Source organism: Spinacia oleracea, chromosome 1, assembly GCF_020520425.1.
Source record: "Spinacia oleracea cultivar Varoflay chromosome 1, BTI_SOV_V1, whole genome shotgun sequence".
Lineage (NCBI taxonomy): Eukaryota > Viridiplantae > Streptophyta > Magnoliopsida > Caryophyllales > Amaranthaceae > Spinacia > Spinacia oleracea.
This window is the reverse complement of record NC_079487.1, coordinates 58,543,666-58,610,462: the sequence shown is the minus strand read 5'-3', so window position 1 is coordinate 58,610,462 and position 66,797 is coordinate 58,543,666. Positions and strand designations below refer to the sequence as shown.

At 40.5% G+C, this 66,797-nt stretch overlaps 2 long non-coding RNA genes across 10 annotated transcripts; both read right to left on the bottom strand.

Moving 5' to 3' along the window:
* Positions 1-9,154: 9,154 nt before the first annotated feature.
* On the bottom strand, positions 9,155-13,224 carry LOC110793097 (uncharacterized). 2 transcript variants are annotated; one of them, XR_002534605.2, is made up of 3 exons: positions 12,927-13,224; positions 12,675-12,847; positions 9,155-12,588 (listed from the first exon to the last, which is right to left on the bottom strand). It is a non-coding gene; the product is annotated as an uncharacterized lncRNA (long non-coding RNA). The 2 variants fall into 2 exon arrangements; XR_008931431.1 differs by having other exon boundaries at positions 12,675-12,844; positions 12,927-13,222.
* A 16,302-nt stretch (positions 13,225-29,526) lies between these two features.
* LOC110793099 (uncharacterized) lies at positions 29,527-33,742 on the bottom strand. 8 transcript variants are annotated; one of them, XR_002534611.2, is made up of 6 exons: positions 32,503-33,598; positions 31,471-31,771; positions 31,225-31,368; positions 31,034-31,139; positions 30,134-30,221; positions 29,527-29,926 (listed from the first exon to the last, which is right to left on the bottom strand). It is a non-coding gene; the product is annotated as an uncharacterized lncRNA (long non-coding RNA). The 8 variants fall into 8 exon arrangements; XR_008931350.1 differs by having other exon boundaries at positions 30,134-31,139; positions 32,503-33,742; XR_008931361.1 differs by having other exon boundaries at positions 29,527-29,706; positions 29,798-29,926; positions 30,134-31,368; positions 32,503-33,740.
* Positions 33,743-66,797: the final 33,055 nt, after the last annotated feature.

Sequence of the window (66,797 nt, the reverse complement as noted above, 5' to 3'; positions counted from 1 at the left end):
GACCAACCGTCGCACCGTAAAAGGAGGCTATAAAGGCAACGCTCAGGTAATCACCTATCAAACGAAGTCTAATCTCAAGATCGCAAGATTGGGATTGTCCTCCCATAAATCGGGATGAGATGCTTAAAAGTTGTACAAGGCCACTCGGAGAGCTAGAAACTGTGAAATGCATGGCCGTGCTCGGATGAATCATAGGCTATGATTATCTGTTTATTTGATCAGTTGAACTCTGAAACCGAGGAACACCTCTGGACATAATAAGGATGACAACTCTTACCTTATGTTCAAGAGCAAGCATCGAGCGACAAAGGAATTAGGAAATGCACACTTGTCCCTAAGGACAAGTGGGAGACTGAAGGAAATAATGCCCTTGGTCCAAGTATGCATTCTATGTTAAGTCTAATAAATGCGGTTCAGTATTAATTAACAAGTTAATAATTCAGTGAGATCAAGTGAGCTGAATGCCTAGCTAGAGGCCGCTTTAGTTCAAGTGGAATTAATGATATTAATCCACAGCTTACTCTTGACTGAACCCGTAGGGTCACACAAATAGTACGTAAACGGATCAAGTATTTAATAGCATTAAATACTCCATCTATGAATATTCGGAACCGACGGATCTTGGTTTCAGTGGGAGCTAAGATCGTCACAGGCAAGGAATGAATACTCCGGAAACGATGATATTGCCGGAAACGGAAATATGGATCGTATCGGAAATATAAATATTATCCAAGTCGTAGATGTTGCCGGAAACGGAAACATGGTACGTGTCGGAAAATATTATCGGAAATGGAAATATTGCCAGAATCGGAAATATTGCCGGAAACGGAAATATTGTCAGAATCGGAAATATTACCGGAATCGGAAAATAATTCCGGAAACGGAAATATTAAATATTGTTCGTATCGGAAATGAATTCCGGAATCGGAAAATTTAATCGGAAGCGCATCGTACGAATAAGCATCGGACGAGGCCTGCCGGACGAGGCCCAGCACGAAGCCAGGCCATCGCCCAGCAAGCCAAGCGCGCCGCACAAACAGCCACGCCAGGCCCAGCGCAAGGCCAGGCCCAGCAGGCTGCGCGCAGCGCGCAGCGCGCACAGCGCGCACATCACGCGCAGCGCACAGCGCGCACAGCACGCGCAGCGCACAGCGCGCACAGCACGCGCAGCGCGCAGCGCGCGCGGGCGCTGAGTGGGCTGCTGCTCGCGCGCACGCATGGGGCCCATCGTGGCTGCCGTGCGTGTGTGTGCAAGTGTTTGTGTTCGTGCACGTTTCCTAAAACATGCAGAGTTCGGTTAATGATTAAATTCCTAATTCTATTTGATAAATTAATTAAATTAGAGTTCTTGTAGGATTCTAGGTTTAATTAATTTGTATCTGAATACGATTTCGATTCCCTTTCCATACCGCTATAAATATGAGGCTAGGGCTCACAATTTATAACACAAGTTTTAAAGTATTCAAAGTGAGTTTTTGAGAGAAAAATTCAGTCACACATTTGCCTATAAAGTGCCGAAAATAATAGTACCTTAAGGGCGATTCTAGTTGGTCAATCTTAAGGCGGATCCGGACGTGCTGTGGACTATCTACGGAGGGACGACACTTGGAGTCCTAAAGACTTGTTCTTGTTCGGTTCGGGCGCAGCTAGGGAAGGCACGCAACAAAGAGTATGCATCTAATATATGCTAAATGATTATGTGTAAATAATATGTTTTCCTGGGTTTATGGTTTTTCCGCATGATTTATGAATTGTCATATGTATCATAACCTAACACTAAACAGTGCCATACATCCTATGGGATGCAAAGACTTATTCAAAACCATGAAAGGAAGACGGCCACGAAACGATGGTCCGTTTAGACACGTTGCCAACCCACATTCAGGTTACAACTAAACCCGAGCATTTCTCGAGAGAACTCGCTCTTACAAGAATGAATAAAAAATTCTCAAAAGAAATCCCAAGGATAAATGAAATAGGTTCAGGCCCACCTCAACCAGGCAGGATCGCGTCAGAACCATGCGAGTCCCAAATCAAAAAAATAATAATTCAGGTTCGCCCACCTTCAGCGGGCGGGGTCTACGTCACAAACCTGAAGGAAATAGTGCCCTTGGTCCAAGTATGCATATAATATTAAGTCTAATAAATGCGGTTCGGTATTAATTAACAAGTTAATAATTCAGTGAGATTAAGTGAGCTGAATGCCTAGCTAGAGGCCGCTTCAGTTCAAGTGGAATTAATTATATTAATCCACAACTTACTCTTGAATGAACCCGTAGGGTCACACAAATAGTACGTAAACAGATCAAGTATTTAATGGCATTAAATACTCCATCTATGGATATTCGGAATCGACGGATCTTGGTTTCAGTGGGAGCTAAGATCGTCACAAGCAAGAAATGAATACTCCGGAAACGATGATATTACCGGAAACGGAAATATGGATCGTATCGGAAATATAAATATTATCCAAGTCGTAGATATTGCCGGAAACGGAAACATGGTACGTGTCGGAAAATATTATCGAAAATGGAAATATTGCCGGAATCGGAAATATTGCCGGAAACGGAAATATTGTCAGAATCGGAAATATTAAATATTTGTTCGAAACGGAAATTAATTCCGAAATCGGAAATATTAAATATTGTTCGTATCGGAAATAAATTCCGGAATCGGGAATTTAATCGGAAGCGTATCGTACGAATTAGCATCGGACGAGGCCTGCCTGACGAAGGCCCAGCACGAAGCCGGGCCATCGCCCAGCAAGCCAGCGTGCCACAACGCACCAGCCAAGGCTACGCCAGGCCCACCGCAAGACAGGCCCAGCGCGCGCCAAGGCTGCGGCAGCGTGTGGGCCTCGTGGCAATGGGCTGCGAGTGCTCGCGGGCTGCGCGCGCGCGCATGGCGCCCCTCGTGGGCTGCTGTGCGTGCGTGTGTGTGCTTGTGTTCATATACGAATCCTAAAGCTATCAGGATTCGATATATGATTAAATTCCTAATCCTAAAAGGATAAATTAATTAAATAAGAGTTCTACTAGGATTCTAGTTTAATTAATTCGTATCCTAGTAGGATTCCAGTTCCTTTTCCACACCTCTATAAATAGATGTCTAGGGTCATAATTTATGGACACAATTGAAGTATTCTAAAGGTAAGATTTTGAAGAAAAATCAGCCATACACTTGCACCTAAATAGCCGAAATTCCTAAGCAACCTTAAGGGCGATTCTAGTTGGTCAAGCTTAAGGCGGATCCGGACGTGCTGTGGACTATCTACGGAGGGACGACACTTGGAGTCCTAAAAGAATTGTTCTTGTTCGGTTCGGGCGCAGCTAGGGAGGGCACGCAACAAAGTGTATGCATCTAAACTATGATAAATGATTATGTGTAAATAATATGCTTTCCTGGCTTTATGGTTTTTCCGCATGATTTATGTTTTGTCATATGAATCATAACCCAACAAAACCGCGTAGGTCCTTATTTTCAAAAAACCCAAACAGATTCGTCCACTTCTATCGGACGGGGCGTCCACCCTCAACAGGACAGGCTCGCCCACCTTCAGCGGGCGGGGTCTGCGTCACTAACCGCGTAGGTCCTTAGTCGTTGCAGTGATAAATTTTCCTGGTCTTCCTTTTTCGAAAATCAAAGGATGGTTTCCCTTTCCCAAAAATCAAAGGATGGTTTATCTTTTTCCAAAAATCAAAAGATGGTTCCCCTTTTCCAAAAATCAAAGGATTGGTTTTCCGCTTTTCCAAAAAAGAGCGATGTGCTGGATTTTCCTTCGTTTTACGTCCTATAAAAACAAGGGGGTTTTCTCGTTTAGCTAACCCTGAAAATGAGAATCTTTTAAAAAAACATTTTTACCTCGTGATCGGGCTTGGCCAGCCCTGGTTACATTTTATAGCTTTAATTTCGAGAACATCTGTAGATACTTCCAATGACAAAGTGAGAAAGTTTCTATACATCTGTAGGTACTTCCAATGACAAAGTGAGGGAGTTTCTATACTTAACAAATTCCAATGACACGTGAGGAATGTGTTAACACTTCAAGTGATGACCCTTAAGTCAAATGTTATCACTCGGGGGCTCGTGAGACCCTCACAAAACAGGTCACATACACCATGGCTTGTATGACGCACTCCGTCTAATACTTTGACCATCGCCTTACTCCAAGACTCAGTCAAAGTGGGGGCTAACTGTAGATACCTACTTTTGTCCCCATTCCCGAAAAGGAAGGTTTGATGATGAGAACGTAAATCTCCACTTGGCAACGCATCTCCTATAAAATAACGAATCTCAATCACCCTTTCATTTCAGCCAAAACTGCTATTTATAGAAACCTGCTAAGAATAGTAACTGCCGTAAGAAGTAGTTGTTAAAAGTGGCAAAGTCATAAAAGATAGAAATCTGTCAGAATTAGGTGTTGCACTCCAACATAAGTCCTAAAAGAGATAGAATTGGCAAAAGGAATTCTATTCCTGCTATAATTCGAAAATAAGAGTTACGTATTAATTAAATTCCTAACGAACTTAGAGTTCGTAACGGGCCCAGACGCATTCCGTCATAAGTTATTACGCAGTAAGAAACTCGGATAAGTCTCAAAAGCTCCGTGTTTAAGAGTCCAGATCTGACAAAAAGTTCGGCCCAGATCCTATTTTCAACGCCTGGGTCTGGGCGCCGAAGATGCTCTGGGCGCTGAAAATACCTGGGGCCGTGTCGTCCCCGAATTCTATTTGGATTCGTATTCTAAAGATCTATCTTTCCACAAACTCTTTCCCTATAAATACAGCCTCAAAACCGACGTGAACAGAACACACACAATTCCATAACCTGAGTATTGACTCTAGCCTTAAGCCTAGCCTCACGCTGTAAAATTGATCCGGCATTCTGTCGCAATCGACCCAAAAGTTGAACAGAACGCATCCTGTCCCTTATAGATGATGAATTAAGCCCAAATACTGGAACACTGCTTAGAAACCCGAGATTCGTTAAATAAAAGGAGAAATAGCAAAGCCAAGTGGTTAGTTTTCTGAGAACCGTGACGCACCTCTTAAGGGTGCGTTGTAATGTGTCCCTCATATGATTTAATCGCTTTCATCGCCCTTTTATAAAATTGTTAAACTATTAACTTGATTGATCTATCACGCCTAATAAAATAATACCCTGGACAATTGAATTATCATGCTAGGTACCTTAAATCAATCTAAATAAGATAATCACGATCGATTTAGTATTATGTGTTGCATATTGCTAAAATCAATTCAGAATAGTTTAAAAGTTTAACGCATGTCCCTTCAATTATTTATGCTGAGCTAGTAAGGATAACCTTCCTCTGGAGTTATCGATGAGCACTCCTCTCGGTAGTTACAGTCCCCCGAACTCTCAATCTCTGCCCTGCGGGTGTATGTTGAGCGATCCCCACACCAGGGATCACAAGGGAATCTATGGCCGTCGTGGTCGAACATAATTGCACTCCCTTTATGTCACGATAACCGGGTTTTGTCAGTTTTTCTCATTGTCATTAAAAACTGAATGGCGACTCCTATATTACTAGTCGATTGGGTGTAAACTCACAGGAAATCTAATTACACTTATCTGACAACGTCACGCCCACGAGGGACGAGGTCACGCATTAGCCTCGTGCTTTTTCGACCCCCTCACAAGCTCCCACTGAGTTTAGCAACTCTTTAGATATATAATTATGAAAAGATATTCTGAAATTACTTTTCAATAGCTTTGACGAATTTGGTTTAGTTTGGTGGTAGTTGAGCATTTTGTTTTAGAAATTATCGGAAAAGTCTTTATGATTCATCATTGATCGAATCAAGTACTAATTGACTTCGATCATTCCAACTCAGATATTTCATATCTTATGGAGCTCGATCGTGAAATTTCAACGCACAAATCATTGATGATCATATTTGGTCTTAAAGTAATCATCATCATGATCTAACCTAGATCTTTATGATTTCTTGCCAAGTGGATTTATACTTCTGAATCTTTGAACTAGACAAACAGATTCAAATTTATATCACTCAAATCCAGGTGAAATAATAAAGTCATAAAATCTTTCTTTAGCTTTGAACTATATTGTCTAGGCGTTCTAACAATAGTTTATATCTTTTGTTACTTTCAACAAGTAAGACTAGTTGTCTTAAATTGATCTAGAAATCAATGAACTTTCAAAAGTCCATCAAAATAGAGCTTTTGAATGTTAACTTGTTGATATGGTCTAAGCAACAATGCTAAAGGTTAGTGGAACTCAAATCAAGGGGTTGATTTGAACCTAGTAGAGTTTTATTGTTAAAGTGTTGTTTGTTTTTAATCAAGCATATTGACTCAACCCGTAAATGACCATTTCATTCAAATAAACAAACAAACATTGTTTTTGTTCTTCTGAATGTGAGTCTTTCTGTGTTTGAAAACAGAAATTTAGGTATGCTGATTGTGGAACAAAATAGCCATTAAGTTCCAGCCTTTGAAAGGACTTAAAACAAACCAGATGACCCTATAACTAATGTAGCATTGCCATGCTTCATTTCCCACTTGTAGGTCATTAGTGTATCCTAGCTTCCATTGTTTGAGTAATTACCGAAGTAAGAACCTCAAGCGGTATATGATACCAAGGAAGTTTAATTCCTAGGTCACTTCTCTTTAAACATAAACTTTTAGGTAGAAACGGAAATGTAAATTCCTTTCATTTGTTCCTTGTTTCCTATTTCTTGTACCCTTTCTTATAGTCTTAAGAATTGAATTCTCTAGTGTTGACTTTTATACTTTGTTAGACATGTCCAATGTCATTCCAAAGTTCTTACCATTTTATTTTATGTTGAATATTCTTTTCAACTAGATGATCTTACCAGAAGTTTCTAAATTTCTCTAAGCATCGATCTATTCGAATGTCTAGGGACTAGACTCATTCGAGAATTAAATGGAAAAAGATATTAGCTGAGCGTTTAAACTCAATGCTTTATGATCTCAAAACTACAGTGTATTTTGAATTCACAAGCACCAATCGGTTTGCTATTCGATTTTGATATCGAAAACAACCATAAAAGTCGCTAAAAGAAACGTACATTTTAAATTGCTCATTTTCTCTCATTTCCGTGAATCGTTCTTGGATTCACTACCAATCGAGGAAATTTACTGTTACCTTTCTAAAAGGGTTTACTGCAGTGCAAGATATTTAATTATAAACAATAATTAAAACATACATTGAAGCATGCAAAGTCTAAACATTTATCATGAGTAATAACTTGAAAATTAAAGCATTCATGCAATTTAAACAAGTTATTAGCATTTTATTCGAATTTATTGTTCCGGCAGGTGTGAATAAAATGATTCCAAGACCCTAAAATCATTGAAGAATTAAGCACATTATGTATTTTGACTCAATTCTAAAATAATTTAGGTAAGCAAAAGCCTTTTGCTAATAGTCTAGAAACTACTCTTGGTTGATAGGTACGTCTAAGAGCTTATTAGGTAAACCTATCGATTTTGCCACGACATAAAAGGACTCCTTACTTATATCGTTGAGTTTCACCAAAACTAACATGTACTCACAATTATTTGTGTACCTTACCCCTTTAGGATCAATAAGTAACACCTCGCTGAGCGTAAAACTATTACTAGATTGATGTAAAGATTATCCAAGTAAGTGCTATTTTGGCATGGCACCTTTTAACTCAATTTTTAAACTTTGGAACTTAAGGCTCTTACTATGTTGGTTAGATTTTAAGTGAACTAAAATCCTTAATCATGCAACATGATCAAGCCAAAATCTCATGCATAATTAAGACATATTTAAAGCAATAAATAACTTAAAGCATGCATAAGATAAATGTGATCTAGTATGGCCCGACTTCATCTTGAAGCTTCAACTTCAAAGTCCGTCTTGAAAATGGATTGGAAACTTCTTGAATTTCACCGTGGGAGGCGCCATTTTCTTCAAATAGGATAAGCTATAATTAAACTAATTACAACTATTTGATGGTACGCAGACCATATTTGAATTGAAAACCCAATTTGGTGCATTAGACCAATTACATTCAAATTAATGGTACACAGACCATATTTTCTATCCTATTTGGGCCATACTAGTCACTTCATAACCTGCAAAACAGTACATATACAATATATACCATTCACCCATTCATTATCATGAATGGCCCACATAGTTGGTTAGTAAAAACACATTGTATGCATCACATAAATATTTGCAGCAATTAATCAGGGCACCAATAATCTACCAATTATTCAGTCCTTATTAATTCTAATCAAGTTGTTTAACCTTAAAGGATTTGTAGACCTAATCAAGAGTTTATGACTAAAATTGCTCCCACTTAAACCAATAACTTTATATGCTTTACTAATTTTAAACATAAAAATGTATTTCTAGTGTAACCGGAAATATACAAGTTTAATTAAAATTTAAAGCTCATATAAAATTATAATTGTATCCATTTATTTAATTTATTTTTCAGTTGAATTAAATGAATTGAAATTAATTCAAGGTTTAATTTTAGTAAAATAATTAGTATAAATAAAAATTTATAATAATTATAATATTCAAAATTAAAATCCGAGAAAACAATTTAAATTATTAATTTTAAAATTAATTAAAATTATTTCCGAACTGAAAATATAAAATTAAAATGAAACGCATCAATAGTTTGCAAGACGAGGCACTTGGGCTTACGCCCAAGCCCCATCAAGCTACGAGGCCCTGCCCTGCGCCATTGATCGTAGCACACGACCCACACAGCCATACACACACACGCCCCATGCCACGCACACACGCAGCCTTGCGGGCTTACGCTGCGCGCAACTTCGTGTTGCATCGTGGCTGCTGCCCCTGGGCGAGCTTCGTGCGTCGTGGCGCAACGCACTGCTGCCCACACGCATCGTGCTCGTGCTGTGTGCCCATGCCCTCACCCATCGCCCTGCACGCACGCCTAGGCGCAGGGCCTTGCGTGCCGCATAGCTCGTTGCTCGCTGCATTTGTACCGCACGGGCGACGAGCTCCCTTGCTCGTCGTCGCGTGCCCGCACTATACAACACCCCTTAAGGGTAACACGTAGCTTCCATTGCTTTGTGCGTGCAACATTTATGGGTGTTTTTCATAAAAATTTAAAATTTTTAATTTAAAATTAATGACAAATTAATATATCATATTAATTTCATAATTTTAGGGCGAAAAATCGAAAATTTGTTAAGTAATTAATTTCCGATTAACATGGATTCAAATCTAGGTCATAAAAATTAAAATTTAAGATAAATTAACAATTTTTAAGGTGGATTTTAATCATGGATACCTAATTAAAATATTAATCAATTATGAAAAACAAATCAATTCTAAATTATTCGAATTTCAACAAATTAATCATAATTACAAATTAGGTTGTATAATTAACAAGTCTAGGCATTCATAATTGTTAAACATATACTGTAGGTCAATCAAAAATTCAAGATTTATCAACAAGAATCGGAAATATTCAATTTAACATCTTAAATTTACAAACTTTTGCGTTCGAAAAACTTAAAACTCCGAAAAGTAATAGTTAAGCTTCGAATTTGGGAATTCTGGGTTCGGCCGAAAATTACTATTTTTGTCAAAATTTTAGAATGCCTTTTACATGCGAAAATGACACAAAAATCACTCGATTTGGTTGAGTAACGAATATTCTGCCGAAAAACTGCGTACATATAATTAAATAAACGCAATTTGCAATTAATTACGAAAACTAATCACCCCTTTAATTCCTTGCAAATTTGTAAAATTTAACCATGTTCATGCAATTTAGATTATGAAAATAATAAGAGGCTCGTGATACCACTGTTAGGTTATGATACATATGACAAAACATAAATCATGCGGAAAACCTTAATGCCAGAAAACATATTATTTACACATAATCATTTAGCATAATTCAGATGCATACACTTTGTAGCGTGCCCTCCCTAGCTGCGCCTGAACCGAACAAGAACAAGTCTTTAGGAGATAGTCCACATCACGTCCGGATCCGCCTTAAGCTTGACCAACTAGAATCGCCCTTAAGGTTCTAAGAATTTTCGGCTAATAGGTTACAAGTGTTTGGCTGATTTTGTTCCAAAATCTTACCTTTGAATACTTCAATCCTCGATTTAAATATGTGACCCTAGGCACCTATTTATAGAGTTTATAGAAAGGAATTATAATCCTATTAGGATACTAATTAGTTTAATTAGAATTTCATTAAAACTCTTTTAAACTAGTTCTATCTTTATTAGGATTAGGATTTAATCAATGAACGAATTCCATCAGCTTTAGGATTCGTATCGAACACAAACGTTGCACGACCACGAGCGTACCGCACAGCCCGCGCAGGCCTTGCGTGAAGGAAATATGTCCTTCACCCAAGGTGCATTAAGTCTAATACCAAGGTTCAGATTAATTGCGAACAATTAATTCAGTGAGATCAAGTGATCGGAACAGCTAGCTGGAGCAATGCTTCCGATTAGTGAGTTCTAATGGATATTGAACTCACAACTTACTCTTGACTGAACCTACAAGGTCACACCAATGACACGTAACAGATCACCGGATTAAATGAATCGGAAATTCATTTAATAGCTTTTCAGGATTTAAGTTGGAAACGTATTATACGATACGATCTTCCATCGCAATCGTATATCGTATCGCGAATATTCGTAAGCTACGCGAGACGAATAAATCGTATCGCATGACGGTGATTCGTCGTATACGAAACGATAAATAATATATCGGAAATATATTAAATCGCGAATACAAAGGGCATCGGAGTTGCCGGCCCGTCGAGCCAAGCACGTAAGCGTGCAAGGCCCAACGAGCCAGCAAGCTCGTGAGAAAAGGCGAGCAAGGCCAGCCCATTGGGCGCGAGCACGCAACAGCGCACAGCAGCGACGAGCGAGCAAGGCCCACGGCCCAGCTGCTCGGCGCGCGCGCTGTGGGCTTCGGCCTGCAGTGTGTCGCTGGGCGCGGGCATGCGGTCCGTTTGTGCTTGCGTGATGTGGCCAGTCAAGGCCTTTGGTTCTTGGCCGGTTACATCATTAATACCATAGGCATATTGTATTTTTCTCCAACACACAATTCATATTACTCAAACCCTAGAGACACAGAGAACCCTAATTCTCTCTGTGCCTCCAAAGTGAGTTCTTCTCAAAAGCAAAGTATCTTGATCAATTGTCTAAGCTACGATAATCAAGACGGATCTGATCGTGTCGGTGAACCAAGTAGAGGAACGACAAGTGGAGTTCTTTGTTCGTGTTCGTTGACAGATTATTGTGGAAAACACGCTTCGAATGTAAGTTTGTTTAATCTGTGCTTTATACATGTTTCCTGGCTTTGGGGATTGTTCCGCACATGTTATTATGTTTAACTGTATTCCCCTACATTGCGGCCCACACGAGCAGGCGCTGCTCGCAGCCCACGAGCGTCAGCCAGCACGCGCGCGCCTTGGCCTTTGCTGGGCCTGGCCTTGCGCTGGGCCTGGCGTGGCCTTGGCTGCGTTGTGTTGGGCGCTTGGCTTGCTGCACGCGGGCCTGGCTTCGTGCTGGGCCTTCGTCTAGCAAGTCTCGTCCGATGCTAATTCGTACGATACGCTTCCGATTAAATTCTCGATTCCGGAATTTATTTCTGATACGAACAATATTTAATATTTCCGATTCCGGAATTAATTTCCGTTTCGAACAAATATTTAATATTTCCGTTTCCGGAATTATTTTCCGATTTCGATAATATTTCCGATTCTGACAATATTTCCGTTTCCGGCAATATTTCCGTTTCCGGCAATATTTCCATTTCCAATAATATTTTCCGATACGTACCATGTTTCCGTTTCCGGCAACATCTACGACTTGGATACTATTTATATTTCCGATACGATCCATATTTCCGTTTCCGGCAATATCATCGTTTCCGGAGTATTCACTTGCTTGCCTTTCACGATCTCAGCTCCCACTGAAACCAAGATCCGTCGATTCCGAATATCCATAGATGGAGTATTTAATGCCATTAAATACTTGATCCGTTTACGTACTATTTGTGTGACCCTACGGGTTCAGTCAAGAGTAAGATGTGGATTAATATCATTAATTCCACTTGAACTTAAGCGGCCTCTAGCTAGGCATTCAGCTCACTTGATCTCACTGAATTATTAACGTGTTAATTAATACTGAACCGCATTTATTAGACTTAACATTAAATGCATACTTGGACCAAGGGCATTATTTCCTTCAGAAAGCACTCTTTCAAGTTCATTCTACTGCAAGTCTGCACGCGTATGTCTCTTTGTCAGAAAGTTCCTAGCAGAACAGCTGGACGTGAACATGAGTCCTCCAGGTTTATTCTTTCTAATTTGAATTACACTTCTGCAGCAAATCACCATCCCATGCATGGCTTTCAGCAGCAGTTTAGCTTTGTAGTTTATGAGTTTATCCAATTAGTAAAAGTGATCGATGAAGAACACACTGACCTGTCTAGTTTTTCCATCTTCCAGCTTCTGCCTCTTAATAGCTTGGTTTTCCTGAACAAAACTTGGCGTCCCAGTAGAGCTACTTAAGTTGTTTGTATCCCTGTTGATTATTTATGAGTAATCATTTAAGAAACAAGCATATACTACAGCAAAGTAGCTAAAGTGTACATATGAATTCTGCTGTACCTTCTTAAACCACCAGCAGGTTTAGCACTTTTCGTGTGCGACTACATTTTCGATTTCGATTGGATCCTTTATTGCACTTTCCATCCTCTTGGCCATCTGCGGCTTCTTTAATTGGGTAGTTGTTCGGCCTTCTTTACTCGAAAGAGCGGGTGGTTTAGGGGTGCATACATCTGCTGCAGTTAGATACATCAAAAGCCACTATAAGGTATAAAATGCCACAGACCACCAAAGAGGTCACACTAGAAAACCAACCTTGGGAAGGGCAGGTTGCGGAACCCTCATTGTTTGCTGGTTCAACTTTCACACAAGGAGCAGCTGGTTTTGCAGCACTAAAATATAACACAGGCCATATCAAGTGAAACCAATCAAAGAGTCCAAATGAAATGGCAGTAATTTACAGAAGAAATCTAAAACCACAAACACACCTTTTGTCTTCTTTGTAAATTTTCTCACATGATGCCTCATAACTAATGTGAATGACTCTTTTCTACAGCTGGCTGCACCAGAGGATTGGGACCTCAGAAAGTAAATATTTTCTTTCTTGTTTCCAGCTCTCTGGACAACACTTTATGAATTTGGGACCTCAGAAAGTAAGTCTTGGATTGGGTGGTCATATTTGTTTGAAGTTTAGTGTTGTGATGCCTTCATGATATATAGTCAGCTACTCAGCTGCAGTTGCTTTACTTGCTAATTTAATAGTCATTTTTTAGATGTCGGAGACCAATCTAATACTGTCATTTCTAGGTCATATTTTGAGTGTGGATGCGTAAATAGTTGGAGAGGTGAAATTTGGATATCATTTCTCTTGAAATATTTAAATGCCAAATTACCTAGGCATGAGCTAGGAAAATTTTCATTGAAGTCAAAGACCTAATGCCAAATTTGTCACATACAAATCTTATATTCTTTTTGTTAGGGACAAAAAGACTACTTAATCTTCATCAAGCTGATTTACAATCTTAAAAATATAAAAATAAAAGAATGGCCAAGCCTGATGTAGTAAAATATCACAGCAGTCGTGATAGAAGGCGACAATCTTTTTCTAGGATAGAATCTCAAGTCTTGGTGATTGCTTCTGACTGATAGCATACTTTTCTATTTGCCTTCTTTTTGCTCTTCTCACTCCTCCATGCTCTCATCATGTCTTTGCAATCCACGGGCAAATTGATTAGGATACTAATAGTTGTCGTGTGTAATATTTTAAAAATTATAATATAAAATAGCCAATAGAAAGCCATTTACCAAAAAAGGCCTTCAGGCTTCGTCTGAACTTCACCAAAAAAGCCATTTACAGCCTGACAACTGCCAAGTAACAAAACTCCCTCCCAGAATGTACTTCCCACCATAAAAGAGGTCAGAAGAAGATCATATCCCTGCCAACATCCCCTTGAGGAGAAAAAGATTATTGCATTTTAAGTATTGGAGTAATTGGACAGTACCCTCATCCATTTCAACTTCACCTGTGTAACAAATTTCTTATAATATCAAAATTCACAATAATATTAGTGCTCCAACCATGTTACATAATTCTCCTCTCTTAGTAATTTGGACTCTAGTTATTTCAACTCTACCTGCATAACTGAGATCGAAATTGAATTAGGTCATCAGAAGTTTCAATCTGTTTGTGGCCATATAATACAGATAGGATAAATTCAATTTTGCAGATAATAACTTGAATCTGATACTGTGGAACATGGACAACCAGTATACATCAATGAGTGAAATATTAAGTTTGTATAATTAATTGACATTATGTGCATAATACTCGGGAACGGAAAAAGAACTAATATGTTCCAAGACACTAACAATGAACTAATAAATTACTGAAGGACATACCTTTGTCTCATGAAGTAATAAATTATTGAAGGACATTTTGGACACATGCTGAACTTGCTTGCATACACATATAGGGTAAATTCCTAAACACATAGAAATAGATAGGACCAGGGGTGACTACTAACTACAATGAGAAACTATTTAGAAAAATTCGTAAAATATTTATGTAAAGTCGTCTAAAATCCCTACAGGGGAACAACCAGAATTTCATAACTGCTTGCAATTAAACCCCAATTAGAATATTAGAATAGATGTTCATATATGTGCGTCAATGAGTGAAATGCATTTGTTCATATTAAATATTAGAATAGATGTTCATATATGTGCATCAATGAGTGAAATGCATTTGTTTTTTCCGCAGACGACACAGGTACATCAGATCCTGTTTGAGGACGGAGTTCAAGGAGATACAATTCTCGTTCTCGTTCCCGTTCCCGTTCTCACTCTCGATCTCACTCCCGTTCACGGTCTCCATCACGCTGTCCAAGGTCAGCAATGGCCCTTTTTACCCTTTAAATGATTATTCTTTCCTTTTTGTTATTCATTCTTGAACCTATAGGCTACTCAAAAACAATTGGAGTAATCTCGCGTAATATGACTTTGCAGGCGCATAAGTCGGTCTAGGTACTGATGCAGATGAAATTAATGATGCAGATGAAATTAATATAGGATTGTGTCATTGTGTGTATGTTTGTTTGTATTGGGGGAGAAAAACATGTTTGTATCTTGTAAGAACACGAGTACTGGGATGCAGATAAGTGTCTGTTTTTGTAATGCTACATTCAGTATAGCAATATTTACATTTTTTCCCTTATAAGCTTTTTTCTTATTGTTTATTATAAGTCTTGGAACTTGTCAAAGTTTAAGTGAGCTTACCTCACAGGTTTAAATGCAGGGATAAAAAAATCAGCATTTTGTAGAGAACAATAAGGTTTATGAGCAAGCAATAAAATACATACTAGATGATGTCACTGACCAGTTTGCTAAGCGCTATATTTCCGTTTCTTTCTCATCAGAACTAGAACTAATCTATTTTTATAATCTTGTGTGTTCTTCTTTGTAGGAACCAAAATCCAGATGGCAGATTATGAGAAACTTAGACAGGCAAGGATAGAAGAAAATAGAATTTGAAGACGCTAAAGCAAATTGATCCTAAAGTGTTGTATAATTTGACTCAATCACTTGAAAATGTGTCATCTAATCCAGAACATGTACACGCTATTGAACAAGAGCAAAATGAGGTAATAGTTAATATATTTTCTTTTAGAAAGCCAACTGTTATTATTGCGTTATTGCGTAGTGTAGACACCTACTTTTGTCCCCATTCCCGAAAGGGAAGGTTCGATGATGAGAACATAAATCTCCACTTGGAAACGCATCTCCTATAAAATAACGAATCTCAATCACCCTTTCATTTCAGCCAAAACAGCTATTTATAGAAACCTGCTAAGAATAGTAACTGCCGTAAAAGGTAGTTGTTAAAAGTGGAAAAGTCATAAAAGATAGAACCTGTCAGAATTAGGTGTTGCACTCCAACATAAATCCTAAAAGAGATAGAATTTGCATTCCTGGTATAATTCGAAAATAAGAGTTACGTATTAATTAAATTCCTAACGAACCTAGAGTTCGTAACGGGCCCAGACGCATTCCGTCATAAGTTAATACGCACTAAAAGACTCGGATAAATCTCAAAAGCTCCGTGTTCTAAGAGTCCAAATCTGACAAAGAACTCGGCCCAGATCCCATTTTCAACGCCTGGATCTGGGCGCCGAAATCTTCGGCGCAAAGCCCTGGGCGCTGAAAATGCCTGGGGCCGTTTTATCTCCGGATTCTTTTTGGATTCGTATCTTAAAACTATCTTTCGACACACCCTTTCCCTATAAATACAGCCTCAAAACCGACATGAAGGAAGGACACAATTCCATAACCTGAGTATTGACTCTAGCCTTAAGCCTAAGCCTCACGCTGCGATATTGATCCGGCGTTCTGTCGCAATCGACCCAAAAGTTGAACAGAACGCATCCTGCCCCTTGTAGCTTGATGAATTAAGCCTAAATACTGGAACATTGCTTAGAAACGCGAGATTCGTTAAATAAAAGGAGAAATAGCAAAGCCAAGTGGTTAGTTTTCTGAGAACCACAACGCACCTCTTAAGGGTGCGTTGTAATGTGTCCCTCATATGATTTAATCGCTTTCATCACCCTTTTATAAAATTGTCAAACTATTAATTTAATTGATCTATCACGCCTAATAAGATAATACCTTGGACAATTGAATTATCATGCTAGGTACCTTAAATCAATCTAAATAAGATAATCACGATCGATTTAGTGTTATGTGTTCCATATTGCTAAAATCAATTCAGAATAGTTTAATAGTTTAACGCATGTCCCTTCAATTTTTATGCTGAGCTAGTAAGGATAACCTGCCTCTGGAGTATTATCGATGAGCACTCCTCTCGGTAGCTACAGTCCCCCGAACTCTCAATCTCTTCCCTGCAGGTGTACGTTGAGCGATCCCCACACCAGGGATCACAAGGGAACCTATGGCCGTCGTGGTCGAACATAATTGCACTCCCTTTATGTCACGATAACCGGGTTTTGTCAGTTTTTCTCATTGTCGTTAAAAACTGAATGGCGACTCCTATATTACTAGTCGATTGGGTGTAAACTCACAGGAAATCCAATTACACTTGATCTGACAACGTAACGCCCACGAGGGACGAGGTCACGCATTAGCCTCGTGCTTTTTCGACCCCCTCACTGTGGCGACTCCACTGGGGATGTTAATGAAATACTCGTGCTCGTAGGTAATCAAAATAGCCGAAGGGTGAAACGATCCTACCCCGCGTTTATTTCCCTATCAAGTTGGGACGACCTGAAAATCACCATATTAATGTGAACGGACAGAACCGCATAACGAATCTTGGCTCCCTTGGCATGTTTCATCTCGGGAGTTGGGAATAAGGATACCCATCGCCACCCGGGGGGTGCATACGCTTCGAATGCTGTCCACTCGGCACTTTCGCTAGTAGTACACCTATCCCAAACCCAATCGCTCGCCCACTAGGTCTCTCTCATTGGTGCATGCCCCCTTGGCTTACATCGTGATTGGCCTCTTGGGACGAAATTCGCTTGTGAATGCACTTCCCCGACCGGGGCACGTGTTGGATCGACGATAGAAGAGGTACCAAGCCGACGCAAATATTACCCATAGAAGCCTATCATAAACTACGTGACATATTATTTTGCTTCATGTTGTAATGTTAGTTGTGTGTAGCGAATTATGTGATTGTGTGTGAAAAATAATACTAGAAAACCAACGACCCTAAAAATTTCCTAAACATTCATAAACACCAATTGGCCAAAGAGTTATACCAAAATACGTTTCCCGCAGCCCCGGGCGATCGCCACAAAAATAAGCGACGCCCAGGACAGCCTGTAACGGATCCCACAACGCTGCACAACGAGTAAAGGACGTTATTAGGCAAGCACGCAAAATTAAGTCGTATGTACGAAAAAAGGATACGCGAACAGAGTACGAGTACCAGTCAGGGACGTATTTTCAGCGCCCCTGGCTGGGCGCCAATCATTTTCAACGCCCCTGCTGGGCGCCGAAGTTGCTGCTTATGTTCTCAACATTGTAACATAGATCTTATAAGTAATTCTCATTAGGGTTAAAGTATAAAACGATATATAAATCCACAATTTAATCGTATTGAAATATAAATTATTTATATTATTTTATCTTTTTCAAGAATAATCTTGATCTTTCAATTTCTAACATACTCTTTATAGAAAACCATATAAAGATCTCAAACGAAATAATTTAATAACATGTTGAGCTTCCCAACTTGATAAAGGATAACTTGCTAAATATAGGCCATACCTCATAATTCGTAAAATCAAGTAATTAATTAAAATACATAATATATTGAGTAGTTCAAAAACTAGATTCTAGAAGATCAGTTAGTTTACTTCCTATGATTATCCAAATCATAAAACTTATTTCAAAAGTGTTTTTCGTTGTAACCAATCATTTTTCGTCATATTCGAACTAAAATAATATAATAATTGGTATATTGGGGAAACCATTGTTTAGCGATAACTTTAATCATAACATAAATGAAGAAAATAATAATCTCATAAAAATAATTTGTAGATCTTATTATAAAATTATATCGCTCAAATAATAGTTCAAGAAAAACAAAAGAATATAGAGGAAGATATATATCGCTTATGATTCCACCAATAGTCCCTGCTAAACCTTATTAATCCCAACATAGGTTAATATATGTACGTCACACTCATAGTTCTCTAATCATGTACTCCGTACCGTATTTCAAAATTTGTCATACCTATATCTTGATTACCCATCATGATATTCAACTGTATTTTTCGAAATGCACTAAATATAATGAAGCTAACATAAGCCGACTTAGAGTATGGAATTTCGATTACATTACAACCCATATCATTTTTAACAAATATATGTATCTTTATAAATCTCACATGGGTCACCTCCCCCAAATATGTAACCAAACCTTAATAAATCTTGCTACCAAATCTTCACAAGTCTCACAATCGAATTGGCATAAGTCTCATGTTCAAATATACCAAAATGTCTCACCATCGAACTCACAAATCTCACAACCGCATGGTCACAAGTCTCATGTTCAAATCAATCAAAATATTTCGATTCAAAACACAAAAACAATGAGTTCATTGCAATGCCAAAAATATAAAGATCCCACATATTTTTACGAAATCACAATTTTCAAATCATAATAACGTAACACTTGAAATTAATTCAAAAGTCTTATTCTTAAATGTAAATCACATAATTCACAAAATTATTAAAATCTAGGAGTATCAGAGCCAAGTTTGATTTTGGGTTTGCTATGATCTTCATATCATAGTATATGAGTTGAAATTAGGTTTATTGATTAGATTAAGAGTTAATAGGTATATGAAGTTAATCTCAAAGTCTTATCAATGAGCCAGGAATTGAAAGGAAGATTTGAAGTGATGATAGTTTATTCGTGAAATGCCTTAGGGATATGAAAGTTGGAAAGCTAAAACATACGCTTTGGGAGCTAGTCCAACATCATTTCTAATCTTATGGCAAGGAGTGTCGAAGATTGAAATTGGGAGAATGAATATTGACGTGGCTATGCATTTGGAATTGATGGATTAAGATTTTAGATTTCATTTCTTATTTTGAATTACGAGAATTTAAGTCTGGAATAAATTGTTTTACCTATATAATTAGAGCCCTAACGTAAAGATTAAGCACAGCGGCCTCGGTACCCGCGCATAAAGTATACGTAGCAAAAAAAAATTCGTAACAAATTTGCTACGAGGACGTATGAAAAAAGGCACTCGATTCTAAGAACGACTTATAAAATAAACAACTCCTTGTGTCGTCATTAGGCCTCCTATGACGACAATGTTCGGCACCAAAACCGAGCACGCTGATAAAATGACCTTGAATGCCACATGGGCAAAGTATTCAAAAAATGATGTTCAAATAAAGTTTTCAAGGAAAAATAATGTTCGAATAAAAAATAAGTAAATCCGAGTCTAGACTAGGCTATGCCAAAGTACAATCTAAATCCTAAGTCTTAGTTGTCTTATACATAGAATCGGTCCTAATGCTTGGTATCGTTCTGCAAGTTAAAAGGTTAAACCATATTGAGTCTCCCTTCCTAACATTTAAATCAATAAGCACCCATATGTAATTGTCATCCCTTGCTAAAAATCTACGGCCTCAATACTCTTTCTCACCAATAAAAAGAATATATTATGTAATTCAAGTATTTGCAAAATGGAAACAGTCACATTCTGAAAATCATTCCACCATAGTCGCACAACTCCCAAAGTGAGCCTAAGGTGTCAATACCATTGGCAAAAAAAAAATAAAAAAAAAAATTAATGGCCTCAAGGCTTATGATCATATTGGGTCACGACTATCATAGTCCTCTCGAGCCACTCGCTTCTCGAAGTACTCCTAAGTACGGACTAAAAGATTTTCCATGAATGCAACATGACGAACCATGAAAATACCCAAATCGGCATGCCATAAGGCTACCATTGGGGTAAAGCAATACACGCTAAGAGGGAAGCCGCACTAATGATTCTAGTCTTGCAAAAATGAAAATTCGATCTCCCCGACTAACTACCTTGCCAACATTAAGCAAAATGGCGCATGATAAATGAACACCCACGGGTTAAAATCTAAAGTGTCAACCAACAAAAGTTATGGTCCAATTAGCCTAAGTCTGAAAGTCGCTTGGTCAAGTATTATAGGCTTACGCCACGTCATTATTTTGAGTCTAGGCCACCTCCTTGTATTCATACACGGGTTATAATCAGAAAAATTAATGAAAGTTCGAGTCTAAATCACAACTTCCAATTAAATCCCGGAAACTGGAATCTGAAAAGAAGCAAAAAAATTATTTTCGATGTAATTCTTTCGTTAAATTTCAATAAAGTAAAAACAACATTTTGAATCTACGCTATTTGCACATTGTAAGAAACGACTAAATACGCTTGCAAAGTAAGACAATTTAAAGGTCCACCTTAGGCCTACTAAAATTAAAGGTCCACTATAGGCCTACCAAACGAGGCTCACTCAGTCTCGCCTCGTGACTCAAAGACCACAACCATCTACCTTTTAGCCCAAATAAAAAGGGGGGGAAATCCCAAGCAAAAAAAGAAAAAAGAGAAAGAGAAAAGGGAGAGCGAAAAGAGCGAGCCATGAAATACTTAGCCCGTACCTCCCAAAGTGCGAAATTTACACAAGTAAACGAAGGAAAAGAATTGAGTCAACCAATCCAAATCATACCACAAAAACTACATAAAGTTCTACGATCTTCTACCCTTTCCAACCCTCATGCTTGACTAATATCTATACAAATTATCCTACCTCATTCAACCCATCTTTCAAGTCGTCTTGAGTCACGAATAAAAAAAAAAGACAAATGAAAAAGTACATTCTACGCGTAACGTAAAAATAAAAAAAATAAAAAACTTTGCAAGGCGCCTTTAAAGTTCGTCTAAAAAGGAAAAGAAGCATTTAGCGCAGAAAAAAGATTCGCAAATATTTGGCACAAAACGAAAAGGAGCAGCACAAAAAGGCAGCCCAGAACACGTTTTCAACGCCCAGCACTGGGCGCCAAAAATAATAACGCCCAGCCCTGGGCGCCGTTCTTGCTTATCACTTTTCAACTACCAATTCCTAAAAGTGTTCGTATATTTTCCTATATACATGCGGAAGAATAACGAACACTTGGGGGTAGAAGATCATATAAAATACGCAAAATACGCGCGCTCCAAAATTTTCGTACACTTATTTCACCCTATTTCAAACATTACGATTCCACTCGAACGTACTTGTTTAAAATCGGCATTCTAAGAAACTATTTTCTGGCTAAGAACTACGCAAGACCTGATTCAAAATTAAATCTATTTAAGGCGGATACGTAGGCAATCCATGATTCGGTCCAACCAATTTGTAAAAAAGTTAAAGTCTATAGAATAAAAAGAATAAAATATAAAGTCCCTTATTGAAATCCAAGTCGAAAGAAAATTTAAGTCAAAGGAAGAATCCAAGTCATCAAGATGCCAAAATGAGCACACATCGAAAAATAATAAGGGCACGTACCCTTGCCAGAAGGAGCACTCACACTCCTAGGCACTTAGCCAATACTCAAAAGATCGCTTTGCCTCAATTGAATGGGGGCTAGCGCGAGCGTCCATGACCTCTAAAGTACTCGACTTGACCCTCCCTAAAGCAAAGTAACTCACTTAAAGACCTTCTTTCACCACTAGACACAGTCATAATCGCCAACAAGTAGTAAAGGCAGTAAGCTTGCAATAAAGAGGATTGTTCTACGGCATCGCCCCATCGTTCTTTCGAACTCAGGGCACCCGTTCATGGTAATTCAAATGCTTGCGAATCCCCTTTGAAAAAACCAGACATTGTCAATAGAACTTGGCACTTAACCAAGGCTCACCCTACTCAAACATATGACACGGGCATCTAAAATCGAAATCTGAATGCATCATTAATGAGAAGACATAATAGCAACTGGGGGCTAAAAATTGAAATGAAAGAGCTAGGGAAAGAACTAAGTATACCTTGACCTTTTGTGCAGACATACACCAAGTAAATCTAAGTCAATTTGAAAGCGGTTTATATTCCCGCAATTCTGGAAATGATGGCCCTAAAAGCCTAAAGCATGTGCCACACGGGCACAAGTAATATCTTGACGCCTGCACCCTGGCTTCCAGCAAATCCTTATACAACATTCCGAAAATCGTAACAGTATTTTGATTCACTCATGTAATCCTGTACGAACCCTTCTATAAGTCTACTTACTTAGGACACCTCGGATTGTACACAGCAGGACTCGGACTTCAAATAATTTTCAAAGACTTCTTCGAACATAATAAAGTGTCGTTGGTTTAAGCTAAGTATGTTGCAAGTGAGTCAAAAAGATTTCTAAATATGATTATGGGTAAAGAAAGGCACCTAGCTTTTGGGTCAAGGCACACTTCAACATGTGACTACCTTGACCATGGCAATGTCGCACAATACGACATTTACAAGAGAAGTAGCAAATCACTACTCGAACGTACCTCGCACTAAACGAGTCTGGTTCAAACTATTCATGATCCATGTCACCATGAATGCGTAAAAACGTATGCCAAGCATTATAGCACCAAGACAATCCCGTAGCTACAATTGGGGGCTTGAGAAAAACACTCTAAAAATGCTCGAAATGACGATTTTATCGCAAATTCTCGACGCTAATGCTATACACACGTCATAGGGACACAATCCTAAGGTTTGATCGTGTAAAACGAACCTTAGAATGGCTACAACCCCTCCCAAATTCTAAGCGCTACTTAGAATATATAAAGTCACCCCACTAACAAGGGTAACTGAAAATCGCGAGTCACCAAAACTCCGATCAAACTACTGCACATAACGCTCGCCCTACAAGCGCCCGTTACACAGTCTACGTCATTCCAAAGCAAAAGCGAAAGAAAAATCAAGGATAAAAACAAGAAAGAAACATCTATGAATCCTCGCATCGAACGAAGTAATAAGCCGTGCACACCCACGCAGAAGGTGCTACACTTGTTCGAGCACCTGAACGAGGCGTGATGAAGTACTCCAATGCAAAAAATAATAATGATATCCCGACACCTGGAGGAATGTTCTAAGACACGCTGTTAGGCCACACAAGCCTACGTCGCACCATAAGTTCAACCATCCCACGATACAAGTCTAAAAAAAAAGAGTAAGGCATATTGCACTAATGCGGCAAAAAACTACTTATCGCCCAAATTCAAAATGCAAGCCACACGACTTCTACATTAAGGATTAAAGGTAGCAAAAATATTACCTACCACAGAAGGGATAGCTCGCACCTACACGAGCGGGACCCCAAGGCATCTTTCTCGAAAGAACCTACAAAAATCGTACGCCAAAAGGAAGCATCCCAACATGCATACTTGGGGGCTCCAAGCTACGAAACGACCGTAGCAAAATAAAAAAATATATACGCAATCAAAGTCTTACGCCTCAAGGTATGTTCCTCGGGCCATATAGACTCGCCCAACTATTGCAATAACTGTACGCCTTAAAAGCGACAGTTCCTTTAAATAATCGCCCCAAAGCAACAAACACCGTAGTCCACCAATCGGCTACGACTTCTCGAGAAATCATCACGATCACTCAACTCGTTGTGATCTCTAAATTCTACGTTCCAAAAATAAAGAAAAACAAAAGAGAAGAGAATACGTAGAATTTCCAAGTGAAATAAACGAAAGAACAAGAGGCCAACTGTGTCATCAAAAGACCAGCCCAAACAATATTTTCAACCCCCCACTTGGGCGTGAATTATTTCTAACGCCCAGGCCTGGGCGCCGAAAATGAGCCCAGGCCCAAAAGAAGCCCTGACTTCTCTAGGGTCCTGCCGTATCCATTCGACTCAAAAGTTGCCGATTTCTTTACTGAAAGTCGCACCTCACGGCTTTGTTAAGAGTAGCACACCAGTACAAAGATCTCTCGCACTTACGAGCACGATCCCAAACACGATCAAGGACATTACAAAATGCGTATCCCCAAGGAACCTCTTTGACAAGAAATGACCGTCAAGCACGAGTGCTTGGGGGCTCGGAAGAAAATATATATTTCAAAAGAGAGTATGCAAAGTTAAAACAATATTCCCAGACTACCCTGTACGAAGTCCCGTGTTTGGATAATCTCAAAAGATAAAACCGGATTACGACCTCAAGACAAAGGTCGCCGTTGATACTTATACATAGTCCCCTAATCAAGGACCCAGGTAGTGGCAAAATTGAGCCGTAAAGACTAGCTCAAAACCATAAAAGATGATGACCACGAGACAATGGTCCGTCTAAGCACGTTGTCAACCCACATTCTGGTTGCAACTAAATCCGAGCATCCCTCGAAAGAATTCGCTCTTACAAGAATGAATAAAAAGAAATTCTCAAAAGAAATCACAAGAACAAATGAAATAGGGACTTGCCCACCTCAATCGGACAAGATCACGGCACGTACCACGCGAGTCCCAATTCGAAAAGACGAATTCAGGTTCGCTCACCTCCAGCGGGCGGGGCGTCCACCCTTAGAGGACAGGGCTCGCCCACCTTCAGCGGGCGGGGTCTACGTCACTAACCGCGCAGGTCCTCAGTTTTCGAAAATGAAAAGAAAATAAATTCCTCAAAAACAAAAACAGGCTCGCCATCTTCAGCCGGCGGGGTCTACGTCACAAACCGCGTAGGTCCTTATTTTCAAAACATCAAAACAGATTCGTCCACTTCTTTCGAACGGGGTGTCCACCCTCAGCGGACAGGCTCGCCATCTTCAGCCGGCGGGGTCTACGTCACAAACCGCGTAGGTCCTTATTTTCAAAACATCAAAACAGATTCGTCCACTTCTATCGGACGGGGCGTCCACCCTCAACGGACAAGCTCGCCCACCTTCAGCGGGCGGGGTCTGCGCCACTAACCGCGCAGGTCCTTACTCGCTGTAGGGATAACTTTTTCCTGGTTTCCTTTTTCCAAAAATCAAAGGATGGTTTCCCTTTCCCAAAAATCAAATGATGGTTTCCCTTTTCCAAAAATCAAAGGATGGTTTCCCTTTCCCAAAAATCAAAGGATGGTTTCCCTTTTCCAAAAATCAAAGGATTGGTTTTCCGTTTTTCCAAAAAAGAGCGATGTGCTGGATTTTCCTTCGTTTTACGTCCTATAAAAACAAGGGGGTTTTCTCGTTTAGCTAACCCTGAAAATGAGAATCTTTAAAACATTTTACCTCGTGATTGGGCTTGGCCAGGCCTAGTTACACTTTATAGCTTTAATTTCGAAAACATCTTTAGACACTTCCAATGACAAAGTTAGGGAGTTTCTATACTATCAGTTAACAAATTCCAATGACGCGTGAGGAATGTGTTAACATTCAAGTGATGACCCTTAAGTCAAACGTTATCACTAGGGGGCTCGTGAGACCATCGCAAAACAGGTCACATACACCATGGCTTGTATGACGCACTCCGTCTAGTACTTTGACCATCGTCTCATCTCGAGACTCAGTCAAAGTGGGGGCTAACTGTAGACACCTACTTTTGTCCCCATTCCTGAAAGGGAAGGTTCGATGATGAGAACATAAATCTCCACTTGGCAACGCATCTCCTATAAAATAACGAATCTCAATCACCCTTTCATTTCAGCCAAAACTGCTATTTATAGAAACCTGCTAAGAATAGTAACTGACGTAAAAGGTAGTTGTTAAAAGTGGCAAAGTCATAAAAGATAGAAACCTGTCAGAATTAGGTGTTGCACTCCAACATAAATCCTAAAAGAGATAGAATTTGCATTCCTGGTATAATTCGAAAATAAGAGTTACGTATTAATTAAATTCCTAACGAACCTAGAGTTCGTAACGGGCCCAGACGCATTCCGTCATAAGTTAATACGCAATAAAAGACTCGGATAAATCTCAAAAACTCCGTGTTCTAAGAGTCCAAATCTGACAAAGAACTCGGCCCAGATCCCATTTTCAACGCCTGGATCTGGGCGCCGAAATCTTCGGCGCCCAGCCCTGCGCACTGAAAATGCTTGGGGCCGTTTTATCTCCGGATTCTTTTTGGATTCGTATCTTAAAATCTATCTTTCCACACACCCTTTTCCTATAAATACAGCCTCAAAACCGACGTGAAGGAAAGGACACAATTCCATAACCTGAGTATTGACTCTAGCCTTAAGCCTAAGCCTCACGCTGCGAAATTGATCCGGCGTTCTGTCGCAATCGACCCAAAAGTCAAACAGAACGCATCCTGCCCCTTGTAGCTTGATGAATTAAGCCTAAATACTGGAACATTGCTTAGAAACCCGAGATTCGTTAAATAAAAGGAGAAATAGCAAAGCCAAGTGGTTAGTTTTCTGAGAACCACAACGCACCTCTCAAGGGTGCGTTGTAATGTGTCCCTCATATGATTTAATCGCTTTCATCACCCTTTTATAAAATTGTCAAACTATTAATTTGATTGATCTATCACGCCTAATAAGATAATACCTTGGACAATTGAATTATCATGCTAGGTACCTTAAATCAATCTAAATAAGATAATCACGATCGATTTAGTGTTATGTGTTCCATATTGCTAAAATCAATTCAGAATAGTTTAATAGTTTAACGCATGTCCCTTCAATTATTTATGCTGAGCTAGTAAGGATAACCTGCCTCTGGAGTATTATCGATGAGCACTCCTCTCGGTAGCTACAGTCCCCCGAACTCTCAATCTCTTCCCTGCAGGTGTACGTTGAGCGATCCCCACACCAGGGATCACAAGGGAACCTATGGCCGTCGTGGTCGAACATAATTGCACTCCCTTTATGTCACGATAACCGGGTTTTGTCAGTTTTTCTCATTGTCGTTAAAAACTGAATGGCGACTCCTATATTACTAGTCGATTGGGTGTAAACTCACAGGAAATTCAATTACACTTGATCTGACAACGTCACGCCCACGAGGGACGAGATCACGCATTAGCCTCGTGCTTTTTCGACCCCCTCACACGTAGTGAGTTATTGCATTTTTTGTTCTAATTGTCTGATATTTGATGCTTTCACACATATTTATGATCAAATGGATCAAAATGAAAGATTGGAGTAGCAAGTAATGTTGCCACAAGATAAACAATTACTTTTTCCCGGGATTGGAAAGTGTGGAGTTGTCTGTTGTTACTGTTGTTGTCAATGTTTCCCTTGCTCGCTGTCAATGTTGGTGTCAATGTTACGTTATTACTGTTGCTGCTGTTATGCTGTTACGTTATTGTTGTTGATGTTGTTATGCTGTTACGTTATTGTTGCTGCTGTTGTTATGTTGTTACGTTATTGCTGCTGTTGCTGCTGCTGCTGTTACGTTACTGCTGTTATGTTACTGCTGCTGCTGCTGTCACTGTCGTCGTTGTTGCTGCTGCTGTCACTGTCATGGCTGTTGCTGCTGCTGTTGCTGTTCCTGTTACGGTTGTTGCTGCTGCTGCTGTTACGGTTGTCGCTGCTGCTGCTGTTACGGTTGTCGCTGCAGCTGTTACCGTTGTCGCTGCTGTCATAGCTTAGTCTGTTACTGCTGTCTTATGCTACTGCGTTACTGTTATTTGCTTTTTCCTGTTTTGGAATTTGGTGGTTTAGAGACCGAACTTAACCGAAGTTGAATAATAATAATAATAATAATGTTACCTATTAATTAACAAGGTGTTACGTACATTAGTTTGTAAAAAGTGATCCATAATGTCAAATAAAGTGTTACTTTATGTCAAAAGATGATTGAAAAATGTTACCTAATAATCAACAAGGTGTTACATTATTTCGCAAAAGTGATACATAATGTCGGATAAAGTGTTACTATATGATTGAAAAATGTTACTATAGATAAATAAGTGTTACATAAGAAATAAAAGGTAACACTTTAAAAATGATACCAATGATATAAAAAAGTGTTACATATATAAAAGGGTCTATAGTAACACTTTTAAAAGGGTTACCATACGTTACCCAAAGTGTTACATAAGACCTTGGGGAACATGAGCGGATGTATCACCCACTAAAGTGTTACCTATTGTCTATAGTAACATTTTTACCACTATATATATCACTTTTTGGGTGTTACTTAAGGTTCATTATGTACTAACGTTGTTTGGATTCTATAAAAGTAATTGCTAAATCAAACACAATTGAGAGACTCAAAAGAGACTCTCAACCCATATAAGTAAGTCTAAGTAATGAATGCTTAAATAAGTATAAGGGTAGGATGTTATCACTAAATTTAAGCATGAAGGACCTTGAAGAGGTGCCTTCACCTTATATCCACTAGTACATAACTGAGTTTATGTAACACCTGAAAAGTGTTACTTAAAGTGGTAAAATTGTTATCATAGACAATAGGTAACACTTTAGTGGGTGATACATCCGCTCATGTTCCCAAAAGTCTTATGTAACACTTTGGGTAACGTATGGTAACACTTTTAAAAGTGTTACTATAAACCCTGTTATGTAACACTATTTCATATAATAAGTATCATTTTAAAGTGTTCCTTTTTATTTCTTATGTGACACTTACTTATCTTTAGGAACATTTTTCAATCATATAGTAACACTTTATCCGATATTATGTATCACTTTTGCGAACTAATGTAACATCTTGTTGATTATTAGGTAACATTTTTCAATCATCTTTTGACAAATAGTAACACTTTATTCGATATTATGTATCACTTTTTGCAAACTAATGTAACACCTTGTTAATTAATACGTAACAATTTTCTTTTAAAAATTATTATTATTATGACTACTACTACTACTACAACTACGTACTAATATTACTATGATAATTTAAAATATGCAACACTTTTTAACTTTTTTATTTTTTTAAGTATAAAGTGATATTAACATGTACAACAACCACGAATGTAAAATTAACATACACGATAAATAATAATTTAAATTGATATAATTTCAATATTTCTTACAAAAAAATCCACAAAAACCAATTTTTTGTTTGGCTAAGCAATCTGATAATGAAAACAAAAAGAAAGCCAACTTCGGTCTCTAGACCACTAAATTCGAAAATAGGAAAAGCAACGTTGTAGTCCCCCGCCAGTCTTCACCGTCTCCAAACAGAAAAGTTAGATGTGCAGCAGCTCAACAATAATCAAATCAAGAAAATGCAGCCTGCTGAAACAAAATCCTCACCATGAACTGCAGAAAATTAATCACAACAACAAAGTACAAGAATTGCAGCCACAAGCATCCAGATCAGATTGTAGATGCAGCTCATGCTGGGCAGTTACAATTTCAACCAAGGCCTGACAATGAGCAACCCTGTTGAAACGCAAAAGCAAAACATTAGCACATCTATAGGATCAAACAAAATAGATAAATAATAAGGATAATGGAGCTGCATTATTATAACCATAATGTTTTTCAATAGCTTAATTGAATATACAATTCTACATGGAATATTAAGACAAATACTCCATCTACTAATTAAGAGGTGAAAAAGTCAAGATGAAAATTGGTAACCATTACATTTTGGTCCTGTAATTTCACTTGGTTTGACATAGTTTTTATGATCTGCAATCTTCCTTCTCTATAATTTATAACTCATAAGCCTAACCTGCAAAATAATAGAAAGGAAGTTGAATTTATTCAATAAGACTTGTGAAGAAATTTTTAAAAGTTCTTTAAAATTATATTTACATTGTATAACTCATGTTTCTTGTTTGAAAGTATTCGAAACGAGAGTTGAATTTAAAAATAACAATAGAGAGATATTGGTACCAAATAGTCAACTATTGTGAGTTAAATGGGAAGAAAATTGGCTAGAAATGTAGTAGAATATAGCTTTTAAGTGAAAAAGAGCCACCAAAACTGGTGCATCAACCCCCTTACCCAAATCAGGATGGCCCCCCACCCCCCCCCCCCCCCCCCCCCCTCCCCTCAGTCTTCTGCAGTAGCTTGCCAAGCAGCTATGGAAGTCTACAACACCAACACCTACCAACTACAACAATGCACCAAATCTGTACAACAACATAACTTAGCTGCAAACAGATCAACAATGGCGCGCGGGCGGCTAAAAAACTTTCATTTGATTTTTTTAACTTATCTAAAAAGAAACCAATTGTCTAGAATCATATAACAAATTACGAGCTACCTAACTTCACGGATAATACTCAAAAGTGAAGAATGTTTGTATACAAGAAATAAGCTATGTCCAGTAAGCTAGACAACCAACTATAAATAGTACCGAGACATATTTTGGGAATAAAGTCATGGATTGTGTAAATGTTTTTTTAAATGTCAAAAGTGAATGGCAACAATAATGTACATCAGCTCCTGAGTCCTGAATACTAAGCAATGTTTTCCTAAATCTATCTTTACTCCCGTTCATATCATTTTCGACAACCGGTGCACAAACACATAACATACCTGTTCATTCTGTGTGTTTGCATAAACAATGCCCAGACCCATAATGGCATTGATTTGGATAGCTGGATTTTCCTTTATCAACATAATCGCACAAAAGTGCCAGAGACTTCAAGAAAAAATGAATCATAATACAGTACAACATAATTCAAAAGTTACTCGAGTATTAATAATGACCATAAACTTAAACTTACTGGAGGATCACAATCATTTTTTATGCCACATATTACAATCCGAACACCAATTAATGCACCAGCAACAACGTGATTGTCAGTACTGTTGAAGTACTTATCCAGTTATGCAAGTCCAAGATCAACATCCCACAACATAATCATACTCTGGCATGATATATAAATAAATTCAAATCAAACAAAGAAATATAGCGAAGTAAGCAATTAGATTCATTAAGATAGATTATATAATAAAGGTTAAATACATACCAAACTTGCAGCACCACTAGTTAATCCGTGTTGTTCTTTGTTTTTAAAAAGCCAATTCCCAGAAGAGCCCCCACTTGAAGAATCAGCAGGTCCAGTCACCAGTTTCTCCCGTAACAATCATCACATCATGATTGAAGCCCTATTATGTCTCACAAAGTTGTTGAGACAAAATAATATTGTACAAGTACAATACCTATCCAAAACCAGCACTTATATATGCATTCACAAATGTAGCAGCCAAATTTTGTCTTGCAGAATCAACAGTTGCACCAGCACTAGAACGACCATCAAGTAAATGTGCCTAACAACCAAAAATATTAGACACAATCAGACCAATTTGATATTCTGTGAAATGTTGAGAGCAAGAAAGTATGCATATATACCACCTAAAACATAAAACTAATATGACAACAGACCAAAGTAATGGACAAGTATTTTACCCATAATAACAAATGAAGTCAAACCCAATACACATAACCGCGAGCAAGACTAATCAACATGAACTAGAGAGGTGTATTCCCTGGAAAATTCAAGTGTTATACTTCGTATAGGTCGATACTCTACCTGTAACACTATTTCTATGCCAGATTACTAGCCATGGCTGTAAGTTCAAACACTTAGGTTATCGTATTCCTCGAAACCGATTACAAGTTTCAATAGCACTGCTTTCTAAAACGAAATCAAGCATGCATTTCTTCAATTGAAAAACAGCATATTATTTTAAACTACAGTAAGCATAATTAGTTTTCCCTAAATCAACAAATCAATATTTTAACACATAATTTTAGATGTATTTACAGTAGAATTTCAGCCTTGACATTAAAATATGTCCAACAAATCAAACTTTTGCTCTTCTACGAAAATCCATATGATAAAAAAAAAATTTCAAACATACTAGACCAAAATTTCGAAAAAAAATCAAAATTTTCAGTAAGTTTCAAGTTTCAACAACCGTACATCATAAATGAAAGACAGAAGAAAAAAATGAAGATTATACAGAAAAATTAGAGTATATCAAAGCCGAATACTTACAGAAACCAATCCTTTTGTCAAGGGCTACCAACAAAATCTATAATGTTAGCTTTTGGTCCGTGAAAGCACGCTCCCAAGTCCCAACACATGAGCATCATTACTGAGCACTTGCCCTCTTTTGCAGGCACTTCGCATGGGATCCTTCTGAACCCCCTCTAGCAAGTAGCAAGTACAACCACCCGATCACACACACAAACACAAAATAATTAATCCAATTAACTTGGTTATTCCTCAATTAACCACAAATCAAGAAAATCAAAACCTAATTGCAATAAAAAATAAGATCATAACACAACAATATTCATTTTAGTGTTTAAGTGTTTACTCGAATCAATACTAACCTACAGAGTCGAAATTTAACAAAGATTTTCAAAGAATTAAACTTCTGCTCTATAACACCCGATTTCTACAAGTATCCAATTCGATTTTCCCTTATTTTGTTTTATCGCACCTCCAATTTTACCATCCCCTTCCGACTAATGGAAACAAAACCAATAATAATTATGCAGAAATCATACTTCTAAAAGCATAAATTTTGTGATATAAGAATTATGAAATTACATAATTTAGGGATTGGAAAAATAGAGACATCGAAGAGACATTGAAGCATAATTGATGGATTTGATTAAATCAAGATAATGAAGCAATGATCGAGACAACGATAAAAATCACGAGATTGGAAGCGCTAATCTAAGTTGCACGGAAGCGTGAAACGGAAACGGAAATGGGGAAACGGGGAAACGACAATTTTCAAAAATAAAAGAAACGTGGAAACGGAAATTTAAATAATTCGTAATAAAAATGCTTAAATATAAGGAATTTAAATAGAAAATATGGCCAGACAATGGAATAATTACATTAGATACTTAATAGTGTCCAAATAATTACATTTGATACTTAATATTCTTCAAAAGCTAGCAGTCTCAAAATCACAGCAGCATAACATAACATTTTCGATCTACTAGACTACTACTAATATCAATCAGACAGCAACAGTTACATTAGATACTTAGTAAGTTAGTATTTTCAAAAGGTTGGTATTTTCAAAAGGTTAGTAGTCTCAAAAAGCCAAGAGACATTAGTATCATTTGAGAAAAACAAAGACTTAACCTTGATTGTTCCTAGTAATTTCATTTGAGCAGAAGTAGGATTCAAGTTCTGGTTCGTCAAGAGAAAGCTCAGCAAACTCTAGGAATCCTCCCTCTTCCATGTTATCAAATTGATCACCACCTACATCCCACATTTTTGTTTTCTCATCTTTGTATTCGTTTGTTTTTCTTGATAGAAGGCGGAGATTGTTGTGAACACGAACCAATTTTCTTCAGCTCGTTGTGGAGTCAACCTATTTCTCCTTAGTGAATGGATAAAATTATATATGCTCCAATTGCGTTCACAGCATGATGAAGAAGTAGGCTGTCCAATAACTCTTAAAGCCAATTCTTGTAGCATCGGAGTGGCTGCACCAAAGCTAGCCCACCACATTAAAGGATCCATGTTGTTTCTGCAATACAGGTTTTCTCCACCTGTGTATGCTCCAGACTTGTAAGAAAACATCCCATATTCTTCCATAGCACGTTGAAAATCTTCACGATCAAGAAAAAGCTTTCTGAAACACTTATTTTTTCCTTCAGATATTTTTGTATCCCTATGAGGAGCCACTCTGGTAGGATCCTCATGAAGCCATGCATCACTGTAAAATCTAGGGTTTAATGACTGAGCTAAGCAATGAAGAGGGGTGTTGCTTTTCGCCCAACGTGCAACAAGATTTTTATAAACTACTTCATAAAAGCTAGATGACTCGTCATGTTGCAAGCCCTCATGAGAATAAATCACAAACTTTACCTTTTCAATCATAGTATCCCAAATCTCATATACAAAATGTAGAGTCGGCTTGTCAGTATCACAATGCCTAATCATGTCATACATGGGTCCAATGAAGGCAAGAATGTAATCCACTTTGTCCCACCACTCATCACTTGTCACTTTTTCTTTCACATATCTAGCCTTGGCTTGATCATCCTCCCTATAAGTCGCCCATTCTTCACTTACAACCAATGTTTCAAGAGAGCGTCGAAGAAGCTTAAATCTTCTAAGCATAACAACCACTGAAGCAAAGCGAGTTTCAGAAATTGCAAGCAACTTCAAAGAGCAAAATTTGTTGAACATGGGCAATCTCATGCTGTGAGTCATAATAAAGTTTTTCACTTGAACTGCATCATCATGAACTTCAGTGATCCAGGGACATTCATCATATGTTTCTTGATTATTTTCCAAATTTCTAGCAGCACAAATGTTTTTAAAGCAAGGTTTAGAGTGTGGACAACACAAGGAGTCCAGTAGATCCATGGATAACTGCTTTCAATGATTTCTCCAGCAGCTTTACAATTAGCAGCATTATCTGCTATGACTTGAACAACATTCATAGGCCGACTTCATCAATTACTTATGATACTCCGTATTTTTATGTCGTTTTATTTTATATTTCAAGAAAATATACTAAGTTTTATGTTTTATGTAATTAGAAATAAGGTTAAGTTTTAAGCAAGGATATAAATATCATAAAGTTATTTTGGACTTAAATGTTTTATTTCAAGGAAACGAGTAGTTTACAAAGTTTTAAGAAGGAAAACCAAAAACAATTTGAAAAAAGATTTAAGTTAATATCCCCTAATTATTTAAATTAAGAATATAATCAGATTATGTTTTAAAAAAAAAAAAATACGGAACCCAAACCCTTGCTCTTCTTCTTCCTTACGTTCTACTGTCGTGCGCCGTTTTACTCTAACCTGTTCCCGCATCTCCGTGGTTGTTTTCCGTCTCCACCATCACGTTTCTTTCCTCTCCTCCTCTCTACTCTCTTCCCTCTAACTGTTGCCTATTATTGTTGTTGATTGTGATGATGGTGTCACATAGTTGTATTGTGGGTAGACATAGTGGTTGTCGAGGAGCGTCGCTGCTATTCAATTGTTGTTGTTCGTTAGTTTGAGTTTAATTCCTTGAGTGTTGCTGTTCTCATTCAATAATTACCGTTGACTTCTTTAAAACGCAACTATTCTTTGTTGGTGAGATGGTTATCGATTAATGATAGGTTAAGGATTGTTTTTATTATTAATAAAGATATACGACAGTATCCCAACAATGTTAGATTATGCTTTTTGAATAAGAAGCAGATTGTTCAAGCCTAAAATAAATGATTTTAAAACATATTTATAATGTATATTAATTTACTCGTAGGTATTAGTTTGCAAACAAGGTAAATTGATCTCAAAAGTCGTAATTTGGTTATTCTTAAATAAAACTCAGTTTATTTATGTCCGGATTATTTAAACAGTTTTTAAGATAACTAAATGAATATTGTGAATGGGTTTTTATGATGTGATTGTGAGGCAAACAATAATAGTTTATTGTTTGTGTATCTAGAGCATTACGAGTCTAAAAATCAGATCATTAGGAAGTTATAAATCTGATTTTTAGTACTTTAAATGTTGATTTATGTAATCACGAAACTGATTGTATTATTATACAATGTTTAGGTACCAAGTTCGTAGAAGGAAGATTCTAGCTAGCTCGTTGCCCTTAAGCTGTTTTCGTACTTCAAAAGGTACGTACTAGTCCTAGAATGTACTAGTGGTATTAGTAGCATGAGTAGGACTTAATGGTTTGTATTTCAATGAATGTGTTGTGATGCGTACACTTGGGAGTATGTTGTTGTTGTTTATTTATTATAAGAAGTGTAGACACCTAATTTGTGTCTCCCCTCTGGGATGATGACGATACCATTATCCTTACTAGGCGGTTGGAATAACTCCGTGCGGAAATCCCAATTGCTAAGAACATCTCCAAAATACAAGATCCAAAATCCAATCCCCGAGACCGTTCCCCTCCCGGACCTCGGTACAAAATACAATTCTCAAAAACCAATTGCAAAATCCAAGTACAATGTCATCTAGTAGACTATTCCATTGGTCTTACTAGGCCTTTTCCACTCAAAATCATATAAGGCAAGTCAAATTCGGGTGCCGACCCACAAAACCGAGCAAGCCGGGCCCTGTCCCGTACAACCGGAATTCAAAACCCGCAACGGCTTGTTTTTTGACGCAAAATCAAGTCTTAACCTCCAAGAAAGCACTACGTGCCAAGCATCATAGTATTCGTACGAAGGTACATCAATACAAGACAAATCAAGGAAAGAGCCCGCGTCCTTGATTTTGGCAGCACATATGCCACGTCACCAGCGCCCAGCGCTGGTTTGGCGTGCTGCGCTGGCATTGGCTGGAAGTTTCCAGCCATTTCTCCTATAAATACCCCTAATTTTCAGCATTTAGGGACGCAACTTCAATATACAACGTCGTAATACAAAAATTACGCTCAAATTCAAGTCCAAAAACCCTTCAAAAACACATACAAACTTCAAGTTCTAAGCAATTGGGAGCTCTAAAAGGAATTCTTGCCTAAACCTAAATAGGTAAGTCCGAATCCCACAATATTCAATCATGTTTCTTTGATTTTCCTATTTCAAAAATGATTAGCAAGTTGGCATTTTTACTACTAAAAATGTCACTTGCAACAATCATACATCTTTTCAAAATCCAAACTTTTCAAAATACAAAAATGCAAACTTTCAAGATTCAAGGAAGTTCAAAGTTGTTTGTAATCACTTCTTTGAACTAGAATCACTTTCAAGTATGGAGTAATCAAAGATGACACCTTTTTAGCTTCTAAAGGTTTAATATTTTGAGATTCAAAGCTCCATTTTCAATATACAAGTTCAAGTTTTCAAATTTCAAGATCCCACAATGTTTAGGGTTGCTCATGACTACTTCCCTAGACTAAGATCCTTTCAAAGTAAGAGCACATCAAAGATCTAACCTTTTCAACATTAAAAGGCCCGATCTTTGAGATTCAAGTCTCTTAAGTTTCAATATTTCAAGTACAAGTTCAATATTTCAAGTTCAAGTTCAATTATTTCAAGTTCAATATTTCAAGATTCAAACTTTCAAGTTCAAGTTCTATATGCAAAATCTAGGATACTTTGGAATGAGCAACTTCTCCCAAATTGAGATTATTGGCTTTGAATTCGTGTAGGGTGCACTTATTTTTAAGGAGCCGCTTGGCGTTCGAATCTCATGTGCCCAAGTACAAATTTCAATATAGCAATTTCGATTAGGACAAATTGTTTTTTACCACCTATAAAAATCGAAAAATTGTTTTTTACCACCTAAAAATCTAAAACTTGTATTTTACCACCTAAAAAAGAATTAAAACTTGTTTTTTACCACCTAAAAACAAAAAAGTAGATGCAACCTTTATATGTGGCTACCTAATTTAATTTCTCTCCAATTTTTTACACTCCCTTTATGAATTTCTTTAACTCTTTCACCCTTGTCTCTTTATTTTCATTAAATTTTGTTAATTTTATGAATTAATAATGGTGAAAATTATGTGAATTCATGGAAAATAAGAAAGCATGGGAAGAGAAGAGAGTTAATTACATGAAATAGTGGAATAAAAGAACATGTATGAAATATTACCGTTATTGTGCCCCCCCACATAACATTTTCATATATTTTCCCATTTTTCAGGTGGTAAAAAACAATTTTTAAAATTTTTTAGGTGGTAAAACACAAGTTTTAGTTTTTTAGGTGGTAAAAAATAATTTTTCGATTTTTTTAGGTGGTAAAAAACAATTTATCCTTTCGATTATGCACCTTTCAATATTGCAATTTCAATTATGCACCTTTCAATACTGCAATTTCAATATCGCACTTTCAATTCCGCAATTTCAATATCGCACTTTCAATTCCGCATTTCAATTCTGCATCTCTACTTGCCTAGTCCTTCTAGGCAATGTGGACCTACTCCCTAGTCCTTTTCTAGGGGGTCTTGTATTTACTAATTCCGCACTTATTTACAATTGTGATGTTGCTTTATTTGCTTTATTGCTTTCATCACCATACATGCTAAATACAACAAAATGCAAGGTTACAATCACGCTTAACAAAGATAATTTCTTGGACAAACCGGCCTTAGGTTCCTTTAAATTACCTTTAAAGCAAAGTGACCACCATTCAATTAGAGATTCTATTTGCTCTAAAATTCAAACCCACATAGTCTAATCTAGGGTATATTTTCGAAAATGCTATGTCACGTACTCGAATAATTTCTAAAGCTCGCGGAATAAGAACCTCGTTCCCGTGCCCGTATCTCACCCATCCGTTTCGAGGATTCAAAGCCTTATCCAAAATAGAGTCACTTGCGGTCTTTCCAAACGAGACTTTAAATAACGTTTGGTGGAGACTCCTTCGAGGTACAAAAATACAATGGTTTTCTAAAAAACCACCCCCTTGTAGGGAAAGAGCATACTTGCGATGCGAACTCAAAAAAACCCTCTACAATTCTGGCGACTCCACTGGGGAGATTCTTATTTCAATTTCGAAAATGCGAGCAGATTTCGAGCAGCAAGCCACTGATTGTTTAAGTACTGGATGCCAGCACTGGCGCCAAGCGCAGCCACCTGCGCCCAACGCCGCTGCCTGCATCCAGGACAGTGGCTCACAGTGGCTTGTCGCCCACTTTTGCTCAACTTTTCGTGTTGGGAGTTAGTCTATTTTTGAATCTGGAAGGACGCTCCCAAACCGGCCTCGTGAACGAATGTCGAAAAACGAGCTTTACAAATACAAATTCGAGTACGATTTCAAATTTCAATTTCTAGGCATTTCATGCATTTTTCGAAAACGATATTGTACAAAATGAATTTCTACCTTGCCCAAACGGATGTGTTCTACATACGGGCTAGCCCCGGGGGCAACGAAATGGTGACTCTCCATACGGTTCCCGACCAAAGTGTGTGACCATTTCCGCGCCTACCAAAGCTTGACATTTTCTTGACATTCCCGATGTCAAGTATGGAGGCCGTCTGCCGACACACACGTCCCTTAGGCGGATGTGCAAGTTGTCGCCGGATCCGTCTCTTAGTCAAGTACTTTTTTGACACCCTACTCCGACCACTTGCATCATACAATACTTAGACCGACCTTAGGTTGAGAACTTTGCATGTCGCATTCATATACATGTTAGTGTGACAACGTGCTATTTGTGCATTGTGTGGGCGTCTTTGCACGCGTGAATGGCTAACCTCGAGTTCTAGCTTTGCCAAAACCAATTAGCCTCCAACTAGGAAACCAAACCCCTAGGAGCATCATTCAAACCTCATGCATCTAAATCGCCGATTTAAGGTCTTTTAGGAGTGCCACTCCTTTTGATTCAAAACCCTTAAACACGCCTCACGCACAAATGCCAAATTCAAAATTCAATCCAACGGCGTCATAATGCCGAATTTTCGAGTCCAAATTCCAAGTTCCAAATTCAAAATGCAATCCAACGGCGTCATAATGCCGGATTTTCCATTTCAAATTTCAAATTCAAGTTCAAATCCAACGGCGTCATAATGCCGGATTTTCCATTTCAAATTTCAAATTCAAGTTCAAATCCAACGGCGTCATAATGCCGGATTTTCCATTTCAAATTAATTTCGAATTTCAAATTCAAGTTCCAATCCAACGGCGTCATAATGCCGGCTTTTCCATTTCAAAACCTCAAGTTTCAAATTCAAGTTCCAATCCAACGGCGTCATAATGCCGGATTTTCCATTTCAGATTTCGAGTTTCAAGTCAAGATTCAATCCAACGGCATCATAATGCCGGATTTTCTAGTCAAAACTTCTATTTTCAAGTTCAAAATTCGAATCCAACGGCGTCATAATGCCGGACCTTCTAGTCCAAATTTCAAATTCAATCCAACGGCGCCATAATGCCGGATTTTCCAATTCAAATTTTGAGTTTCGAGTTTCAAGTCAAAATCCAAATCCAACGGCTTTATAATGCCGGATTTTCCGAATTTCAAGTTTCAAATTCCAAGTGCAAAACTCAAATCCAACGGCGTAATGCCGGATTTTCTAGTCCAAACATTCGAGTATTCAAACCTCAAACTCAAGTTGCCAATCTCAAAACCTCAAGTTCAAATGTCCAAGCTCATGACCGGCGTAATGCCAACCTTTTCAACTCCAACTTTCAAACCTCAAAACCCATGTCAATCTTTCGAGTTTTAAGTCCTATGCTCAAAGTTTCAAGTTCCAAATTCATACCGTCGTAATGCCGACTTTTCCATTCCACATTTCAAACCTCGAGTTCGAAGTTCAAAAATTCCAAACCTTCAAATCTCAAGTCCTATATTCGAAGCTTTCGATTCCAAATCCATGATGGAATAATCTCCCTCATTCAATCTCAAACACTTCAAAATTCCAAGTCTACGGCGGCATAATGCCGGACTTTCAAATTCCCAAGTTCAATGTCTCAAATTCATGGAGGCGTAATGCCGGATTTTCCATATTCAAAGCCTCACATTCCATATACAAAAGTGCGTCCTTTCCAGTTCAAAGTTCAAACTTCGAATCGAATTCCAAGTTCAAACTCATTTTCGAGCTGCAAATCCTTGCCCTCCATTGCTCTCAAATTCAAAATTCCAAACATTTCCAATGCGTTGAAACTCCCCTGAAATAATACAAATTCGATCCCTCAAAATACTTCCAATGGGTTGAAAATCCCCTGAAATAGTACAAATTCAAATTCCACCTTCTACCAATGGGTTGAAAATCCCCTAAAATAATACAAGTCCAATTGTCAAAAGGGTTGAAAATCCCCTGAAATAATACAAGTTCAAAACCCTCTTTTTCCAATGGGTTGAATATCCCCTAAAATAGTACAAGTTTAAATTTCGCATCCTATCAATGGGTTGAAACTCCCCTAAAATATTCCAAGTCCTATCAACGGGTTGAAATTCCCCTAAAATATTGACGGGTTGAAATTCCCTTGAAATAATACAAAATCAATTCCCTTTCAATTGGGTTGAAATTCCCTTCAAATATTCCGAGTCCGACGGGTTGAAATTCCCCTAAAATATTGACGGGTTGAAATTCCCTTGAAATAATACAAAATTCAATCTCCCAGTACAAGTCCAATTTTGAAATTCTCGATGGGTTGAAATTCCCCTAAAATAGTCCAAGGTCCCATAGGTCGAAATATTCTTTTTCGACATTCCAAATTCCAGTACAAAGAGTCAACTTCCACAAAAGAATGAAGGCTCCTCTCAAACACTTCCAACGGGTTGCAAATCCTGAATACAAGTACAAAAATCCAAAAATCCCGAATCTTCGGAGTGGCACTTAGAGTCAAGTCTAGGTCTCATTCATTGCATGCATATCATATCATGTGTCGGGAAGTCCAAGTTCTAAATCATGTGGTATGTCCTAAATAGGAGTTCGAGGATCTTGTGGGTTCGCCGAAGAGGAGAGAGGTTGAAAAGAAATCCATCAGCCCTAGCCTCCCTCATAGCCGGCATCGAACGAGCAGCCACTTCATCTCCTACAAATCAAACTTCCGGTCCCTTTCAAGAATCAGTCCAAATGTCTGCCTCCGATCAACTCACTCAACTCCTAGCAGCTTTCACTAGCCTCAGCGCCAATGTGGAAAACATAAGCAACCGACTGGGTGTTGTGGAACAGGGCGCGCCTACTGATGACTTAACCAAGAAGAACGAGTGTCTGGTCAGTAAGGTCACTAATCAAGAGAACTACTTTGACACCTCAATGGAACATAACCTCAAGGGGAAGGCGAATCTGCCAGACAAATTCTCCGCCAATGATATTCCAAAGTTCAAGTCCACCGACAATGCTAAATACCACCTCAAGAACTTCAGAGCTACGATGGCCATCAAGGGGGTCGAACTTGAGCTATACCCTGTGGTATTCCCCATGTCTGCCAGAAATGGTACTATTCACTCAAGGAACATCAAACATGTACATGGGAAGCATTCGCTCGAGCATTCATGGAGCAGTATCAGCCCAACATTCAACTTCAAACCACTCTAAGGGAGCTAGAGGTTCTCAGGCAAGGGCCGCAGGAAGGCTTCACTATCTACCTCGACCGGTGGAGAGAAATGGCATCCTAGATGGTGACTCGACCCTCCGAGAGAGAACTAGTCAAGATCATTATAGATGGTCTTCTTCCGAAATACAATACTCACATGAAGTACCTAGGCTTGGAAAGCTTCAAGAGAACTTACGACATCGGGGTCGACATAGAAGATGACCTGATGAAAACATCAGCAGCCCCGGCTCCACAAGCTGAAAAGTGGAAGGGCAAGAGACCTGAAGCAACACACAAAGTTCATGAGGTCAACACCCTAGAGGCTCCTCAAGGTCCAAAGTCAAACAACTTCAAGAGCAATGCTAACCAACGCAACTATCAAGGCAGGCCACAAAGGGTCTTTACAAACCTCGGGATTTCCTACAGCGAGGCATTCGATCGGTTGGTTGAAAAACAAGTCATAACACCAATCGGCCCAACACCCGATCCTCCAGTCGACAAGAGGTCCAAGAGATGGGATCCGGAAGCCCATTGCAAGTACCATCAAGGGAAGGGTCATGACATCGAAGACTGCTACAAGCTTAAGCACTTGATCCAGAACATGGTCGACAACAAGACCTTACCCCTACCTCCCGGAGCCAAACAAACTCCTCCGGTCCAAGCCATCTCCTGTGACTGTGAAGATGAAGAGGAGGAACTTCCATGCAATTTGATCTCTACAATATACAAGCTAGGTTACGAATTGATGGTCCCAAGCTTTTGCCATCTCTTTCCAAGTGCTCAAAACTGGGTGATCCCCGAGCCTAGGGTAACCACCGACATTCAAGAGAACATCTGCCCTCTCGCCACCTTGAAGGCTTTGGGGTTCTCCTAGTACGATCTCATGCTTAGTGCTCAACAAACTGTTAAACTCCAGGAGGTCACATACAAGGTCCTGGGAGTCCTCGAACTAGTTTTCTCCTTCGACATTTATCATAGCAATGTTGAATTCCTAGTTGTCGATGCCAACTTCGACTTACTATTTGGAGAACCATGGTTCGAGGAAATATTGGATGGCCCTGCCTGCCTCACCCTCAAAGGTTCCAGCTTCCGAGACACTTTCATCAAACAAAAGCCGGCTTTACGTCAGGAAAAAGATGAGTGCATTCAAGAATACTACTACACAATCAAGCCCGAGCTGCCAGAGGGAAAGATGGTGAGAATGTTCCTTCTAGGGCTCAACACTTCATGCAAGGGCAGCTTCGCCGCATTTCCTTACAGCACGTGGGACCAGGTCTGGGATCAAGCCTTGAAGATCTGCGCATGTAGCCCCGTCTATGATGATTATGACAATGATGTGGATATCTGGGAATACCCTGAGAACTATGTTTACGATTAGTGCCCTTGTCCAAGTCCAGAGTCTGTCTTTCAATTTTCGAGTCTAGCAATGAGTCTAAGAGTCTAGAACTAGAGTCTTGCATCAATCAAGAGCCTCTAAAGGCCGAGCTTCAAGTCAAAACAGTCAATGTATTGATTGCTGATTTCAATAACACTTCAATTTCTGCTTACTCTTCGAGTTCCAATTCAAAACACATCCTAATCCAAACAACTTTGCTTCACAAGAAACTGACTTTGAAATTCTAAAAGCTAACGAAAATCATGAAAACAGGACGCCCATAATTGAGGAAACAGAAAAAATTAACCTTTCTAACAACAGTGATTCAAAACTAGTTCAAATTGGTTTAACTCTATCTCAAGCAGAGCGGGATGATCTTATCAAGCTACTTTCAGAGTACATAGACGTCTTCGCATGGTCCTATCATGATATGCCAGGGGTTGATTCAAGCATCGGTCAGCATACAATTCCCCTCATTCCAGGTTCAAAGCCCATCAAGCAGAAACTCCGTCGCATGAAACCGGACGTTTCCCTCAAAATTCAAGAAGAGGTCTCCAAGTAGCTAGAGGCCGGGTTTATTCGAGAAGCAAAGTATCCAGAATGGATTGCAAATGTCGTCCCAGTTCCAAAGAAGGATGGAAAAGTACAAATGTGTGTGGACTACAAAGATCATAACAGGGCCAGCCCTAAAGACGGTTTTCCATTACCCCACATCGACATCCTGGTCGACAACACCGCAAATCATGCCTTACTCTCTTTTATGGACGGGTATGCAGGCTATAATCAAATTCCCATGGCAGAGGAGGACATGGAGAAGATAACTAGTTATGCCGTTCGGACTGAAGAACGCAGGAGCAACCTATTAAAGAACAGCCACAACCATCATGAGCGATATGATTCACAGGGAAATTGAGGTATATGTCGAAGACATGATTGTCAAATCCAAAGAGCGACACGAGCATACCTCAGTACTTCGAAAGTTTTTCAACAGGCTCAGGCAATACAACATGAGGCTCAATCCGCAAAAGTGTGCGTTTGGGGTAACGTCAAGCAAGTTACTCGGATATGTTATCAGCTCTCGGGGCATAGAGGCTGATCCTTCGAAAATCATGGCAATTCTCGAGATGCAACCACCAACGAATGAAAAGGAAATTCAGGTTTTCTCGGCAGACTACAATATATCAGTACATTTCAAGACTCACGATGATCTGTGAACCGGTATTTCGAAAGCTCCGAAAAATCGAGCCCAAAGTGTGGGATGATGATTGTCAGCATGCATTCGACGCTATCAAGGATTACCTTTCCAACCCACCAGTACTAAAACCAGCCATACCAGGGATTCCCCTCAGGCTCTACCTCACAACCACAAATTCAGCAATAGGGGCTATGCTCGCCCAGGAAGTTGAAGGCAAGGAGAACGTTGTATACTACAGAAGCAAAAAACTGATCGAGTACAAGACCAAGTACACTCAGCTCGAGAAACTCAGCATCGCCTTGGTTTGGGCCACAAAGAAACTACGGCACTACATGCTCTCCCATACAGTACATGTGATCAGCAAAGCGGATCCTCTCAAGTATCTATTCGAAAAACCAGCTCTCAAAGGACAATTGTCCAGGTGGTTGGTCATGTTAGCAGAATTCGATCTCAAATACATCCCGCAGAAGTCTATCAAGGGTTCAGCAGTCTCAAACTTCCTAGCCGACTGTCCTGTCATGGCAGAAGAGGAGGAATACGACTTACCAGACGAGAAAATCTTAATGACCAGTGATGACAGTTGGTCAATGCATTTCGACGGTGCTTCGAATTAGAACGGGTGTGGTGTTGGAGTAATTCTAGTAGCCCCGGACAGCACTCACATTCCTATATCAGCAAAACTGCAATTCAACGTCACAAACAATGCGGCAGAATACAAAGCATGCATCATAGGCCTGGAAGCCGTCTTAGCATTGGGTGTCCAGAAACTTCGAGTGTACGGGGATTCTTCCCTAATCATCAATCAAATTTCCGGCAAATGGAAAGTGAGGAGTGAGAGCTTAGCTCCATACTAGTCCTACCTTGAGCAGCTGTCTGAGCAGATAGAAGAGCTTCGCTATACATACCTCCCGAGAGAGGAAAACCAATTCGCCGATGCACTTGCAAAGCTGGCCTCAATGATCAACATCCCAAATGGCATGGCTGAAATGCCGCTTACAATTAAAACACGTCAAGAAGCAGCATATGTCCATGCTATTGACGACGTCGAGCAAGTCAGGGATGAACCTTGGTTTACAGACATGCAAAGGTATCTACAAAATTCAGAGTATCCCCCGCACTTTTCAAGCAAAAATCAAAGGGCTCTACGACTACAATTAGCCAATTTCGTCATAGAAGGCGGCATTCTATACAAAAGGTCCCTTGGCGGTCCTAACCTTCGATGTGTTGACGAGCACGAAGCTCAAAGAGTCATGGACAACATACATGCTGGATTCTGTGGCACCCACATGAACGGGAAGATGCTAGCCCTCAAGATCACCAGGGCTCAATACTACTGGACTACCCTCGAACGGGATTGTTACTTCTGTGTCAAGAAATGTCCTACCTGCCAAAGTTGTGCGAATCTGAAGCGCATCCCTTCATCATTGCTATACTCTCAATCATCACCGTGGCCATTCTCAGCCTGGGGTATCGACGTCATCGGCAAATTCACTCCAACGGGCACCGGGGGACATGAGTTCATACTAGTTGCTATCGACTACTTCACTAAATGGGTCGAGGCCAGATCCTCAAAGTGTTGGGTTCCAAGAAAGTGGCCCAGTTCATACAAGAAAACATCATATGCAGATATGGCGTTCCCCACGAGTTCATCAGTGTCCAGGGAACCCATTTTCAAGGAGAGTGTGAAGATCTATTCACCGAGTACAAGATTCAACATCATCGATCATCGCCTTATCGCCCATAAACCAATGGGGCAGTCGAAGCAGCCAACAAAAATGTCAAGACCATCATCATGAAAATGACTACCAATTTTAAGGACTGGCCATAGAAGCTGCATTTCGCATTGTGGGGATATAGAACTTCAATTCGCACTTCAACGGGTGCAACTCCATTTTCATTGGTCTATGGAATGGAAGCAGTACAACCTATCGAGCTGGAGATACCTTCTCTAAGGATAGTCCTCGAAAGCAAAATCCTAGAAGCTGCATGGGTGCAAGCAAGATATGACGAGCTAGTCATGCTCGATGAGCGACGGCTTCAAGCCACTCACCATGTACAAGTCTATCAGCACCGAGTGGCCAGACATTTCAATGAAAGGGTCAGAACCCGCAACATCAAGGAAGGCGAGCTTGTCCTGAAAGCCCTTCGCAAAAGCACCATGGACCCAAGGGGAAAATTCAAACCCAACTGGGCAGGCCCATACATTGTCAAGAAGATCCTCTCCGGGGGAGCAGTCGAACTAACAGACGTCGATGGAACAGAATTCAGATCTTTGACCAACCTCGATCAACTCAAGAAGTTCTATGTCTAAGTTCCACGTTCAAATTCAAGAATCCAATTCAAAGTCCTATAAGGTAGTCAGAACTACGTGCGGCCTGATTCCCTAACGGGACACGTAGGCAACCTCATTTCGAGGCCCGACCACTTTAATACAAAAAAATTCAAAATTTCCTCAATTAAGGGCATCCTAAAAATCAAATCAATTTTCAAAACTCAATTGTTGTTGTCTTTATTCCAAATGTGCCAATTCAAAGCAAACCATGTTCAAGCGGAATTTAACACAATAACTCTTTATTTGGCTCTAAGGCCTTCAAAGCAAATTCAAATACAAAGTCAGGATCAAGTAAAGCAAAGTTCAAAAGCCTTTTCACTTCCTAAACACATCTTCCAAACACATCTAAACACAATTCTTTCCAATACAATTCCAAACACATTTAGCCTACAAAGATCTAGGGTCGAGCGACTATGCTCTCGAGTCTTGGCACCTTGAGTACTATCCCCTGACTCCTCTCGCAATCAATCATCAATCTTTCCCTTGCCCAAGCGGCGGGAGAAGGAACTTGCTTGCCTTCCAAGACGGGAGGACGACGAACCTCCTTTGGACTCCGAACGGTCAAGCACCGGATGGGCCACACTCCCGTCACCTTCCTCATAGTCAGTTGATGCAGGACGTCTAGCTCTAGAACCTCGGACTCTAGCTGGTCCGAAGAGAGAAATGTCCCTTTGACTTAGGCCTCTCATCCATACAATGTACCCCTCAGACAGAGTAACTGACTCAGGTGGGAACTAGATACTCAAGAATGGCTTGGCGACCCAATACCGCCTCCAAACTTCAAGTCGAGTTGCATTCAACGCAACAGGCTTCGGGTTCTCTTTAGCACAGTCCGGGATCTCCTGTTTCAAGCCATATTGTCTCATTACTCGAGCAGGCGAGTAGAAGACCAGCATTGTGAGGCTTGGCACCCTCAAAGCAGTAGAACCAGGGGCATGTCTCATGGCAGCAATTCCCCACCAAGGAACTACCCACATTATACAAGATTCAATTCCAGAGAGTGCGCATCGCCACTCGTCCAATGAAAGCAGGCCATATGTCATGGGCCGCACAGTGAACCCTTTCCTATTATAGCTCTCTATGTTCTCCGGTGGTGCCACCAGCATGAGCCTCTCCATAAGCCAAACCATGGGGAGTATACAAAAAACGCATTTCAAAATTCAACATTCAAAATTCAAATACAAGTACAAATTCAAAATACAAGAAAGCTCCAGATCCTTACTTGGAGTAATACCGGACTTCCCGACGGCAAAGAAGAGGGGTCCGACTGCAGCATGTCAAGGCCCAACAACGTTTCGCCAATCGCAAGCGGCATTGGGTCCCGACCATTAGCAAACTACTCTATGTAGACACCTACTTTTGTCCCCATTCCCGCAAGGGAAAGGTTCGATGATGAAAGCATAAAAACTCCACTTGACAACGCATCTCCTATAAAATAAACGAATCTCGATTCCCTATTCCATTTCACCCGAAACCTGCTATTTATGGAAACCTGCTAAAAATAGTAACTGCCGTAAAAGGTAGCTTCTAAAAGTGGCAAATCATAAAAGATAAAAACCTGTCAGAATTAGGTGTTGCATTCCAACATAAATCCTAAATGAGATAGAAAACTACGAGAATCTCATTCCTAATATGATACGGAAATAAGAGTTACGTATTAATTAAAATCCTAACGAGCCTAGAGTTCGTAACGGGCCCAGACGCATTCCGTCACAAATTGATACGCGCTAAAAGACTCAAATTAATCTCAAACACTACGGATTTTAGAATCCGAATCTGACTAAACAAAAACTGCCCAGACCCTATTTTCAACGCCTGGCTCTGGGCGCCGAAATCTTCGGCGCCCAGGCCTGGGCGCTGAAAATACCTGGGTACGTCTCTTTTCCTAATTCTTTGTGTATTAGAACTCTGCAATTCTATCTTTCCACGAACTCTTCCCTATAAATAAACCCCTAGTTTCGACGTGAAACAACACACAACAACACATAATATACTCTGAGTATTGACTCTAAACCCCTTAGCCTAAGCCTCTCGCTGCGAAACTGTTCACGCGTTCTTTCGCAATCGATCCATAAATCGAACAGAACGTATCCTGTCCCATAATCGAGATTCGTTAAATAAAAAGGAGAAATAGCAAAGTCAAAGTGGTTAGTTTTCTGAGAACCGTGACGCACCTCTCAAGGGTGCGTCGTAATGTGTCCCTTTTCGATGATTTAACTGCTTTCCTCACCCTTTTTATGAACTGTTAAACTAACCTAATTTGATTGTTCTATCACGCCTAATAAATATAATATTTTTGGGAAATCGGATTATCATGCTAGGTCCCTTAATGCTATTTGAATCAGATAATCACGATCGAATTAGTATTATATGTTGCATATTGCTAAAATCAACTCAGATTAGTTTAATAGTTAACGCATGTCCCTTCAATTATTTATGCTGAGCTAGTAAGGATATCCTGCCTCTGGAGTTATCGACGAGCGAATTACTCCTCTCGGTAGTTACAGTCCCCCGAACCCTCAATCTCTACCTTGCGGGTGTATATTGAGAGATCCCCAGACCAGGGATCACAAGGGAACCTACGGCCGCCGTGGTCAAACATAATTGCACTCCCTTTATGTCACGATAACCGGGTTTTGTCAGTTTTTCTCATTGTCGTTAAAAACTGAATGGCGACTCCTATATTACTAGTCAATTGGGTGTATACTCACAGGAAATCCAATTACACTTGATTAAATAAAAATAATCGTCACACCCACGAGGGACAGGTCACGCATTAGCCTCGCGCTTTTTCGACTCCCTCACAGTGGCGACTCCACTGGGGAAAGTGAAGGAAATTCTCGTGCTTGTAGGTAATCAAAATAGCCGAAGGGTGAAATGATCCTACCCCGCGTTTATTTCCCCATTAAGTTGGGACGACCTGAAAATCAGCATATTAATGTGAACGGGAAGAACATCATAACGAATCTCGGCTCCCTCGGGAGTTGGGACTAAGGATACCTTTTTTTCGCCAATAGGGGGGTGCATACGCCGCGCATGTTTCCCACTCGGTACTTGTGCAGGTAGTACACCTATCCCGAACCCAATCGCTTGCCCATTAGGTCCCTCTCGCCTGCATGCCCCCTTGGCTTGCACTTGCGGGTTGGCCTCTTGAGCGAAATTCGTCTGTTGAAGACACTACCTCGACCGGGGCATGTGTTGGATCTACGATAGAAGCGGTACCAAGCCAGGCGTAAATAAACTACCCATAGAAGCCTATCATAAACTACGTGGCATGTTTAATTTTCAAATCCATGTTTGTAATGTAGTTATGTGTAGCGAAATATGTGATTGTGTGTGACAAACTATCCTAGAAAACCAATGACCTTAAAAATTGCCCAAACATTCATAGACTAATTTGCCAAAGAGTTATACCGAAACACGTGTTCCGCAAACCCGAATGATCGCCACAAAATAAGCGACGCTCGAGATGGCCTGTAACGAATCCCACAAACGCTGTCACGCGTAAAGGACATTATTAGGCAAGCACGCAAATCGAAGTCGTATAAACACAAAACAGAAAACGAGAACCAGCCAAGGACGCATTTTCAACGCCCCTGGCTGGGCGTCAAAATTTCTCACGCCCACTTTTGGGCGCTGAAGTTGCTGCTTGGCTTTCTGGTCAGGCACAGCAGCTTCGGTGCCCAAGCAAAAAGAAAGTACGTAGCACAAAAAATGTTCATCAAAAGAATTGCTACGAGGGCGTAAGAAAAGCTCTCGATTTCAAAAGGCGACTCGCGAAAAATTAATAACTCTTTGTGTCGTCGTTAGGCCTCCTACGACGGCAATGCTCGGCACCAAAACCGAACATGCTAACAACTATGAATGTCACACAGGCAAGTGTTTCGAAAATCCAAAGAATGACCAAAGTAAAAAAAAACCCCCCAAAAGTGTACCGACAGAAGAAAGAGCGAAAAAGTGAAAAACCAATTTAGAGAGTCGAAGTCTAGACTAAGTAATGCTTGAAACTTTGGGAACCTAAACTTTAGCTCATCTTATGCCTAGGACCGATCCTACCACTTGGTGCCGATCAGGGAATCAACGGCTAGTGCGTCTCGAAGATACATCACCAACATCAGGTTTAGTAACTCCAAGCTCCGTCCGTCGTCCCTCATTTCAAGGATCTCCGCTTCCCCAACCTCGATTCGCACCTCCAAACATGTCCATCGAAGATTTGTGAGACCAGATGGTCCAAATGACCCAACTCATGGGCCAACTGAAAATGGAAAATGAAGCCTTAGCGGCTGCGCAAGCCAAAAATGACCTCGAAAACGAGAAGAGGATTGAAAAAATGGTCCTACAGCAAACCATGGGGAGCAAATACTTCTCCCTCGATCCTGAACCTTTTTCTGGCAAATTACCAGAAAAGTTCAGTTCATCTGACTTACCAAAGTTCAAGGCCACGGATAACCCCCGTGATCATCTACTGAGCTTTGTGAACACCATGAACTTGAAAGGCGTGGACAAGTCCATGTACCTACCTGCCTTTCCTTTTTCCTTGGAACCTGTGCCGCTTAAATGGTACTATCACCAGGACCCTAAGCTCTTCCCCACTTGGGAAGACTTTGTCAATGTCTTCATCAAGCAATACTCGTCGAACATGGATTTCCAAGTCACCATGCACGAGCTGGAAGTTCTCTTCCAAAAGAAAAATGAGGGTTTCACAACCTACTTTGCTAGATGGAGGGACCAGGCGGCCCAGCTAATCAATAGGCCTCCTGAAACAGAATTGGTCCAAAAATTCATTGACAACTTAGACCCGGCTTACAGACAACACCTTAGGTACCTGGGACTCGACACTTTCAAAAGGGTTTATGATGTGGGAATAAAAATCGAGGACGACTTCGCCAAAACCATACAGAGCAAACCTACATATAAGACCAACACCTATAATCGGGGTAACACACCCCAAGCCCAAGAAGTCCATGCTGTAGAAGAGGCTCCCGCCCGAAGATACCCTGTAAGATGGGTCCGAGACCGAAAGTTTGCCCCACTCGGGTCAACTTTGGTACAAGCCTTTGAAAGACTAACCAATCAAGGAAAGTTGAAACCTATAGGCCCCACCCGTGACCCTCCTGTCAAAAACAAATATTTGGTCGAAGGTACTTACTGCAAATTCCATCAAGGAAATGGGCATGACACTGAAAACTGTTGGCATCTAAAACCTACGATCCAGGACATGATAGAGGATGAAGTAATACCTCTCCCTAACGTTGGCAAACCCAACAACAACAAGAGCCCACTCGGCTCTTGTCACATCTCTCTCGACCAACCAGAGAATTTCGACCCCACGGTGTATATTACACCTCAAGGTTGGGAAAAATCAACCTTACCATACAAACTGGGCCTGTGGCACGCACCACGGAGTTTCAAATAATCGACATCAAGCCCACTTTCAACCTCCTCTTGGGGCGACCTTGGCTCCATGACTTAGGAGGTGTGGCTTCTACCTTGCACCAAATGGTTAAACTTAACCATAACGGGGTAATACTAGAAATCTGCGCCCCTCCTCTCGACGTCAGTTGTACTATGGTTGGAACGGCCGAAACTACAGATGACCTTTATGGGTTTCAAATGGAAGAAACAATCCAGTTCATCGAAGATTATGATCCAGCATTCCTAGACCCGCATGCATCCCAAGTCATCCCTAGAATGCTGTTAGCTCAAGGTTATTTCCCAGGAACCCCATTGGGCATAAGGAAGAAGGAATGCACATTCCATCCTTTTCCCGAAAAATCTACTCCCTTTGGCTTAGGTTATGAACCAACGGAGGAAGATATTGCTGACCGCCTATCTAGGCTACACCTTAACAAAGCCAAACAAACCACCCTCCTTCCCCCATATCAAAGGACTCTTAACGGGATGTTTGTTCGGGAAGGAGAAGAACACCCATGCTGTGATTTCCCTGAACCCTTCGTTCAGGATGGCTTGCTAAAACCCGGATTTGAAATCTTCCATGATTGCCACACCTTGGATGAGGCACCCCACCCCACCAAGACTAAAACAGCTGAAATATTGGACAACCAGGCTCTATGGACATTGTTTAACGAATCGAGGCCCATGGAGAACGAGACTGTGATGACTACCCTAGCTTCACAAGATGAAAGTTTCGGTCCAACCCGGTTAATCTCTCCTGCATCAACACTAGAAGAGGTCGAGAACGGATGGGTGAAGACATTTCAGTGGGTCAACGCAAAAGGAATGGAATTCAAGATGAGTACCGGTGAAGGACCGAAGTTTTATGAGACTAAACCCCAGGCTTGAGTCACATAGAGCACCATTAGTAAAAAGAGCCTAGTAGTTCTTTAGATTGATAGAAAAAAATAATAGAGACTTTAGATGGTCCTAAGGCCCTTTAGAATATGGGTCAGTTTTATTTCAGTGTGTTTTCCTTACTTTCCAAATCAATAAAGGCGTAATATTTTTCCTAAAAATTTTATTCTAACACTAAATAAACACCAAATGTACTTGCAAAATAAAAAAAATAATAATAATAAAAGCGGCCCACTATAGGCCCAACAAACAAAACCCACTCGGTTTTGAAATAATGCCATGTGAACCAGTTCCCGAAACCCACAAAAAAAACCACACTATCCCATCCTCAAAAAGCCAACCATCATAAGAGACAATCCATGCAACCCAAAATCAAAAGGAAATCAAAAATTTAAAACAAATGCAAATGTTACCAAAAAAATAAATTCATAAAACGTAGAATCCACCAACAGCTTTCACATAGATTCCACCATACCCTCCACAAAGATCTTCATAAGTTCCGCACCCTAACTCCATTTTCAAAACTGTTTTGAGTCACCAATAGAAAAAATTAATCTGGACAAAAATGCGTTTCACGCTAACAGTCAAAAAAGCCTCCAAAATAGCCTCAAAATTAACTTTAACTACGAAGCAAAATATCAAGGCACAAAAAACGAAATAGAAATAAACGCAAGAACATGTGAAGCAAAAATGTCAAAATTGACCGCCCAAGTTATTTTCAGCGCCCCGGGCTGGGCGCCGAAATTTCTGACGCCCCAGCCTGGGCGTTGAAACTCTCTGCCTGTCAAAAGTTTTCCTTTTTTCAAAAAAGTGCCCGTCATTTTATCCGCACACAACGGAAAAATAACGAACACTTGGGGGGTACAGTACGTATCCAAATAGGTTTACCAACAAATTGGTCCAAATAGGTTTACCAACAAATTGGTCGAATTTTACGCAACCTATGGAAAACGGCAGATGAAAATAATGACAAATACTTCACTCATTTGACCGATTAAGTAATATGTTCCCACTTCAGGACATATCTACCGAAATCCGGCACACTAGAACTTATTCTAAAGCTAAGAACTACGCGCGACCTGATTCTGACAAGATACGTAGGCAATCCTTACCAAGGATTCGGTCCAAAAAATAATAAAAAATTATATTCTTCGTGTAAAAAAGTGTTATAAACAAAATTGAATGGGAACTAAAAATACGCCTTTATTAAAATATAATAAGAAGGTAAACAAAGTGCTAGGAATAAAAACAAACGCAACTGAAATAAATAGAGGGCACCTACACCCTAGCAAAGAACTACACTACTCTAGTTCTTCCGGATCATCAAATAAAGTCTTGAAGAGAGCAATGTTCGCAGGATCCACCCCCATAGTCTTCTGCGCTGCCCCAATATCAATCTCCATAAGAACTGTCTCCTGGACTCTAACTTCCAAAGATGCCAAAGCTTTAGAAACATTCTCAGTTATAGCCCGCTCAGCCTCAAGGGCACAAACAGTGGTGGGAGAAGGACTACTATCGTCAACTGGACTAGCCACTGTTTCTACAGGCGGCTGAGCCTTCCTAACCCATACATTGCTCCGGCGACGATCTCCGCGAGAGCTTGCATTTCTTTTAACAACAGCAGGCCCTTTCATGTTAGGCATCTTTTTAGGCCTGACACTGGAACGGGGAGGAACTCCCTTTCGCTCTCGATCAGGACGAGCTTTCACAGTCTTAAAACTATAGGTACGAGGTCTGGCAGAATTAGGACCCTCATACTTAACACGAATACGAGGTATCAAAAGCTCAGCCGGCTCCCCATTTCGAACCTCGCTCCTCACATCTTTGTCATCGGAACTCATCCACAACTTATAGTTTTCAGAAAGACCCACAAACCCATTTGTAGCTACGGCCCAACGCGGGAGACCATCATAATACCTAGCCCACGCTAAGACCCGTGTTTGTGAAAAGGCCGCTACCTTAGGTGGTACCGTATCAGAAAAGGGGATAGTCTGCCTTAAACCATATTGACGCATGACTCGGTAAGGGAAAATATAAGTGGGACAAGATAGCCCCAACAAAGAAACATAAACCGATACATCAGACCCCCCTGTCATAGTAGTCAAACCCCACCATGGTACCACCCACTTAATAGAACAAATGCCATAAGTAAAAAAGGAGGTCCATTCGGCCTCGTCCTGGCCTTGGTGCAAGTATTTTCGGTTACCCAAAGCTATAGGGCGATAATGTTTAGGATCGGCAGGAGCTTCCAAAAGTCTAAGCCGTTCCGCGAGCCAAATCTGCAAAAACAGGTACGATCGAATCAAAAGAATGAAAAGAAAGAAAAAGGTTCCTGGGGCGCAGTTTCAACGCCCAGGACCAGGGGCCGAATATTCCAGCGCCCAGCCCTGGGCGCTGAAACTCAGCCCCAGGCAAAAAGAAATATATAAAAGTGGCGTATGTGTGCGCAAAGAAAAAATAGATTACCTGCAGTAATAGGGGGCTTCCCTTAAAAATTTCGGATTTGGCATCCTTCTTCAGCTCATCCGCACTCAACAAAGTCTCAGCAACAACCAACGGCATAATAGAATAGCAACTTTCCATCTGGCTAATCAAGGGGATCAGCCTTATGTCACCTAACTCACCATTATTATTCGACAGCAAATAATGATTCAACAAGCAAAATACAAGGGCTCGAATGTTCAATTTTTGTTCGGTCATATTCTTACTAGGCCTAAAATGATGTTTTACAAGTTTTGCCAAGTTAACCTTATCGTCTACAACAAGTTCAGCAAACATGTTATCATCTAGCCCTAGGAAAGCCCTTATGGTTGTTTTACCCTCTTCAATAGTGCCAGGGGTAACAGGAGTAGCATTAGTAGGATAACCAAGGATCGCAGCAAATTCATCAGGCAAAGGACATATTTCATTGCCCCGAAAGGAAAAAACATGATGATCGGAGTCTCAAAAGTTTAGGGCAGCATGCAGAAAATTATAGTCAATATTAATTTGTTGTAAGACTAAAAGTGCCTCTAAGTGGTATTCTTTTAACAAAGCTTTTTCTGTGGGAGTAAGGGCTCGTAGCCAACGCCTAACAGTCCGTTGGAGTGAGAAAGTAGGGGTCGACATGGCAAAAGCAGTAAATAATTAGAGCACAGCAAAAGAGAGAGAAAGAATTTGAGAGTGGTAGAAAATAAGGACGTATCTAGCCCCTATATATAGCTGAACGCACCCAATAAACATCCTAATCCCATTCGGAAACGTGTTTAGAAATCCGAAAATCAAATATTACCAGGAAAGAACTTTCAGCGCCCACCTCTGGGCGCCGAAATTTTTAACGCCTGAGCTTGGGCGCTGAAAATGCAGCCCAAGGCCCAGATTTCACAAAAACACGGAATAGGAAAGGACTTAAGACCGTGTTGCTAAAACACGAGGCCCTATTACAAGTAAGATCAAGCCCAAAGCACCTTTAGCTCCCAAATAAGCAAAAAAATAATAATAGAACTTGGTCGAAACTTAGACTCATCTCAGAAAATGCTAATGTACACTTTTTCAAAAAAAAGCAAGTTAAATATCATGGTCATTCTTCGAAACACCAAAAATATGTGTCGTTAAGTCATTGGTTTTCCAAATAGAAAATGTCTGTCTGTCAAAGGGATAATCCGGGCCAAGCCAAAATCGGATGTCGCCTGAAAGCTAAAGTCGCACTCCACGGCTTCACTAAAATAGCACACTACTATAGGAGGTCGCTCGCACATACGAGCGTGACCCCAAACATGATTACCAGACGCGAAAAACAACCGACGAGCCCCAACACTTGGGGGCTCGCGAAAAGTGGACTCCAACACGGAGCGCCAATCAAAATCACATTCCCAGACTGCGCCACGCACCATAACATGTTTGGATATCTCAAAAAAATATTGTTAAACAAAAATACACAATGTGGACCCACTTATAGGACACATCTAATCAGGAAATATTACGACCCACCAACAGGTTGTATCACCAAAAGCTCTTCTACATAGGCAAAATAAGAAATTCAAAATGGGCTCGCCCACCCTCAGCGGGCAGGGTCTGCGTCACTAGCCGCGCAGGTCCTTAGTTTTCGAAAAATAAAGTCTTCCAATTTAAAATAGGCTCGCCATCTTCAGCCGGCGGGGTCTACGGCGCAAACCACGTAGGTCCTTATTTTCAAAAAAAACAAAACAAAATAAAATTTCAAACAGATTCGTCCACTTCTATCGGACGGGGTGTCCACCCTCAGCGGACAAGGTTCGCCACCTTCAGCGGGCGGGGTCTACGTCACAAACCGCGTAGGTCCTTATTTTCAAAAACATCAAACAGATTCGTCCACTTCTATCGGACGGGGTGTCCACCCTCAGCGGACAAGGTTCGCCACCTTCAGCGGGCGGGGTCTACGTCACAAACCGCGTAGGTCCTTATTAACAAAAACATCAAACAGATTCGTCCACTTCTATCGGACGGGGTGTCCACCCTCAGCGGACAAGGTTCGCCACCTTCAGCGGGCGGGGTCTACGTCACAAACCGCGTAGGTCCTTATTTTCAAAAATATCAAACAGATTCGTCCACTTCTATCGGACGGGGGGTCCCCCTCAGAGGACAGGCTCGCCCACCTTCAGCGGGCGGGGTCTGCGTCACTAACAGCGCAGGTTCTTAGTCGCTGCAGCGATAACTTTTATTGGTTTTCCCTTTTTCCAAAAATTAAAGGATTGGTTTGTTGGATTTTACTTCGTTTTACATCTTATAAAAACAAGGGGGTTTTCTCGTTTAGCCAGCCCTGAAAATGAGAATCTTTAAAAACGTTTTACCTCGTGATTGGGCTTGGCCAGGCCCAATTACACTTTACAGCTTTAATTTCGAAAACATCTGTAGTTACTCCCAATGACAAAGTGAGGGAGTTTCTACGCATCTTTAGATCCTTCCAATGACAAAGTGAGGAAGTTTCTATACTATCAGTTGACAAATCCCAATGACACGTGAGGGATGTGTCGACACTTCAAGTGATGACCCTTAAGTCAAATGTTATCACTCGGGGGCTCCTGAGACCCTCGCAAAACAGGTCACATACACCATGGCTTGTGTGACGCACTCCGTCTAATACTTTGACCATCGTCTTACTCCAAGACTCAGTCAAAGTGGGGGCTTACTGTAGACACCTACTTTTGTCCCCATTCCCGCAAGGGAAAGGTTCGATGATGAAAGCATAAAAACTCCACTTGACAACGCATCTCCTATAAAATAAACGAATCTCGATTCCCTATTCCATTTCACCCGAAACCTGCTATTTATGGAAACCTGCTAAAAATAGTAACTGCCGTAAAAGGTAGCTTCTAAAAGTGGCAAATCATAAAAGATAGAAACCTGTCAGCATTAGGTGTTGCATTCCAACATAAATCCTAAATGAGATAGAAAACTACGAGAATCCTATTCCTAATATGATTCGGAAATAAGAGTTACGTATTAATTAAAATCCTAACGAGCCTAGAGTTCGTAACGGGCCCAGACGCATTCCGTCACAAATTGATACGCGCTAAAAGACTCAAATTAATCTCAAACTCTACGGATTTTAGAATCCGAATCTGACTAAACAAAAACTGCCCAGACCCTATTTTCAACGCCTGGCTCTGAGCGCCGAAATCTTCGGCGCCCAGGCCTGGGCGCTGAAAATACCTGGGTACGTCTCTTTTCCTAATTCTTTGTGGATTAGAACTCTGCAATTTTATCTTTCCACGAACTCTTCCCTATAAATAGACCCCTAGTTTCGACGTGAAACAACACACAACAACACAAAATATACTCTGAGTATTGACTTTAAACCCCTTAGCCTAAGCCTCTCGCTGCGAAACTGTTCACGCGTTCTGTCGCAATCGATCCATAAATCGAACAGAACGTATCCTGTCCCATAATCGAGATTCGTTAAATAAAAAGGAGAAATAGCAAAGTCAAAGTGGTTAGTTTTCTGAGAACCGTGACGCACCTCTCAAGGGTGCGTCGTAATGTGTCCCTTTTCGATGATTTAACTGCTTTTCTCACCCTTTTTATGAACTATTAAACTAACCTAATATGATTGTTCTATCACGCCTAATAAATATAATATTTTTGGGAAATCGGATTATCATGCTAGGTCCCTTAATGCTATTTAAATCAGATAATCACGATCGAATTAGTATTATATGTTGCATATTGCTAAAATCAACTCATATTAGTTTAATAGTTAACGCATGTCCCTTCAATTATTTATGCTGAGCTAGTAAGGATATCCTGCCTCTGGAGTTATCGACGAGCGAAATTACTCCTCTCGGTAGTTACAGTCCCCCGAACCCTCAATCTCTACCTTGCGAGTGTATATTGAGAGATCCACACACCAGGGATCACAAGGGAACCTACGGCCATCGTGGTCAAACATAATTGCACTCCCTTTATGTCACGATAACCGGGTTTTGTCAGTTTTTCTCATTGTCGTTAAAAACTGAATGGCGACTCCTATATTACTAGTCAATTGGGTGTATACTAACAGGAAATCCAATTACACTTGATTGAATAAAAATAATCGTCACACCCACGAGGGCAGGTCACGCATTAGCCTCGCGCTTTTTCGACCCCCTCACACTCTACAATTTCTATTAGGGAGGCATCGCCATTGCCATACCCCTGCTTCGAAAAGAGGAAGCGAGCAAAGATACAAAAACTCAAAGCCCTCAAGCGAAAAACTTTGGGAACATCAAGCCCAGCAAAGTAGGTGACAAGGAGGGGCAAATCCACCCCTCTGCCATATACAACAACACTCAAAAGTGGGGGCTTCAAGCCCAAATATCTTTCAAAACCCAAGAAAAAGAATTCCTCAACACTGGGCATGCATGGCTCCGGCATAATTGGCCACCCCAATATGGCGCTAAACTCTTCAAGGAGGGGACATACCTCATTATTCCCAAAGCGGAAGACATGATGATTCGGATCCCAAGCCTGCAAAGAACCAAGAATGAAGTGCACATCCAGCTTTACAAACCGGAAGGAGGCAAGCACCCCAAGATGCATGCCATCAAGCTCCCCTTTCTCCAATTTTCCTAGCGAACCAAGCCACGAGTTCAAGGCATTTTCAAAGGACATAGCCATGTTCTCTCTTCTTTTTCGTGAGGAAGAAGTATACAAGGAATAGCAGGGAAGGATTGATGCAAGAAATGATCCGAAATACTCCCTATTTATACAAGAGTCGGCTTGCACGACAGCATACTGGCGCTAGGCGCCATGTCCTACGCTAGGCGCAGGGGCATGCACCAAAGGACGAGGCCATGCCATCCTCTTTTATGACTCCGAGTACACACTCTTTAGTGTTTCGGATAGCAAAGTACAAACCTCCATTAATCAAGATTCCAAAGCCGCAAGCCGCTCAAATTCAAGCAGTCCGGATCAACGCTTCGTGCAGATTTCGGTTTCAACTATTCAAAATTCGAGCATTATAGTCCTAGATCGGCGTCCTAAGTCGAGTCTTCATATGCATATCAAAAGTTGAATATACTTTGACTTGCGCTTTTCCTAACCAAAAAACCTCAGTCAAAGTGGGGGCCTATAGTGGGTATATACACCCGAAAAAATGGGCAAATGTTTTTCAAATTTTTGCAAATTTTTCATACATGCATATAGCTACAAATTTCAAAGCACACACAACGCATACAAGATCAAACATTCAAACATACAAAAGCCAAAACCTCAAAAAAAATTCCAAACAAAATTCAAGTTCCAAACCATATAAATCCATACAAATACAATCCAGCCTATACAAAATCAACCTAGGCAAGCTGGAACTCGCTACCATGCAGGGTCAGTCTGAGTCATCATCAGCTGTGAAGTCAACCACAGGCGCCTTGTCCCTGTTCCGCCTCCTAAGGCGCTCCAGATCCTGATCCAGCTCCGTCCCAGGGGTACTAGGATCCTCCTCCGAGATACGAAGTGTGCCAGGAGAGGGATGAACTCCCTGCTGAGGAGAGGGATGAACTCCCTGCTGAGGAGAGGTTTACTGATAAGGCGGCGGCATCGCCATGTACTGGTACGACGCAAACACCTGAGCTTGACGCATCCTCTCCATCTCCGCATAGTAAGCCCATGAATCTGCACCCCAAGGCTGAGGACCACTCCCTCCGAAGTAGTAACCGGGAGGAGAAACAAAGGGCCTCGAACTGCTTGCACCTCCAAACGAATGTCTGGTAGGATCAACATATACAAAAGAGGCAGCCCTATGATCAGCATCCGAATGCCTCTGATGAGCTCCAGCACCGGACCCCTGTCATAGGTCCAAGCTCGGTCCCTTCTGCCTCAAGGACGTCTCTGCCTGGGGCTCCCTGTCAACGGATCCTCTGCGATCTCGACGGCGCTCCTATACAAAATACAATTTCAAGAATCAACATCCAAAGTTCAAAGTTCCATAATACAAATTTCGAGATCAAGTAAAGCACCTCTCTGTCCAAGCCAGAATGCTTCCGGGTCAGCTTGGCACAATGCCTCTTCCAGGAATCAATCAAGAGCATCCAGGGACGCACTCTCGCCCGAGGAGCCTACATACAAAATTCAAGATCAATTTCCAAAATACAAGATTACAATCAGTTTCAAAAAATGCAACAGTACTTATAGCGGCATAATGCTCAGGTACAGCATCATACGATCTCCGGTGCGGAGGAGAAGCTACAGGAATGGTCACCTCCACCTGTTCCCCGTCAGAGTTCTCATAGCGGAGGATCCTATCATCATGAGGAATGTCCTCAGGATCAACCTCCTCCTACATACAATCATACAATCATACAATAATACAAAAATACAAAAATACAAGAATGCAAGAATACAAGATGCAAAGTTCAAAAGCTCACCGGCAGTACAAAGCGTACTGGTGGAGCCAGCCTCCTCGGGAAGTCGTCATAGCTACCCTTCCTCTGTACAAAATCCCTCCAAGAGCGGCAAACCGCGTCGCCCCTAGCGTTCACATAGAGCCGGGCAAGATCTTCATCCGACGCCAACATGGACTCCCGCGGGTCCTTAGAGACAAACCTGTCCCCCGAATGGTGCTGAAGGGACACTCGCTCCCCCAAATACCACATGTGGCGGTACACCCCTGGAAGCAAAACCCGCCGTCCAGACAAGAAATGGGCGCGAGCAACCGAGGCTGGAACAGGCGCGTTGGCAAAAGGACGCCACACCACCTGCAAAGCAGACAACTGAGGCAACTATACAAATACAAATACAAGAGAGCAAAACAGTACAAAAAGATTACCTCATCAGCAGGTAGAACTCTCCAAGCTCTGCGGGAGGCCGCCAGAGGCATCCTCCTGCGCACCGCTCCTATCCAAGAGGCAGCATACGGGTAAGCCGCAACTCCAGTACGATCCGGCGCCAAAGTCGGAAAGTGCTCATATATCCAAATCTTTCAAAAGCAAGCAAAACACCAGTCAAGTTCAAATACAAACATACAAGTACAATGCACAAAGTACAAGGAGTCTTCAATACCTCCAGCACACTCCACAAGGCAGCCATGCTCGGCTCACTCTCCGGCACAGTCCTGGAAGCCCACTTCATCTCGTACAAGAGGTGGATATACGCCAAACCACCCCAGTTGTAGCTCGAAACAGCCCTCAAGTCCTGCAGAACTAACAGGAATCTAATATGCACCCGACTGTTCCTGCTCGGGGCCACAACTCTGCTCACCAAAGCTAGAAGGAAAAGCCTAACCCTCTGCTCTGCGGACACACCCACACCACAGATAGCATCCACAATCACCGTCACGGAAGCATGGGTGTCATCCTTTGACAAGTCAACAACAGGACCGAGCAAGGCCCTGGCAGCGGCCGAGCGCCACGTCAGCTCCGAATCAAATGTCACATTCCTCTAAGAAAAAGGAAGACCCGTAATCATAGCAAACTCAAAGGGGGTAATGGTGATCTCCCCCCAGGTCATGTGGAAGGTGTTAGTGGTATCCCACCACCGCTCCAACAAAGTCCACAGTCGGGGTTTGATCCCCGTTCTCCTCGAGGTGCCTCCCATGGCACGCCAGAAATCAGCTAGGCCCGTCTGTGACCAAATCTCCATGGCCTCCTCATCAACACGAAGGGCTCTAAAGGCCTTCTGAACCTCCGCCAAGGACCAAAAAGTGCGAAACGGCTTTCCATCGGCCTACAGGTGAACGAGTCAGCTCAAAACCTATACAAGTACAAAATACAAATTCAAAACATAATTACAAGACTCACCAAGCCCGCGCGAGGCCGCTAAGACGAGTGGAACTCCGGTCGAAATACCAGGTCGGAAGGATTCCACCCAGTACCAACAAAAACAGGTGTTCCCCGGGAAATCATACCCCCGTCCGGCGCATTTATCGCAGCCGCTTCATCATCCGAAGCATCCTCCTCAGCAGCTCGAACCACCGAACATTCGGCGAGATTCCTCCGAGTGTGACGAGGCATACTAAATCAAGTGGAGTGCAAAGTGTCAAAATTCTAAACTGGGGGCTATCCTATACTAGCCTCTACAAAATCAAAAATTCAAAAATCCCCAGTGTTAATTCAGCAGGGACCTCTAGTTCAAAAATTCAAATTCTACACCAACGCCTAGGCTATCCACGCCGAAGCAGGTATACAAGTTCAACACCAACGCCTAGGCTATCCACACCGAAGCAGGTATACAAGTTCTGTTAGGTTATGATTCATATGACAAAACATAAATCATGCGGAAAAACCATAAAGCCAGGAAAGCATATTATTTACACATAATCATTTAGCATAGTTTAGATGCATACACTTTGTTGCGTGCCCTCCCTAGCTGCGCCCGAACCGAACAAGAACAAGTCTTTAGGACTCCAAGTGTCGTCCCTCCGTAGATAGTCCACAGCACGTCCGGATCCGCCTTAAGCTTGACCAACTAGGATCGCCCTTAAGGTACTTAGAATTTTCGGCTAGTATAGGCAATTGTATGACTGAATTTTTGCTCTCAAAAATCACTTTGAATACTTGAATACTCTATCCAAAATAATGACCCTAGGCCTTTATTTATAGAGGTATGGAAAGGGAATTGTAATCCTATTAGGATACGAATTAATTGAACTAGAATCCTAATAGAATTCTTATTTAATTAATTCATCCTTTTAGGTTTAGGAATTTAATCATATGTCGAAACCTGATAGCTTTAGGATTCGTATAGCACACAAACACACACACGCACGCAGCAGCCCACGAGGGGCGCCATGCGCGCGCGCGCAGCCCGCGAGCTCGCAGCCTATTGCCACGAGGCCCACACGCTGCCGCAGCGTTGGCGCGCGCTGGGCATGCCTTGCGGTGGGCCTGGCGCAGCCTTGGCTGGTGCGTTGTGGCGTGCTGGCTTGCTGGGCGATGGCCCGGCTTCGTGCTGGGCCTTCGTCTGGCAGGCCTCTTCCGATGCTAATTCGTACGATACGCTTCCGATTAATTTCCCGATTCCCGAATTCATTTCCGATACGAACAATATTTAATATTTCCGATTCCGGAATTAATTTCCGTTTCGAACAAATATTTAATATTTCCGTTTCCGGAATTATTTTCCGATTCCGATAATATTTCCGATTCTGACAATATTTCCGTTTCCGGCAATATTTCCGATTCCGGCAATATTTCCATTTCCGATAATATTTTCCGATACGTACCATGTTTCCGTTTCCGGCAACATCTACGACTTGGATAATATTTATATTTCCGATACGATCCATATTTCCGTTTCCGGCAATATCATCGTTTCCGGAGTATTCATTTCTTGCTTGTGACGATCTCAGCTCCCACTGAAACCAAGATCCGTCGATTCCGAATATCCATAGATGGAGTATTTAATGCCATTAAATACTTGATCCGTTTACGTACTATTTGTGTGACCCTACGGGTTCAGTCAAGAGTAAGCTGTGGATTAATATCATTAAATCCACTTGAACTGAAGCGGCCTCTAGCTAGGCATTCAGCTCACTTGATCTCACTGAATTATTAACTTGTTAATTAATACTGAACCGCATTTATTAGACTTAATATTATATGCATACTTGGACCAAGGGCACTATTTCCTTCAGTCTCCCACTTGTCCTTAGGGACAAGTGTGCATTTCCTAATTCCTTTGTCGCTCGATGCTTGCTCTTGAACATAAGGTAAGAGTTGTCATCCTTATTATGTCCAGAGGTGTTCCTCGGTTTCAGAGTTCAACTGATCAAATAAACAGATAATCATAGCCTATGATTCATCCGAGCACGGCCATGCATTTCACAGTTTCTAGCTCTCCGAGTGGCCTTGTACAACTTTTAAGCATCTCATCCTGATTTATGGGAGGACAATCCCAATCTTGCGATCTTGAGATAAAACTTCGTTTGATAGGTGATTACCTGAGCGTTGCCTTTATAGCCTCCTTTTACGGTGCGACGGTTGGTCAACGTCAAAGCAACCAGTTCTCAAACAAGTAATCTCAAATCAATCAGGTATTGAGGATTTAGTGTCTAATAATTTTAATGAAATTTACTTATGACAGATTTTCATCTCTTACAGTAAAGTTTCATAGGTCTTGTCCGATACTAGTCTTCCCAAAGTAAGTATCTATGCAAATGATTATGACATTGCCATGTCCACATAGTTCAAGAAAAAGAACTACTAGTCATCTTGTATTCTAATCGTCTAACATTTTCTATGCGTCCAATTTTATAGAAAACTCCGACCAGGGACCATTTTCAACCTTTGACATTCAAGTTCACTTGATAGGCATTTCTTAGTCACAGGACTGGTCCTGACAGTCTATCTTGAATATATCGTCAAATTGAAGGGACTCATCATTTAATACTAAACCAAGATTAAATGGAATATGAAAAATACATTTCATATATGATAAATGTTCAACCCCATTGTTTTACAACCATGGGCCTCAAACCCATCTTTAAAACAGTTCATGGAATTCAAAGCTATGCTTGATTTCCAGTGCTACAACGTGAGTGTTGCTTCTCACTTGTTGCATAGGTTTAGTTATCACGCTTTGCCAATCTTAACATCCTTTTTATCGAATGTTCTTCGAGATATGATGATAAGAACTTTTGAGTATGTTTATTTTGTGATCTAGTCTTTCTTGCTACATTAGTGGTTCTACGCATTTTGCAATGAAGAACCATTAAGTCAACAGACATGT